Below are 60,672 nucleotides of genomic sequence, written 5' to 3'. Positions count from 1 at the left end.
CCAGGAGAGACCATGAATTCTCGTCCTGCCTTGAGCCGGTCATTTTCAGAGCACTAGGAAAAAGCAGGAAGGGCAAAGCCGCTAAATCTTGCCAAGAAAACCGCAGGGGCTTGTTCAGGCAGTTGCCAGGAATCGCTGTCTAGAAGGCACACACACCAAAAGTACTATAGTGCGAAGAGAGCTTTGTCGATTAAGGAGGCACAAGGAGGAAAAACGGTGAAATGAAGCGGGGTGGGGAGCCCTCCGGAAGGTTAAGACTTGAATCCTGTTTTGGAAGTACGAGCAATGATCCTCATGTCCCAGAATTTTACTTTTTTGTTATCAACTGTCTTTAGGGTTCCTATTGAGTTGGTATCAGTTAATAAATACACATGCGGCCCTAGAAGAGCTGAATATTTTTCTATTGCTGTGTCTCCGATTTTACACTGCTGTTTTTTACTTGATTTAGTTTATAAGAAGTGTTACATGAGTGCATTTTTTTGAAGAGGCAGTACAGTGGAAAAAATACTGCAGGATACAACAAACATTTCTTTCTGGGAATCAGTAGCCAGCATTTCTTCATGGGAAGTTATGTCAGTCTGAGTTTATAGGCTCATATGGAAGGGATTGGATGACTGCATGAATAAACATTGCCTTGCAAATATTTTTGGACCTTTTCTGTACCATTAAGTGGTAGTAGTGATGGAAACTTCAGAATAAGTAACAGTAACAGAAGGGACCTTGATGGTCATCTAGACCAACCCCCTGCTCATGCAGACCTGTACTAGAGATTCCGTCAATCTTTCTGATCAACAAGCTCAGTCTTAGCCACTGAGCCACCTAGTCAGTCTGTTGTCCTATAATTGTCCTTGTAAAAACTTCCAGACGTTTCCTGCTTCTAACAGGTTTTTCCATTACAGTTGTATATCATTTAAAAGCCAACAATTACAAACTGAAAATGACATCTGATCCCACTGGAAAATGTCAAGTAGGGCAACTATACAGTAAGAAATTCTAGAAGAAATATTGAAGTAGGTCCAAGATATAGGAATAGTTTGAGCATTCTAGCTTTGACAGTCAAAATGGCTGGATTTTCAAGGCAAACTTTAAAGCTAGCTTTTTTCTTTTAGATGTGATAGCTTTAAGGTTCAGAAGCATTGTTTGTAGAACAATCTTTGCCAAATGTTGTAAATGAAGTAGAGCGCTTGAGTAATAAAACACAGCAATACCATTCCTTCAATAAGACCTTACAAGGAAAGGAGCGAGTAAACTATCTGATAAACTATCAGTTTATCATAGTGTGATATTCCTTGTCGTGTTTTAAAAAGTTTGCAAAGTAAAAAGGTAATACAGGTAAAATAGATTTCTCAATCTACCAGTGTTTGTAGAAATGAAACTAAGAGTACAGTAATAAAACCTATGCTGTTTTCTTATAATAAATCATTTGTATGCTTTTATTTTATTTATTTATTTTTATTTTATTTCCAATTTATATACCGCCCTTCTCCCTGAGGACTCAGGGCAGTGTTCAGCCAGAATTAACATGAAATACAAATATTAAAAAACAATTAAAATATATATAAATTTGGCCCAAGAATTAAAAATCACAAACCAATTTAAAACTTTTAAAAATTTCTTCTTAAGCCAGCCCGGCTTGCTGGAAAAAGTGGGTTTTAAGGGCATGGCGGAAGGCACTGAGGTCTTGGATTCTCCTTATCTCTGGGGGTAACTGATTCCAGAGGGTAGGTGCCCCCACAGAAAAGGCCCTCCCCCTGGGGTCACCAGCCTACATTGTTTGGCTGATGGCAAACAATTAAATAGATTGTTTTAGAAAGTGACACGTTGATGCCACATAATGTATGTTGTCTTGAAGGTGCTGTATATGGCTTCAAAATACATGACATTTAATACTTAAAAGCTGTGCATTAAATTAAGCTGCTGTTATAAAAGTAAACTTTTAGAATAACTCAGAAGTGCTTCCAAGAATTAAAAGAGTTCTGGAGACTAATAACTTCATTATGCATTTTTTAAATTTAAAAAATTATAAAAGGCAGCATAGAAAGAGCACTAGCATTCCAAGTTGCCATATTGGAGATCACAGTATTAGCAGAATGCTATTTACAGAACAACTTTTACATGTATAGGTTGAACGTTATAAGTTAATGTGAATAAATTGTATCGTTCAAGGATAATCGGAAACTATGAATTTTTATAGTAAATTGTTGAAAAAAATGACTAGACTGCAAGGAGAGTACTTCATCTATTTATTTGCCATCTCATATTGAAATGACTAGGCTTTTTAAAGCTCACTCAGTTTCCTACAAAATAGGATTTGTGAAATCTTGAAAAAGGTGCCTTGCAAAGTGTGTTGGCATGGTGATACACTCATCCTTGAGGTATTAAAGAGCTTGAGTGGTGCAGCAGACTAATGCTACTGTTAAAGGTAGTATTTAGCTTCCAGCTGCCTGCAATTACTGCGAGTTCAATTCTCACCAGGCTCAAGGTTGACTCAGCCTTCCATCCTTTCTAAGGTAGGTAAAATGAGGACCCAGTTTGTGGCGGCAATAAGCTGATTTTGTATAAAATATACAAAAGTATGAAGGCTATTGCTTAATGCCTTGTAAGCTGCCCTGAGTCTCCGGAGAAGGGCGGCATATAAATAAATAAATAATAATAAAAAAAAACTACCTACCTTGGGAAAGCATGTAAACCTGCTTTGAAGGCTGTGTCCCATTGCCTGAGCCATATACAGTTGCTTTGGTGCTATCACAGTTTGAGATGTCTGTACACATCCTGGAAACAGCTTTTGCAGTAGCCATGCAAACTTTCCGAAGGATGTGACTGTTTAATATATTGTGGAGAAGAGCTTTGCTTGTAGCGATTTGCTTTGCAAAGCTATTTTGAATGTTTTCCATAGTTTTCATATATAAATGAAAGCAAGTTTCTATGCACTAACAGATTGGATAATACTTTTTGAAGGTTTATTAATTTGAGGACTGTATTTAAAATTGGTATGGAGAAATGACTTGTGTTTTGTGATAAAGGAGTTTCTGTCCTGTAGTAAGTTGCAGCATCAGAGTAAAATATTATGCAAATAACATGTCTTCTTCCATATTTTCAGTATAGAAGACAAGAAGTTGATTTCACTGATATTAACACTAGAAAAAGTAAAAAAAAATTGTGAACAAGAACACTAAAATACTATTATTGTTTTAAAGTTTAACATTTGACTTATATCCCATCTTTCCTTAGGAGCCTAAAATGATATATATAGTATCCTTCCATTTTCGTTGCACAAAACCATATGAAGCTGGGCTCAGAAAAGGCAACTGGATAAAAGTCATCAAATGAGTTATCATGGTTGTGGATCTACTTTAGTTTGGGATTGCCTACCAGTAGTTTTAATTCAACATGTTAGCTACAGGATTCTGGCACCGTCCACCCAATCTTTTGGTATTAAGGTAAACAAAGCATTCAATTTTAAAGAAGAAAAACATAACACAATAGTATTTTGGATCATCATTGCAAAATTATCCAGTATATTTTATTATAGGTAACAGCCAAGAAATCCAACTTTAACTTAATATGGCTTTCTTCTAATGTAAAGGCTATATATACCTTTACACAGACCATAGAATATCTGCTAAATACTGCTTTAGATTAGCAGGAAAGCATTAGAACATTGCTTCCAGTGAAGCATTCAGGATGAGTTTACAGGAGATACAATTTGAAAAGTTTGATTAGGACATTTTATATGAAAACATACAAATTTTTTGTACATATGCTACATATAAAATTCACTATATTATTGGTGGTACCATTGGTTGATTATGCTGTTGCATAATGGGAAGACGCAGTCAGGCTTTAGCAGAAATAATGGAGAGCTATATTTTTGTATCTAAGAATAAAAACTGTTTTTAAAATAACCACACAATCTCCCTACTCCCCCTTTATGCATACAAAGATCAGATCTTAAAAGTACATTCATAAAAGAAAGAAAAATTTCTCCCTGAGATTACCAATGTTACTTTTATTGTGGTAATCTTGGAAATAACAGCAATAGTATCAACAAAATATATAAAAACCAGATCTGCCAGTATATTACATCTTTTCTCTCAGAAAACCTGCACAATTATAAGACAGGTGTAATAGAGTGGAAAATCAGGCTCATTCTCCAGTTGAAAAAGATTACATGATCATGGCTTAAATTTTGTAATGGAAGAGAAAAATGTTAACATTTATGCTGGAACTCCAATGAAAGATTTGCATGCTTTATTATGCATAATTATTTTGTTTAGCACTATTTTTTCATTAATGCCTGAGTTTTTCCCAAAGGATAATATCCTCAAAATGCAGCTTTCCATAAATTTCACTTTATTAATAACAACATTACCTAATGTGGTAACCCCAAATGTTAAATGTTTAAAGAGCATTGTTTCTGCATGTATTTATAAAATATTTATGACAAAAGTTGATGAATTTCAACATTAAAATATCCGGCATTTTTCTTACTATAATCTTATCACCACCTAGCTTTATATATTATTATAATTTAGCAATCTTCCCCACTTTTAGAATCAACCACAATTTTTAAAGTCAGTTTTCTAAGTTAATTAAAAATATATGGATTTAAACATATTTTGCCATTGTCTGATTTTTAAATTAACAATTTATTTTAATATATAATAACCATGCAATTAATTGCATTTGAGAGAGAAATGGGATGCGAAAACCTTCTCTGAAACTAAAGAAAATACATATTTATAGGAAAAGTGGAGGAAAGATTGCATTTCTTCTATGAAATTTTATTATGCAGTAATTACAAAGTTTAAATACTTTTCAATTTTAAATAAAAATAAGTGTCATTAAGCACATTTATATAACTATGTCAAGTGATTCCAACAAGTATCACATAAAATAGAGTGCATTTTCAAATTAGAGAGACAAATACGTTCTCATTCACAGTGTTTGACATATTACAAGGAAGCTTTTTTCACATAAGGGTTTATTTTAAGGTCATGCTATTATGAACAGTACAGTCCACACCATGCTGTGCCATTCAAAATAATCTCTCAGAATGTGAAGTAACGAGCAAACCATTCCTGACGTTGTGGATCTGGTGAAGCCATTGGGGAAGCTTCAGTCTGAGGAGGGCTAGATTCATAAAAAGAAAAGACAGATTTAACCCACAACCAAGAGTCAAGGTGCAAATTGCCTGGAAAAAGCATACAAAAACAGCACAGAATCAACTTTTACAATTTCAAAGTCACGTTAGTCTGTGAGGTAGTTTAATTCCCCATTTTCAACCTTCGGTCATCCACTCCATTGGAGAGCATCAGCAGCATAGACAAGTCACTAAGCCACACAATAGGTTAGAAAAATAGTGTTTTGGGAAAAAAAAAATTGGAGTTGCTGCTTTTGTCAAAAAAAAAAAAAAAAAAAGCAAGAGCAAGGGAAAGTTTGTTTTTAAAGAGCATCCTCTTTTAGCATCCTTTTCTTCTGGTCAAGTTAGTTGTCAAATATGATGCAAGCATCATATTCTTTAGGACATGCTGAATTATCTGGCACTGAACAATTACATACGTTAAATATTACACACTTGGAGTAAATTATTGAAATTGCATGCACATGGAATCAGATACAATAGAACGAGGGATTCAGTACAAAGTAAGCTCATTTTTTACCCACAATTATCAAGTAAAACTGTATGATATAATCACTATATATACTTTATTGCTTTAGTATAATTAAATTTTATAGTTAGAACGTTAAAATAATCCCTACCGTTTATAGGACAAATCAGGGAACACAATAATTTGTAAGGAAACTCCGTCATCACAATTCATGAATTCATGCACATGCTTGTTAATGGCGTCTGAGCATACATGCATTTTACATGCAAAGGGAAAATAAGATTACATTTTATGGGATTCCTATTTCAAGTTAAGAAATAAAATATTATTATAATGCAAACTTCCTATTCTATTTTCTGCCCCAGCTTTGTAAATTGCATTAAAGCAGAACTAAATCAGAATTAATAAACATTTACTTTTCCAGGATATCAAGCATTATATAATGATATTTCAGTTAGATAATAAAACATATTCCAATTGTAATGCAAAGTGGAGCTTGATATTTTAATGCTGAAGCATAGCATTAAATGGTATGTAATACATGCACATACTATATTCACATATACTCAAAGCTTGTTTTTGAAAAATATTTTTTCTGTGGTGAGGAAAATTGATGCAAATCTAATATGGTAAATATTTTGTTAGAAGCACTGTTACAAAATACCATTTTGATTTGGGGGATTGTAACATACTCTTGAAGGGCAGGTAGAAATAACAAACATTTAACACAATTGTTCATAAAGGTAAATAACTGAAAGCACACAACGTATTGGTAATAATATAACACTTTGAAATTTTAAGGGAAATAAGACATTGGGGGAATCACATTTCAACAAGCTTTACAATAAAAAGGGATACTATAAAGAGGTTTAAAATAGAGTGCAAAAATTATGATTCTAAAATAATATCCATACTCCAGTATTCTTAAACCAGGTGGGGGGGTCAACTAAAAAGAAATCAATTTTTGTTTTCCAAGTTAGGAAAAAAAAGAAAACCAAAAACTGGTGAGGCTCTGCTCACCTCAAAACCATCTTGGGCTCTTTGGGTGGTATTGGTTGTGGAAGTGGTCTGCTGCTGTTGAACTCAATATCGTGGATGGATGAATTAGGAATAGGGTCCAGGCGGTTAGCATGTCCATTGCCCACTCCACTAGATTCCAAAGCACTTAGATTGGGGACACTCACAAACCTGTTTGCTGATCTATCATTCTTCTTCTTTTGCTGCATTAAAAATAACATGTAGGGAAGGGAGTGTACAAATCAGGAAATTACTGAGATGTTTTAAATTATTATTCTTTATTAATGGTTTGGGGATTGCTGCAATACGATGCTTGACTTTTCAATAATTTTAGTAGATTTAGCTTATTTAGCTTCAATTCCTGAAGAACAGTGGAAACTACTTTTCTGTTAAAACTAATACTGTGTTATTATAATTTTGAATCTCCCAACCAAAAAAATGGAAAGTTTTAAGTGTATCAGAAAAACTGATTTCACTTTCTATTATATTTGCAGTCATTTCCTTATATAATCATGGTTCCTGATTGCCATAAAATGAATTACATCCTGCTTCAAAATATTTTCATAGGAAGTGACAAAGTTTAAAAAAAACAAATAACTAACTAGGATTATAATCAAAGTTTGGTCCAGTACATTTCATTTCTCAGGGAAAAAAGAACTTCCAACAAAAATATTTAATTTTCATTTATTTTATTTTTCTGGCTTTAATTGGCGAGAGAATATAGCAGATGTTGCCATATTGGTACCAAATTCTTATATTCTGCCAGCTGAGTAAAAAAGTGAAGAGTTGCAAAAAATGCTTCCAACAGCCATACAGCGCCCCCCTTAAGTAAACTATTTTATTAGATACTTCTTCAAAAATTACAAATCTTTTGATTGGATTAAGGGTTTTAATTCTACAACCTTCAGATTTTCACAGAAAAATCATCTCCCTATTTTCAATATCATTCAAATATATCTGTTCTTTGTTACTTTGCTGAAGGTACTGATTCAGAATCAGAATAATCTGAAACATAATTATTGTCTATCAGGTACAACTAATTCATTTTTTATATTCTTGAACATATTCTTGATCAAATAGATGGGAAAACCAATTTATCAATTAACAGCAAGCCATGATAAACAGTTAATATATTGTAAGCGGCCCAGGAAGCACTAAAGATTTTTTTCATCACTCAGCGAGGGTACTATCACTTTTAATTAATTAAAAAAATTAAACTACACAATAGCCAAAGTTCTCTTGATGGCATTTAAGACTTTTTAAGTACTAAAATTACAATTTGAATAAAAATATAAAATAAATTGTAAAATAAAAGCACTATATAAACTTGAGTTGACAGAAACATATTCCAGCAAATAATCTATTGAGTCCATTGACAATTCCTATTTTATTATAGTAGCCTGGATTGTAAACAAAGGTAAAAGGTAAAGGTTCCCTTTCACATATGTGCTAGTTGTTCTCGACTCTAGGGGGCGGTGCTCATCTCCGTTTCAAAGCGGAAGAGCCAGTGCTGTCCGAAGACGTCTCCATGGTCATGTGGCCAGCATGACTGAACGCCAAAGGCACACAGAATGCTGTTTCTTTCCCACCAAAGGTGATCCCTATTTTTTCTACTTGCATTTTTTATGTGCTTTCGAACTGCTAGATTGGCAGAAGCTGGGACAGGAGCTCACCCCGTTAGGTGGCACTAGGGATTCTAACCGCTGAACTGTCGACCTTTCGATCTACAAGCTCAGCGTCTTAGCCATTGAGCCACCGTGTCCCTTTTGGCTTGTAAATAGGACTCCTCTTAATTAGTGTGGGCCAAGTTAAGGATTGGCCCAAGGGATTACTGAATTTCTCTATTTTTGTTTCCTCTCCTATCAAACATCACCTGTTAATTGGAAAATAAAAACCAATCACCATCCCTAACATGATAAGTTTGGACAGATGTTTAAAATAGCTGTCAAGTTGCCAGGGTATGTTTAAATCAAGGTTAAGATCAAGCAAAGAAGAGGCCCAACCTCAATTACTCTGGCCAAAAACTATTTAATTCTATTAAAAGAAATAGGGCCTATTTATATACATAATAGATTTTAACTAAATTTTATTAGTTAAACAAAAGTTGTTTAACAAAACAACTTCATATATACTAGCAGGTATAGTATCAACAGTAAAGTGTAACACAAACACAGGATGGATTGTAAAGTTTATATTAAAAAATACAGTACTTCGGTTGCTGCACCAAGAAGGGGGGAGTCAGAAATTGAATACTTATACTATTTAATAGGGGTCCCCCCCTTTTAGTGTTTATAATAATATAGTGGAGATTTTGGCATTAAGCTCAGTCTCAAGGTTTTTCCATATCAGAAAACAATTCACTGTTATCTTTTATTAACATGATTTATTTATTTGATTTCTATAGCCATGTACTAAGAATTTTATATAACAAGTAATTTTTTGGCATTAATTGATATTACCTCTTTTTAAACACTCTATAATAAAATGTTGTAAGAATTCTTATTTTGGGTAAATAATTAATGCAGTCTAATTTCCTTCATTTTATTTTAGTTTAAATGGAAGAATTTTCCCCCAATTAAATAGTTTTAGTGAAGATCTCTTACTTTTTCAGTTTTAGGTTGCTTCTACACAAAAGCCATGTCACCTTGCAAAGCAATGCTTTGCTATAATTTTACCTGAAAGATTCCTCACAGAACTAAACATATAACACTATTTTAGTTAGCAGCATAATTCTCTAGGGCGCAGCTTCCTGTTTACAATCAAAACGATCCTCCACTGGAGATAGCCTTTTAATTTTAGATTGAAGATCCTGGTAACTGTTTACTGTTGATTCAAGTTGGCACAGTATTTTTAAATTCTTTAAAGCCATTCTTAATTTTACTATGTATGTATGTATGTATGTATGTATGTATGTATGTATGTATGTATGTATTCTTTCATGGTTTTATAAAAAATAATATTCTGCTATATTAAAAAACCCCAATCATGTCAATGAAAGGAGTTTGGTAATTATATTTTTCCCTCAGAATTGCAGAGACAACAGAAGGAGTTAACCATCTTCCTGTTAAAAGTAGAGTGAGAAAAACCTACTAAAAGCAAATTACTAATAAACAAATGAAATCTGAAACACTGCAACAGTGCTTTGCTATTTTCTCTAGTTTCACAATATTTTATTGTGTATGTGGGGGGGGAGGTTAATTAACAAAACATAGAAGTATAGTGCAGAAAACATGCTATTGAGTAAGGGATAATGTAGAAAGGATTTTTTTCTATAGTCTGCCATGCATTTCTGATTGCAAACACATTTTGTATCAGTCTTCTCTGCTCAGATTTTACTTATAAAACACAAGGCAAATCTTATTAAACCTATCAGAGATTACATTTGAATAATATACACACAGGATCCAGTTTTAATGTTACAATCCTTACAATACTCCTCAATTTACTTTCTTTTCCTTTTTTTTGGTTACATTTTGAAACGTATATTGGAATAGAATCATTCTACAATAATTCAAGAGCAGACCCATTTAATTATTTTTAATTGGGCACACACCCATTTCAACTGCTTGCTTTCCTTCTCTTTTTGAATCAAAAGTCTAGAAAAGATGGTTTGAAAAATATAATTAAATTAAAGAGAGGATGTAAAGGTATTTTCAGTGCCAAAATTGACAAAAAAATTAAAAAATCAAGAAGTAAGTTTATATTTGAGTATAGAAAAAGATAAACAGGTTTCAAATCAAAATTGTAGTGTTCATATCTTACACAATAAAAATTAAATACATGTATGTAACAATGTTAAAGGGTTCCATTACAGGAAGACAGAATACACTTAAATCAAGTATGAGATTCTAAAAAGATGTTTACTTTCTGCATTATAGCCAGTGCTATGAGAACATCAACTGGAAATAATCACTGCAATCCTCTATAAAATGTAAATGAAAAATAGATGACAATTGTAGAAAATGGGAAGCAATGTGGTGCATCATTAACTCAGCACCATATTAAGAAGTATAAAAAGATAATTCATTTGATGGCACAAATATTTTTTTATAGAAAATGTACTATATAGCAAAATCTTGAAATAGTTTAGCAATAATTATTCATATTTCCGAACATTAAATATCATTTACTTTATGTACCGAAACAGAATATAGCACATGATTTCCATAGTTTTTGATACTTCAAGTCAATCCAATAATTCCAAGTATTCTTCAACTGTGGAGTTTGAGTTTTTTCCTCTGGACTAACATGGATTCCATTGCTTTTTCTTCTGGGAGAGGCATTTGGTTCTCTTATAACAATTTACTAAAGAAAATACATTCCACAACACTGGAATGCTAATCTGCAAAGGATTTAAGAGACATAACTGCAAATAAGATAATAGTCTGAGTTCAGAATTGCTGCTATGTAACAAAGTATTTCTTCTTTTCAAGGAAGAGACTTTGTTACAACAGAAGCTCCAGAAGAAGGAAGAGAAGCAATCTTATATTGATACTTTTTACTAAGTTTTCCTGTCTAATTAACTACAGTGTTAGTAAATGCTAAACGAAATAAATATCAAAATTTGATTTTGAAACAGGATATTAGCAATCAAAGTGCAGTTGCGAAAATGGGTATAATGAGCAATGTAGTTTGAGAAAATTGTCAGGAACAAACTTTCTGAGAAATAAAATACAAACTATTCTAAAATACAGTACCCGCATAGATGATAGAACCACCTCAAATGCTAAACAAGCTCAAAATAAATTAGTGCTTGGATGGCTCATCAACAGCCTATAGAGGAGGTCAGGAAGTAAAAAAAATAGCAGCATGAAATAATCTCTATGTATTGCTGCTAAGAGAATTAACGGATGGCAGGAAGTAACCAGGGATTGAGTGTGAGTCTAAGGAAATGTTGCTTTAAAAAGAAAATATATCCTATGTTAAACAAATATACTATACAAGCACACATATATCCTGTTTAAAACCTATTACTCTAAATTAAACACATCAGAAAAATCCCCTAACAGCCATAGTTTTACTGTATAAAATCACATAAAAACTTATATTTTTCACTAAAAAAAAATTCCCATATTGTGAAAACCTTGCTTATTCCCAACCTGTGTTGTTGCCTAGTGTTTGTTAATGGACTTCTGTTATTTGTAATATTAGCAACCCACATTTTCTACTTTTAAGGTAATAATTATGTTCCATACCTTTACTAGAGGATTAATAACGCCAACATTAGGACTTGCATTAAAAACTTTGTTGAAGTTAGTCTCCCTATTGACTAGTTCCAGTTGATAGAATTTTTTGTCATCCTAATAAAGGAAAGAATATGTTCATGTTGTTTTCGATATATTCAGTTGTGATTATTTAGCTAGTATGACCAAACTTTATTCACAGAAAAAATCTTCACTTCAAATATGAAACTGTTGAAGCTGAACTAAGATTGGCAACATTTGTTCCATTTATGTAATAATTTGTGGCATTCCTATAATCCTCTATAGCAGCATTAGTATTCTCACTTTGCATTGAATTCAAAGACTCTATAAGACAATTTTTTGCTCTCCTGTATTGTGATACAGGAAGCTGCAAATGGTTCATATTAGCAAATTTCTTATCAGCATAATTCAGAAGATACTTATTAGAAAACATATTAAAATAAATATGGTTTATATAGATGCCAACCAGGAAGGAAAAGGTACCCTCCCCCCCAGTGTTTTAAAATTTCTCAAGCATTGTGATCTATAATACAAAAGATACAATTCTATAAGTAACATTTCCAGTACATATCTGTTCTAAACAGAATAGAGAGATTAAAAAGAATTAAATTATTTTAAAGGCTAAATTATGAACAACTGTTTAAGAGTACAAAAAGAGATATGGAATTGTGTGTGCAGCTTAGATAACTGAGATTAAAACTAAAAGTCACTTTCATTTAGATTGTTGTCTTTCACATATAATAGATGTTTGGAATATTTGACAAAAAATACTAGCATCTCATATGCTCAAAACAAAGGCCACCAAATTATCTTACAATCAGCTTCTTTATCAGCTGATCCCTCTCAGCAATCAGGTCTTTCAGCTCTGCAATAAGCTGCAGGTCTTCTGGCCTTGGTTCCCTGTTTTGATATTTATCTTCCATTTCTTCTAAACTTTATAGAAGACAAAAGTATCACCAATGCATTAATAATGAGTCAAAGTTACAAGATAACACTGTAAATCCATATTATTAGATTAATTCAATAAATAAATCTATTATATATAAAAAGAGGTATAGATTTATACCTATAAACATCTTTTTGTTGGCTATGCTAAAGAAAATGTCCTAATTTATAATTAAAATAACATAACCTTAATAATTAAATTATAATAAATCAACTGAGTGAGAAAGTATCATGCTAAGAACTAAAAAAAAAAAAAACCAAGTTAGTATAAGCAGTCAAAATACCACAGAATGAAAGCAGAAATTAAGAAAATTGCAGAAAAGTTCTAAAAAAACAGTGAAGAAGCATTAAAGGAGTGAGTGAAAATAAATTAATTTACAGAAAAATACTGAAAGGCCAAAAAAACAGAGCCTTGAATTTGTAGAAAGGTTAATAATTTTTGAATTAACCTTTCAGATTGCTATCTGGTTTTGGACTTTTATATGGATTCTAACAGACAAGGGTAAACATTGAACAAACTGAAGCTATATGCTGATATGATGGATTCATATGGATTATTAGGTGCGTTGATCTGGATGCAGTTGAAGAACCAGATGGGGTTTCATATATATATAAAGATCAGGTTTTCCCCCAAGTGCTGGGACACACATTAGAACTAATTGGCTGGCATCAAGTTTTTGTTGCTTTTAATGTTTTAATCGGCTGAGTTTTATGGTTTTAAAATGATTTTATATGTCTTTTAATTTTTAATCGGTAGCTGCCCAGAGTTGGTTGAAAGATGGGCAGCCATATAAATGAATAGGGCAAACATTCTGAAAGCTGGATTTTATCCTCTCAAATGAGATTAATAGATGCAGAAGACGCCAACTTGCTCTGTGGCCCAATGGAAAGATAGTTTAGAATACAGTATCTGGCTCGATTAGTGTCAATTTATGAATCCCAGTTGATGCAGAGTATGCAAGAGACGTTCAGATTGTATTATGCTAAATATATATTAAATGTACCAATTGCCTTTTTCTTACTATACATAATTTGAAATTCTGCTTTGGTTTTAAAAGTCCTTCATAATTTTAATCAGGTTTTCTGATGATTACCAGCATTCATAAAAGTTGTTGACACTATCCCCTCAAGCTTTATCCTAGAACATCTTAGGTTCACTATTACCTAGCATATTTTCTATCAGTCAGGCTCATACAGTAACTGAACTCTCTTATTCCCTAATTACAGACAGACTATATTTGGAAAGTTTAAAAACTTTTATGAAATACTTTTATACTTCATTAAAATCTGCAGCTTTTATTTGTGGTCATGGCTCCAAAGCTAGTGCTTTAAGTTTGGGTTATTATGTAGTAAAACTAATTTTGATTTCATTATATTTTATGATAAATATTAATATATTGAACAAAAATCTTCTATCGTCTTTTGAAGAGGCAGTTTAGACCAGATTCCCCAACCCTTGGAACGTGCAAGCGGCAAGCAAGTGTGCGAGTACACAAAGCTCCATTTGTGCAAGTGACAGGCACACGCAGAAAACCATCCCCTCTTCCCTCACCTTTGCTGCTGCCAGTCTGCAGAACTAGAAAGGTTGAGGACCGCTGGTTTAGACTATTCTTCTGACTTACAGAAAGCTCTATGCTTCTTTATTACAAGAAGCAAAACTTAAATAGAAAAAAGTATTATTTTAGGCAGTTTGTCAGTTCAAATTTCATTACAAATGGAATCTTACCATTTTAAAAGAAGCATACCTATATAAACAGCTATTTAACTTTGCTTGTACATTATTCTCTAAGCTTCAGACTCAGATGAATAAGAGCTGGGCAAGAGTTTACAATCTATTATGTCTTTGCACTGTAAAGATATCCAATAATTATTAGTCAGTAACCATAACACTTGAGAATTTAAAAGGCCCTTAGCTGCATTTTTTTCTAAAGACATTATATTTTTCTCCAATAATAAAAGTATCCAAAAAGATATGAGAATGTAGACTTTTGTAAGATATGATAGTGCTTAATAATTGGGAAAGTAAACTGGAAACTTAATTAGAAGACATAGCTTCAGTGTAATGAAATTAACATTACAAAGAGAAACATGAAACACAGAAATATACGGTGGCATAGATGTTTGTGGGAAGACACAGTTAATTAAAACCATTAATATAAACAACATTATGTAATATGGGAGTTATTAGTTTTAAAAATATTGCATCAATTTAACCAGAGGCACAAAAATAAAATAAGAGGCTTACCAAGCATCTTTAGTGTGATGTTCAGTCCTAATGAAAGGATGTATTAAATGGTGGTATTTATTTATTTTTTTAAAAAAATAGCTGCCCAACTCATTCTGTGATTCTGGGCAGTTTACAAGGATGAAATCTTAATACCAAAACAATACTGCTCCCCCCTTCTCCCGGCAACAACAATCAGACTAGCCACTTAATTGGCTCCCTATCACTCTGGGGTCCCCAGGCCTGTTGGCAGAACCATGTCTTCAGGGCCTTGTGAAAGACTCTAAAAGTGTGGGTCAATCTTATTTCTGCAGGGATAAGGGAGGGAGCCACCATGGAGAAGGCCCTTCTTGATCCTGCTAGATGGACCTCCTTAGGAGAGGGGACCCATAGCATTTCCTGCCTCCCCATTCTAGTGGATCGAGTAAATATGACTGGAAAAAGATGTGGTCCCAAGCAATGTAGGATTTTGAAGGTGACAACCAACACTTTGAATTGGACCCAGAAGCAAATCAGCAGCCAATGCTGCTCCTGCAGGAGAGATGACACATGCAAATCTAGGCTTGCAAAAAACCATGCTGGCTGCTGCATTTTGGAAACTAATTGAAGTTTCCAAATACTTTTTAAGAGTGTGTAGAGCTGTTTGAAGTGCATCATCTAGCTGACCTAACAACTGATTGACTTTATGAGAATGCCCATTGTCCTTTTATTTTGTATTAGCCTCCAATACTTAATATATTACAAGGGTTAAGTGGAAGTATGATTTGGATGTCTTCTTACTTTTTCCCATGGGTTCAATTCTGCATTAGAGAATACACTAAGCTTCTCAGTTATATGTACTTTTACAAGCCTATGCCTCTCCAGTATCAATTGGAAACAGATAATGGTTATATATTATTCCACTCAAACTCAGCCCGTATATGAAATTGTTCAAGGTAGTAAAACTTACGAAACTTGCAAAGCTGAATTAATTTCCTTGAGCAGCTCTTGGGTCTTATTAAAATCTGCCAGCATACTTTGTTTCTCTCTGATGTGGTCAGCTGTCATGACATCCAGCTCTTTCTCATGTTTCTTGCTTAAATCTTGTTCATGTAGCCTGTTTCATTTTATGTTAAAAACAGTTATTCTTATGTCAGTTGGGTTCATTAATGTTGATATTTGAAAAGGCTTTGTGCACAGTGATACTGATAATTGAAAAATTATTACTATTTTTCCAACCTTTAGCTTATTTTTGTAATTTTTTTCATCTCCTTTAATGCTTTAATAATGAAAAGCAAATAAAATCAGTTTAATTAAATGGTCAAAATAGCTTTTTCCACTTGCTAACGTCTAGATTAATGTGCAATGCCATATGATAGGCAATCCCAGCCTAAATGCATTATTACATTAATCGATATTAGACTTCGATGAATACAGCAGTTTGAATTTGAGTACCTAAAATATTCCATGTAAAGTTAAAAAAAGGTTATCAGCTTTAGGAACTGCATTAATTAGAACTTGTTACCTGACATCAGAAATACTCATACCTAATTTGCTGATTAGATTCACTACGTATTCGTAGAATTTCCTTCCCTTTGAACTCCAGTTCCTTAGTTAATGCACTTATGTTCTCATGCAAAGCAAGTATTTCCTTATCCAATTCTGATATATGGTGGTCTCGATGCCTCAGTTCATCCTGTACATCTGATATTCGGCACATAAATTCTTTGTCCTAATAAGCAAGTATTAATAATCAAAGAAAACTTTGTAATAGTTCTGCATAGTATATTCATTTCTGCAGAAAAAACAAATTCAGTTTTTTCACTAAAATATTTATATTTCCTTATTAGTAGCTTAGATTGTATTTAAAAACAGAATATTTAAATCATTGGTGTTCAACCTTTTGGCTTGCCTGGGTTGCATTGAGTGGAAAGGAATTGTCTTGGGTCACAAAAAACATATATAATGTAGTTAATATATATATGCATCACATAATATGTTAAAAGTTTACATTCTTGTGCGGCTACTTTACTAACTGTCCAGAACCATATGCAGCCTGTGGGCCAAGGGTTGTACACTCTTGATTTAAATGACAATGTATCTTCCTTAAATTAGGGGATTCTTGACTTCTCTTTATTCCTCTTCATCTGTGAAAAATTAAATATAAAGTTAAACGGAATACTGAATAAGAATTATGAGATTGCAATTGAGTTTTAAGACTGAGTTGTACTTGCTTCTTTTCAGCCAACACAAGCTCCCCCCCACCCCCCACTTAAAGAGACTACTAAGACTGATCTCCAATTTGTCCGGTGTTTGATAGTGTCTACAATTACTATATTATCTTTGTTACTCTGCCTTCACCTTTATTTAGCACCAAAACATATTTCAACTAAGGTGTTTAGATCCAGACTTGTTCTTCTGCAAATAAAATATCTGATTTGAACTAAAATTCTCTTTACTTTAGCAGACTTTTACTACCACAAGCGGTTCCTAAAACTAATAAATAATACAGTTTTCTCCTGCCACCCACAATCCAGGGGTGAAATGCTCCCGGTTCGGACTGGCTCGGGCGAGTGGGTAGCGATGGCGGCAGGCAGTTCGGAGAACTGGTAGCAAAAATCCCTGCCCCCGCCCCCCATGCCCAGCTGAGCCGCGCGATCATCAGAGCCTTTTTTTTCTTTTAAATGGCTGTGACGAGCCAAGCTGAGTTGCCTGCTAATCAGGCAACTCAGCTTGGATCATCAGACCCATTTAAAAGAAAAAAAGTTTTTTCTTTTAAATGGCTTTGACGATCCAAGCTCTGATGATCCCAGCTGAGTTGCCTGCTAACCGGTAGCAAAAATCCCTCCAGCTTGCTTACCTTAGCTGCTGGTTGCAACGCCTGCCTTGCTTCGCTTACTGTAATACCTGCAATCCATTGCATCAGCAAGCAACTGAATCTCCCTGCCTGCAATCAAGCTCATCGGTGAGCAGCTCTATCTGCCTGCCTGCCTGCCTTCCTTCCTTCCTGCCTGCTTTGTACCTTTTATTGCGGGGATCTCCAACCTTGGCAATTTTAAGACTTGTGGACTTCAACTCCCAGCAAAGCTGGCTGAGGAATTCTGGGAGTTGAAGTCCACAAGTCTTAAAGTTGCCAAGGTTGGAGACCCCTGTTCTATTGGGTAAGTTTTTTTCCCCTTTGGGAGCTTTAAAAAAAAGAGTTAATTGGGGTTTTTTTAAGATGTTCTTTTTTTAGACCTAGCCATTTAAAGTTTAGGAAATTTTAAATTTAGCTGCTTTTATATAAAAATAAAAATAAAATAATATTTGTGCAGCTTTCTGAGATTTAATGTGTTTTTGTTGTGTTTCACTCTAACTACACAAACACACAAAATCTCACAAAGCTGTATGTGGAATTTTGTGTGTGTAAAGTATGAAAGTTGGTTTTTTGGACTTTTTGTGGCTGTGTGAGGTTCCTGTTTGTTGCAGGGGCCATTTTGGGTCTAGCACAGCTGCTTTTACATTATGGGTGAGCCAGTTGTGTTTTGTTGTGTGTGTGTAAAGTGTGAAAGTTGGTTTTTTGGGCTTTTTGTGGCTATGTGAGGTTCCTGCTTGTTGCAGGGGCCATTTTGGGTCTAGCACAGCTGCTTTTACATTGTGGGTGAGCCAGTTGTGTTGTGTTGTGTTGTGTGTATGTAAAGTGTGAAAGTTGGTTTTTTGGGCTTTCTGTGGCTGTGTGAGGTTCCTGCTTGTTGCAGCAGCCATTTTAGGTCTAGCACAGCTGCTTTTACATTGTGGGTGAGCCAGTTGTGTTGTGTTGTGTTGTGTGTATGTAAAGTGTGAAAGTTGGTTTTTTGGGCTTTTTGTGGCTGTGTGAGGTTCCTGCTTGTTGCAGCAGCCATTTTAGGTCTAGCACAGCTGCTTTTACATTGTGGGTGAGCCAGTTGTGTTGTGTTGTGTTTTGTAGGTTAAAAAAGGGCAAAGAAGTGATATTGACTTGGCCAAACCCACACAGTCATCTTACCACCAAGGCCTGCCCACTAATTAAGCCACGCCACAGAACCGGTAGCAAAAAAATTTAGATTTCACCCCTGCCCCAATCTCTTTCAGGGAAACAGGAGTAAAGGGGGGGGGGGAATCACCTACAGCCCTTCTCCTGTAGAAGCATCCTATGAGTGAAATTTCAGTCATAAAGAATCAGGCTTTAAGCCTATAGATATTAGTATAAAATATACAGTGCATTCCGGAAAGTACTAGTGTAAATTATTGTGGACTTGCTGCTGAAAGAGATGGATTATCTCAAAGATTACCATAATAATTAGCTGGTGTTTGAGATGCTTGTTTAATTTAATTCTCTCATAATGCTTAAACAGAACTTTTTTCCCCATTGTCTGCTTATTTTTCCCTTGTGTCATCTTATCCTGCTACTCTCTCACTTTGTTTTCTTTTCTGCTTTATGCAACTATCTTATCTCTTTAATTCATCTACATCCTGTTTTAATCTTTATTGCTGAAGAGAAGGAATGGAATGTGAGTGGGTAGAGAATGAATGGTTGAATGGCAAATGAAATATAAATTAACAGAATAATAGGATTGGTACCCTAGATCAATAAAACAAGGAAGGGGGCAGTGCATAATGGAGATGCAGGTTCTTGATTTGGATGGGTGGGTGGGTGAGCAGGGGGGCGGGTAGACAGATAGATAGCAATAGCAATATCACTTAGACTTATATACTGCTTCATTGTGCTTTACAGTCCTCTCTAAGCGGTTTACAAAGTCAGCATAATGCCCCCAACAATCTGGGTCCTCATTTTACCGACCTTCAGTGATTTGTGAGTTTCAATTTTTATTGGCAAAGTTTGGGAAAATTTTATTGCCAAACTTCTTCATTTTCAAGTTTGATAATTTGCTGCTGTCATTTAATTCTGTTACTTATCTTTGGAATAGCAGTTACAATTACTTCCGTTAAAAAATTAACATTGAGGTGATGGTGTAAGATAAGTTCTGAATCAGACCTGACTAGATTAGTCTGGTTGCAACATGTGGTTACAGCATGTGAACAATTTCATGCTTCATTCAAAAGCAACATAGTAACATGTTTAATGCTAATTTACAATTAGTGTATATTGATATATGGTTGTGAAACCTGGACATTAAATGCGAAAGCAATACAATGAAATTTAAATGGCAATAAGCTGGCTATATTATAACTAGAACAACTAGATCAACAGTGGTGAACATCAATCCTTGCTCGATGCCAATGGACCTTAAAAAAGACCAGAAAATATCCAAAGAAATGCTAGACAGATGATGTTATCAAATGTGTTAACTGGGAAATGACTTAAATACCATATATCAATTTTTGATCAAATAGCTTTTTTGTTACTTTATGATCAAAAAGATATATTAAAGGTCAAACACTTGTGCTATAGTTTTAAATATGTTAATAATCTTTAGGGCATAGAGTATATGTACCTGATGCCTGCTGAGTTCTATGCTTCTTTCAAGTTCCATTTTAGCTGCTGCTATTTCTTGATGATGATTGTGCCTGAGCTGATCAATTGCTGCAGCATGTTGATGATTCAGTTCAGAGCGCAAAGATGCTGAGAGATACAAATAAAGTATTTTAAAAAAATACTTCGCAAATATTTAATTTTTTTGATGGGTATCCATATAGTTAATGCATCATATAGTAAAGTTTTTTTCAAATGGCACGATTTGCCCATTGAGTTCCTTACTATTTACCAGCCATTGTTGGGAAAACCTTCTATAATAAGTGTACTACCCTGACATTCATCAAGACCACAATTTGTGTCTTCCTTATTATATGTTTGTAACCCACAGTTTCAATTTATTTTTGTTGTTCAAAATATTTGGTGTTACTCAAGCAAGAAAGTCATTTCAAAATGTGAAATTGTTCATATCCAAGTAACAGAACTTCCTATGAAAGAATTGTGTAGAGCACTCATGAATTTGGAAGGAAACTCATAAAGGCAAAATACCAAAATAAAGTATGACATATTTTTAAATTTCTGCTTTATCCTTATTATCTTGCTATTATTAGACCAGAAATATAATTTCTATTTCTGGAAAGAGTGCTCCTTTTTCAGGGAGTCATACTATTTTCCAGGATAGTTAAATAAGATGTATATATTTTTTGTATGTATATTTAAAAGTATATTTAAAAATACTCAATATTTTGTACCATGCACATTCAAAGCAGCAAGCAAATATTTTAAAAGGACATCAGTTACATATTCCAAAAAGAGAAACAAAAATAATCCAAAGATAATGATGATGATAATTATAGCCGATGAAGAATATTTGTAGATCAGGGCTGAAATGAGGGGTCTTTGGTGCTCTCTGACCTTGGTTTTCTTGCAGACATTTCATTATCCAAACTAGGTAACATCATCAGTGCTAGTCCTGATGATGTTATCTAGTTTGGGTAATGAAATGTCTGCAAGAAAACAACCAAGCTCAGAGAGATAATAATAGCAACCAGATACGTGAATCATACAAGGAAAGTATATTATATAATCTGTGAAAGGCTCAAGGAAACAACTTCATTATCTTTCTGTTAAGCCAATATTCTCTTTTTTTTCTTTCTAATATTCAATTTGATGATGTTGAACAATCACCACTGTACTTCTTTTAGTGATTTGTTTCTCTGAAATTTTAAATACTGCATTGTATTTTTGCAAACCTTGACTTTCTCCAATGATGTGGATACTTCTCCCTAATTTTTTATGGTCTGATTTTGCTCTATTTCTGTTGAAATGAGGCACTGATATTGATAGTGAAAAAAAGACAGATATAAAGATAACACTAAAGAAACTACTATTATCAAAGATAATGAAAAAGGAGAGACAGGAATATAGCCCAGAATATGAAAACAGAACACATCTATCTAAAACACCTATGGAAAAGCTTTATTTAGCCAGGTAGAATTTTATGAAAAATCTCATAGCAGAGTTGTCAACTTGATCTAAGAGATGATAAATCATAACAATTGTAAAGACTGAGTTATAGTATCATTTATATTATAAACTGTGAGGTATTAATTACCCTTCAAGGAATACCCTAAGGAACGCTGCTACTTTTCATCTTAAAAACCTACACGGTTTCAAAGAGAGATCCAACCTAAAACTAAGGATGTATTTCCTGATAGTGAGAATAATTGACCAGTGGAACGGCTTGCCTCCAGAAGTTGTGGGTGCTCCATCATTGGAGATTTTAAAGAAGAGATTGGACAGCTAATTATCCAGAACAGTATAGGATCTCCTACTCCAAGGTCCCTTCCCACTCTGTTATTCTGTATTCTGTACTCTGTATGTATGTCTTCCAAACATAGAAAGTGGCAGATGACCTAGGGAAGGCTGGTGGATTTCAAAAATGTTTTACATTGAAAATCACCAAACCTTAGGACTATAAATTAGCTTGAAAGTCAGAAAAACAGCCCACAAGAAGACAATGGCAAACTATTTCTGTATTGTTAGCAAAACTAAAGCCAAATTCCTACATCGTTGTGTATCAGGCAGCAAATTATATCTGCCCTCTAAATCAAAGCTTACATTTTAAATTGTGACATGAAAGTACAGTACAGTACCAAGCATTGCTTTCCCTTCGTCTTCCAATTCAAAGCGAAGAGTCTGCACTTCCTGTTCCATTTCTATTTTGAAAACATCCATAGCTTGTCTGTGTGCATCTTTCAGTGTCTGAAGTTCTTCTGAATACTTCTGTTGCAAGTGTTCCTCAAGTTCCTATGGGAAGTAAATCAGTATGAGAATATTCTTACAATTAAGCATATAAAATTATGTTTAAGTTCTTATCTTATGGAATCTTATCTGTAGCTTCCCTATCTTATACAGTAAATCACTGTACTCTGGATGCTACTTAGCAAAGTGGTTTGGTTCTGAGACAACTGTAGACGAAAATAGGTGAGGGTCTCTTGGATGTTCAAAATAAAAATTAAGTATTTAATTAAAATAATGTTCATGTTTCTTTTTTTGTGACTTTTCATTTGAAAATGTGTGATATTGCCAATCCCCATTGAACATACCTTTTGCTCTTGTTCTTTTGTTTCTTCCATGCTCTGAAAGGCAAGGATATGTGCTTCTTTCATGGACTTATGTCTCTGCTGATGCTCTTCTTCCAGTTCTTCAATTTCTTGAGTCAGTCTCTGCTGCTCTTGACTAAACTGTGCCTGCAATTGTTGCATTGTGTTCTGAGACTGTGAAAGCTGCATTTCTAGGTTTTGCTTTAGCAGAGTGATCTAATTCACAGAAAAGCAAAATGACACAGAAATATCAGAATGAAATTCAAATTAAATTTATGCATAGATTTTTTTAAAACTATGATTAATGTTGGAAAAGTACAGAAATCTATAAACATGTTACTAGTCCACTGAACAATTACAATCTGAGCTGTAGTTTGAGATATGAGAGGAAATGTACAATGTACACAGGAATTTTGTATCTTTTTAAACATTGCATCCTTATCTTCTGGCATATGTTATTCACTAGCACATTTCTTTTAGGAAATGTTCAGGTATCCATTATAACATGAAACAAACATTTATAATACAAAAGATAGCAGAACCACTACAAAGATTGCCATTTTGCATTCTATAAACTGCCTCCCCCCAATTGTCTGTGACATGCTCAGATATCTAAAAGTCAAGTTCAAAGCTCTCAGACAGTTTCTTTTAATATCTAAAGCTTGTTAGAGTTCTTAAAAGTACAAAAATATTGCTTCATAAAAATAATAGATGAAAAATCTTCAATACACCTACTTAGGCAGGAATTCTAATGAACTCAATTGGGTTTACAATCTTATTTTTGGATTCTGGAGTAAATTACTAATTTTTAAAGAAATTAAATATCAGACTTTTATATTACCTCTAGAATTGTTTAGGACAATGAAAAAGAATAATCATATATTATATTTTAACATATTGTATTGCTTAGTGTGTTCAACTGTGGACTAAGGACAATCAGCTTCAAATTGCTATTTAGACATGTTGCTCAGTTCATGACTGTACATCTGGTATTATCTGACAATCAAACTCACCTCACAAGCATATCATTACAGTAAAGCAGTAGTACTATGTACAACGTCTTAAACTCTAGAAAGATAATATATAATCCCCCTAATTTGTAATTCCTTATTTCCATATTATGATTTTATGTCTTAACCCACACCTTTCTAGATAATTTCCTAAAACTCAGTTTTAAATTGAGTGATGTGCTAGCCATGCAGAGTAATGTACAGAGCTTACATGCTATTTTCAGGATGGGCAGTTCATGTTAGAGATTGAGATTAGGAGAAAATAATAGTATTGCAGCTGAGATCAGAAGGAAGAGCTATAATGATTTTATATCCAATTGGCATTCTTTCTATCAAAACCTGAATATACACTACAATAGTGTGTAATGTTCCAATATTACTATAATATTATATTGGTGCTATCGCTACTCTCTGAATAAGTTCACATAAAGTAATTACTAGTAAAGACCACAGGCATTATCACTAGTTGCATTCATAGTATATCACAGGGGTGAAATTCAGCAGGTTCTGGAGAACTGGTAGCAGAAATTTTGAGTAGTTCGGAGATCCAGCAAATACCACCTCTGGCTGGCCCCAGAGTGGGGTGGGAATGGAGATTTTGCAATTTCCTTTCCCCGGGAGTGGGGAGAGAATGGGGATTTTGCAGTATCCTTCCCCTGGAGTGGGGAGGGAATGGAGACTTTGTTAGTATCCTTCCCCTGCCATGCCCACAGAACCGGTAGTAAAAAAAATTGAATTTCACCATTGGTATATCAGCTTTCAACTAGCTTAACTGTAGGATTAAACTGATTAAATTTAGTTCATATGATCAGTGCAAACATTAAACTTCATTGGTCTATAAATATTTATTATGAAGATCATAATGCCAAATAATTACAAGAGTATTATTTAACACAGATGAACTCACAAATAATTCAGTAAAGGTACAGATACCCTGTATATAGATGAAAGAATTAATACACAAGTTAATTCAGGTTTAAGATTTCTATTGTGCTTTCATTTACAAGATAACATAAATGCTAAATGTATTACACAGTGCAAAATTTCTGAAGGCACTTTGTCAAATGCAATAGTGTGAACAAAGAATTCATCACTGAAATGTTGAGGCAGCAGTATTCTCAGGAGGGTGTGGGTATGTCTTCACATGTCTATGCATGCAGAGCTGCTTTACTTTATCAGCGGTCCCCAAAGAGGTTTTGTCTGGAGATACACATGCATGGACCATCTTCCTGAGAACACAGCTGCTTCAACACAACAGAGGCACATTGCTTAGGGCAATGTGGAATTCAAATTACCCCCTTGACCTATTTGTGCAGTAGAAAAGCATTTGTAACAAATTCAGTACCTTCTGTTAGATGTTGGATAAATGTTTGTGTTTCCTTCCACCATACAATTTTCTTTTATAACAACTTAGAATTATAGGATCCACTATAGCAGGGGTTCTCAACCTTTTCTCGCTCGTGGCTCAATTCTGAGCTTCATTTCTCTCTCTCTCTCTCTCTCTCTCTCTCTCTCTCTCTCTCTCTCTCTCTCTCACACACACACACACACACACACACACACACAATTACCATTGTAAGATATTTATTGTAAACTGCAGTGATTTTCAATATCTATACTGATGAAATTAGCACAGAGAATGAGATATATTGATTATGACAAATTGATTATATGCCTGGTTAGATGGCATCCTCAGAAACTTAACATTAGCATTTCAGACAGAAGATCATCCTTCTACAGCTGGAAACAATTTTGAGCTAATGGTTCCTCTGGATTCTTGATTTAAAAAAAAAAGCCTGTCAAATAGCTACAATGTATATTATTTAACTAACTGCTGTAGCATTTAGAGCAGTTTATATTGGTAGTCCATCACCATAAGAAAACTGCATGGCAGAACTAGATAGTTTTCCTGAAGCAACGAGGAAGAACAAAATCTATATATCATAAACATTTTCCAAATTCAAAAAGCCTGAGGGTAAAGTGGTATTCTTTCATCAGTCTTGTTTCTCTTTTATTCCCTCTTCTATGCACCCTGCTATAAATCTCACTATTGAACAAAAATGGAAACAATGGGTTTTAAAAACAAGAGGATTTCTCCAAAATCCTAGATCTCTGCCATGGAGGCCTTTGAGGAAATGGAATCTCTGGAAATTTTAAAATTAATATCCTTTTAGTAAATGAATCAGAGAGGGAAAATGATATTGTCTTGTATCACCAAAGGAGAATATAAATGCGCTTAGAAATCTTTATTGCTGACTATGGTAGTGTTTAAGAATAATAATTTTAGAGTTGATAGAAGAGTACCTAGATTTGTTCAATTAAATAAATCCTAATTCTAAAGGGAAGATTATTAGTTATAATATATTGTTTCATTTAAAATGGAAGTGATCATGGAAAATATAGTCTTGCACCCTTTACTGTCACGTTGATGTTTGTTAAATGAAACATGTATTTTTCTGGGAAATTGCTTCTAAAATCCAAAAAATACCTTGGGATGCAGAGCTATCATAGAAAATGTGTGGCTTTTTACTAACAGCTGTAGTAAAAGTATACCCATGCCTAATCTGATGCACTTTTCCCACTATTTCAATGCTGAACTTCCAAACACAATGGAATACTAAAATTCTTCACATTATTTAACAATGTTCACTACAGGAGTAAATCCGTGCTACATTTGCTGTGTTCTACTCTACCCAATTTAGAATTGAATATGGCTTTAATAGAAGTCTAATCGCACAAATGCCCCATTAATTTGTTTTTCTTTGCCAATGATCCATATTCACTTGGTCATTCCACAGCACTAATCAGGATTATGCATGAATCATGTTCTTTATAAAATGCCTAATAGCAATGTATTAATAATGAAAATTACATACAGTATTACTGTAACAAGCAACATACCTTATACTTAATTAATGTTTTGGTGTAAACAGAAATCCCCCATTCCCCCACAAAATAAATCACATTCGGCCCCTTTAAATGTAAGGATATATTTAATGTGGAATGCGAACATGCATAAAATAAACCATTTAACCAAAGAAACAATTTTATAAATTTATTATTCCCTTTTGAAAAATGAACAGGAACAAGGATAACTAAATTTTGTGAAAGCTACATGAAATATTGATGTTTGCCCAGAAATATTCCCAGTGGTACTATTATATTTGTGAAAAATGCCAATACCTTTAACTCTAATCTTTCTGTAACTTTGTACATCACATCCTAATAAATTTCTCAAGGCCAGTTTTGGGGAAGTATTCAGGTCAAGCAGATTAAACAAATAAGAGAGATTGACAAAAAATAGATAAGAAACATGCAGTCTTTCAAATTAATTTAACTGTGTTAATCGTGTTGATATTTTGAATACAGGTAATCCTTGACTTACCATGACTTTCATTTAGTGACCATTCAAAGTTACAACACTGAAAAAAGTGAGTTATGACTATTTTTCACACTTACAACCACTGAAGCATCTTGATGGTCATGTGATCAGAATTCAAATGCTTGGCAACTTACTCATAGTTATGACGGTTGCAGTATCCCATCATCATGTGATCACCTTTTGCAACCTTCTGACAGGCAAAGTCAATGGGGAAGAAGTCAGATTCATTTAACAATCATGTTACTAACTTAACAACTGCAGGAATTCACTTAACAACTGTCCTCATTTAGCAACAGAAATTTTGGGCTTAACTGTGGTTTGAAGTCGAGGATTACCTGTATTGACTTGGGTTAGAAATGCATATTTTAATGTTTAACTTAACACTTTAATTTTTAAGCCAAAAACAGAAATGTAAATGTATTTAGTGGCCAAAATTACAAAACTGTAATATCTTGCCATGCTATTGGAATGTTTGTTCTGATTTTAGAACAGTATGCTGAAAGTGCTATGGCTTTGAAATAGGCCAATTCCGATTTCCATTTCAAGATCAGATTATTTTTAAAAATTACTTAGAAGTTGGAACAATTGTTCCAAAGTTTCAGCCACAATCTTTTTTGTCCCACTGTAGTCATAGACATAAACATTAACATAACGAAATGCTATTTTATTTTTTCCCAACCTGCAACACAAACAGTTTTTTGCACCACTAATTGCACAGTTACATGTATTGTAATATTTTTGAAAATTTTTACTGGAATTGAACATTCATATGACCCAATACCTTGCTTAAAATTGAAAGGCTGCCAGAATAAATCTTCTTGATATGTGTATGCTACTTTTAAATTATAAAGTCATTATCTCAAAGTGCAAGCCATGATTATAATCTTGTCAAAAATTACAGCCATGGAGATTGCAATTTTATACCTCCTGATCTCTGATCTTAACTTTCTTATTTCTGAGGAAACATCTATAGGATTGCACCAAACGGAAGAAAATACCAGCAAATCTATAATACTGTAGCTCAAGAGATATTTTGCTTTACCAAAAAGTAGCATATTAAAGGAGTTGCCCATAAAATATTTGCTACAATAATTGAATATCTGAAGTCCAAGATTTATAATAGTTCATCCATAACTGAATCGCATTACTTCATGCTTTATAAAAAGGCTATGTAATATGCAAATAGAAGCTGCAAGCTTCTTTTCAGTATATAGAATGACTGATATCTGATAGCAAATATAAATACAGACATAGTGAAAGCAGGTCACAGCTATTTATGAAAATATGTAATCTCTTTCTATAAATATTTTAATTATTTCATTTCAAAGGGTTAGATTTTAAAGCAACATTGCCCAGTATGCAAGCTGAAAAGTACAGGCATGCCCTTGCGTACAAACTGTAAGTGCAACTCACTTACATTGCTGATAGATTTATGCAAAGCTTCACCAAGATAGTGCCGCTATGAAGGAAAGATCACAAGAATAAAAGGAATAATTCAGAAATAACTAAGAAGATGGAATAAAAAAGGGGCAGTAAAAGACAGAACATTCATATTGATATGATAAAGGAAATATGTTCAGAAAAACTAATATAGAACAGTTTTGCTATGGTTTTATAAATCTTCTGAATACTTAATAAAATCTACTTAATAAAAATGTTTTGAATCTTTTTAAAAGATAAAAATTGCAAATGTCTATATTATTTCAGAATTATATACAGTTTCTAAATGAAATTATTTTATCTTTTAGCCCAAATAGTGTTCTGCATAAAATTTAATAAATAAATTCCTGAAAAACTGGCAAATATATTTGTTAGCATATCTGTTTAGAAATTTAGAAAAAAAAAGTTCAGCTACATTTTTCAATACTGAACATATACATTTTTTTACTTCTAAAATAATTTTGCATCATACCAATCCCAACTTAATTCATAAATTCTTTCTTTCTTTCCTTCTTTAAATATGAACTTTATTATATCTACTCCATAGCAAAATTAATAAATTGAAATTTATTATATACTGCCATTTATTAACAAGCTAAAGATGTACTGTCAGCATGTATAAGTGGTACATCACCATATACATTAAATGCAGTATGGGTATGAGGACCATATTTGTTAAAATTGAATGATGGATAATTTCACTGTTGGATACATGATTCATTCCCAGTCATTTGTTCTTTCAATCAAATTAAGAACCTTAAAATGCTTACTGATCTATGATATACTTCCTAAATTATTAATTAATGTTTTATCAAAATCACAATTTACAAAAAGATCAGTTAACTATTAAAATTATGTACTAATCAAACTATTATTTGTAGCTGCTGAACCAATCTCAGGGGTAGTTAGCTAATAATAAAATTAACTCAGAAAATCTCAGCCACAAAAAAACATTCTAATCCAGAAAAACTATGAGATCTTTGCCAAATGGCAAAACCTGCTTCCTTTACATTTATGACACCATAATTAAGAAGAAGAAACCATAACTCCTTGGTTAACTAGGCTGACATATTTCCAGATACATACTTTAAAGACCAAGTTCAAACTTTATTCAGTATGGCTGCTCATTTTATTGGACATTCTACAACGTTATTTTTTCTTAGTGAAGAAAGCATGAATTCTTGCTATTATGCAATGATCTAGCAATAGAATCTTACTTTTGTATTGATGGAAGAATTTCCACTGAATTCAATGGAACAATCCTAGGAATTATTGGGATTGTCCTAAAGGATTTCAGAATTAAAATTATATTTTGCTATTACTTAATTTCTAAAATGTGCAAGTTGAACACCGAAATATACATCCCATATCCTATTTAATCTTAGTGTATATGTGTATTTCTTGGGATTTTAATTTGTGTTCAGCTACCTACTGTTATTGTTTTCAGTATCTAGCTGTGATATGTAATGCTAGTAATGGATGAAGCTAACTTACTTCTTTCAAAAAAAGAAACACAAGAATTTGTGTTAAGAATTTGAAATTCTTAAAACACACCACAGAATAAAAAAAGATAAGTGCTTCCTCCAATGTCTGCTAGCAGAAGAAATGTGTGCATCAGCTAAAAATTATACAGGTAGTCCTCAATTTACAATAATTCATTTAGTGACTATTCGAAGTTCAGCATTGAAAAAAGTGACACAACCATTTTTCACATTTATGACTGTTGCAGCATACCTATCAAAATTTGGATGTTTGGTAACTGGCATTTATTTATGACAGTTGCAGTATCCCAGGGTCATGTGATCACCTTTTGTGACCTTTTGATAAGGAAAGTGAATGGGGATGCCAGATTCATTGACAACTATGTTATTAACTTAACAACTACAGTGATTCACTTAACCACTGTGACAAGAAAAATCATAAAATAGGGCAAAACTGAGTTAATAACTGTCTTGCTTAGCAATGGAAATTTTGGGCTCAATTGTGGTTATAAGTCAAGGACTACCTGTAGTGGAATAAGCTTCAATAAATTCCTTGCTGTCCAAGTACTGTGATTTTTGCAACTCTGTAATTGAATATATGGATTTATCTGTCTACAACCTATTTACTATAGATTTTTTTATTAAAAAATTGGAATGTTTCCTGCCTGTTTTTTAAAAGTAACATTATACATTGGGCAGAACTGAATGATGTCATAACCTTTATAGGCAGCATTCTAGTATGCTGGTTCTATGGCACATTCCTATTTTTAATAATTTAAAAATATTGAGTCATATATACATACAGAGAAATCTACACATTTTTATATCAAATTTAACAACTATTCTTATCAAATTTTAAGAGGATTAATTTTGCAACAAAAAACACATTTCAATAAATCGAAAAGTGAAATTAATTTATCAACTAATTATTCTGGTTACCTGATCCAAAAGATCTTCTACTTTTTTTTGCCAGCTATCTCTGGCGACATTTTTCTCTCTCTCCTTTAGTTGCAAGAGTTGTGTCATTGCTGACTTTTTATCTTCTTCATGCTGAAGTCTCAATTCCTCTCTAAGTTTTGTACATTCCTGCCTAAAAAAAAAGAGTCAAAGCTAAAATGTATTTTACTATTTAAAACATTGTAGAAACCTTGTTGAAATGCACAGGCTTGGTCAAAACTTTATTGTTATTAAGCTATATGTTTGTTTGTTTAAATCAGTTTTTGACTCTTGATGACTACCTGGACTAGTCCCTATAGTTTTTTTCACAAGATTTTCTAAAGTGGTTTGCCACTACCTTAAGAGATGGTTAAGAGAAGGGGAATGACCCAAAGTCATTCAGCAGGCTTCATGCCTAAAACAGGACTAGAACTCAGGGTCTCCTGGTATTTAGCCAAATGCCTTAACTACTGCACCGAATTGGCTCCTTTTTTTATTAAGATACACATTTCTTTAAAAGAGAAAATAAATGGTAACAATACTTGCCGAAGATTTTCTGTCCATTTTATTTCTAGGTCATGAGCCATTCTATCAAGTTTTAATTTTTCCTCTTCCCTCATGGTTACAATCATTGCTTCATGGTGCTGTCTCTCCTGATTTAATTCCCCCTTAAAATAAAATAAAAAATCTATAACAATATTATGCTAAGAAGTAACATTAATGCATTTCAAAATGCAGAATTATTTTCTTTTACATGGAAATGTTTAATGTGGCTTCCCATTTCATACAAAGCAACTCTAGGCAGCATATAACAATTAAATAACACAGCATATAAATAAAATTATGATAAATGATAAAATACAATTGTTAAAATGAGACCATTATAGAAATAAGTAAATATACAAATCCCAGAAAAATGAAGAATATCAATCATCTAGGAATGTCTCCAATTCCCAAAGATCCCCAGGCCTGGTGCCATCCTAGATGGCACCCCATCCCAAATGCCAAAATTGCATAACCCTAGAACAACTAAGACCCCAAAACCATTCAGTCTTGCTGATGTTCAGTTGAAGTCTACCGTGCTCCATTCAGTACTTCACAAACTCTAGACACTAAGATATTCACCATCTCACTTAATTTGCCAAGGGTACAGATGTATAGTTGGGTATAATCAGCGTGCTGATGATATTCCATCCCATTGTCATGGGTGAGTGAGCTCACCCATCGGCATCATGTAAATAATAGAATCCTGTCTATAACTATAAGAACAGTTTTGCAAAATATTAATATGTATATAAGACAGACCTTTACCCACAGCTTAACCACTATCTGACCTACGTATGAAAGATATAATCTGCAATCTTATTCAGGAGGGGAGAGCGGACCTGGCAGGTATCACGGAGACCTGGTTGGGCCAGGAGGGGGGAGTGCCCCTCGTAGATATGTGCCCACCAGGCTTCCGTGCATTCCATCAGCCGAGAGCTCAGGGCAGGGGCGGGGGGGGTGGCGGTTATTATAAAGGAAGGTCTTGATCCGAGGGAGACCACTGTGCCACAGATAACCGGATGTGAGTCCCTTTTTGTGAAGTGGGGCCGTGGAGTACAGATGGGCTTGTTGATCACGTACCTGGCTCCCTGCCGCGTGGCAACGGCCCTGCTCGAGCTGCTCAACGTCATAGCTGAGGTGGCGGTTGGTACCCCCAGACTTCTAGTCATGGGGGATTTCAACCTGCCATCCGTCCGTGAAACGTCTGAGGTGGCTCGAGAGTTCATGGCTTCCATGATGGCCATGGACCTTACTCAGTTAATTCATGACCCTACTCACACAGGTGGACACACTCTGGATTTAGTTTTTGTCTCTGGTCAGTGGTCGAGTGGCCTTAGTACAGGGGATATAGTCATCGAACTCTTGTCATGGTCTGACCACTCGCTCCTTCGACTAGACTTTCTAACCGCTGCACCCCGCTGCAGGGAGGCGGGACCAACTAGGTGGTTCTGCCCCAGGCACCTGATGGATCCTGATAGGTTCCAGATGGAGCTTGGGCCATTTCCTGAGACTCTGGCTCATGACTCGGCTGAAGACCTAATGGCCGCCTGGGACAGTGCGGCCGCCGGGGCTTTGGACCGCGTCGTGCCTTTGTGGCCTCTGACCCGGCACCGAACTCACCTAGCTCCTTGGTTCTCCGAGGAGCTGAGGGAGATGAAGCGCCGGAAAAGACGCCTGGAGAGTAGTTGGAGGACCAGCCGCTCCGAAACCGACCGAACACTGGTAAGGTCTCATATTATGACCTACCTAGTGGCAATAAAAGCGGCAAAATCTAGCTATTTTGCCGCTCTTATCGCGTCATCAGATAATCGCCCAGCCGCCCTGTTTAGGGTGACCCGCTCCCTCCTCCATCTGGAAGCGCAGGATGATCCCTTGCAGGGCTGAGCTGAGGACTTTGTGCAGTATCTACATGACAAGATCGCTCAGATTCGGGAAGGTCTGGCCTCTGACTGGGTAAGTCCAGACGGGATGACTGAGGCAGGTCTTGAGAATGTTATCTGGGAGGAGTTTGATCCTGTGGCTCCCGAGGACGTGGACAGGATCCTGGGACGGCTGAACGCAACCACATGTTTATTGGACCCGTGTCCCTCCTGGTTGGTGCTGGCTTCCCGGGAGGTTACACGAGGCTGGCTCCAGAGGATTGTTAACGCCTCTCTGGGTGAGGGTGTCTTGCCGGCCGCTTTGAAAGAAGCGGTGGTGAGGCCCCTCCTCAAGAAGCCCTCTCTGGATCCGGCTGTTTTGGCTAACTATTGTCCAGTCTCCAACCTTCGCTTCGTTGCAAAGGTTGTTGAGAGTGTGGTGGCGCAGCAGTTTCCCCAGTACCTGGATGAAGCTGTCTATCTGGACCCGCTCCAGTCCTGCTTCCAGCCTGGGCACAGCACGGAAACGGCATTGGTCGCGTTGGTGGATGATCTCTGGAGGGCTCGGGATAGGGGTTGCTCCTCTATCCTGGTCCTGTTAGATCTCTCAGCGGCTTTTGATACCATCGATCATGGTATCATGTTGCACCGGTTGAAGGGGCTGGGGGTGGGGGGCACCATTTTGCGGTGGTTCTCCTCCTACCTCTCTAACCGGTCGCAATCTGTGTTGACAGGGGGGCAGCGGTCAACCCTGAGGCACCTTGCTTGTGGGTGCCACAAGGGTCGGTCCTCTCGCCCCTTCTGTTCAACATTTATGTGAAGCCACTGGGCGAGATCATCCGTGGCTTTGGGGTGGAGTTCCATCAGTACGCTGACAATACTCAGCTGTACATCTCCACCACAGGCCACCCCAACGATGCCCTTGAAGTGATGTCCCGGTGCCTGGAGGCCGTGCGGGCCTGGATGGGGAGAAACAGGCTCCGACTCAACCCTTCCAAGACCGAGTGGCTGTGGCTTCTGGCATCCCGATATAGCCAGCTGGTGCCATCGCTGGCTATTGGGGGCGAATCATTGCCCCCCACGGAGAGGGCTCGCAACTTAGGCGTCCTCCTGGATGCATGGCTGTCTTTAGAAGAGCATATGACGGCCCTGGCCAGGGGGGCTTTCTATCAGGTTCGCCTGATACGCCAGTTGCGTCCCTTTCTGGATCGGGACTCCCTACGCACGGTCACTCAAGCACTCGTCACTTCCCGCCTGGGCTACTGTAATGCTCTCTACATGGGGCTCCCCTTGGGGTGCACCCGGAGGCTGCAGTTGGTCCAGAATGCGGCCGCGCGGGGGATTATGGGAGTGACGGGGCGCTCCCATGTGTCACCTCTCCTGCGCGAGCTGCACTGGCTTCCTGTGGTCTTCCGGGTGCACTTCAAGGTGTTGGTGATCACCTTTAAAGCGCTCCATGGCTTAGGGCCGGGGTATTTGCGAGACCGCCTTCTGCCGCCAATAGCCTCCCACCGGCCGGTTCGCTTGCACAGAGAGGGCCTCCTCAGGGTGCCGTCGGCCAGACAGTGCCGGCTGGCGACCCCCAGGGGGAGAGCCTTCTCTGTGGCGGCACCAGCCCTCTGGAACGATCTACCCCCTGAGTTATGCACGATATCAGACCTCCGGACTTTTTGTCAGGCCCTAAAAACACACTTATTCCATCTAGCTGGGCTGGCTTGATCCCGTCCTCTCAGTTTTAATTGATTCGGTTTTAATTTGGGTTGTTTTAAATTATTTGGGCCAAAATTATTTAATTGTTTTTAAATTGTTTTTTAAATTTTGTATACAATGTTTTATTTTGGCTGTGCACCGCCCTGAGTCCTGCGGGAGAAGGGCGGTATAGAAATAAAATAAAATAAATAAATAAAATAAATAAATAATATTTGCTAAATAAAGCCTAGCTTGACCAATATCTTAGCAAAACGAAAAACAGAACATGAAAGCAACTCTTTCATTTGCTCCTGCCAGCTGGTGCAATGGTATATTTATTATAAACCCTGAGGTTGCCAACAGCTGTATTAGCAAGCATTATTTAATAGAAATATCCAGTAATTTGTCTAACAACTTTTTAAACAAGCTGAAAATCACTGTCATATTCAAGAAATAAAATAAAATATATTACCCCATATATGGCATGAAAGGGTCATATGACCATCTGAGCTTGCCTAACGGAGTGAATACATATGATAGAATTGTGAATTTACCTCAACATTATACAAGGAGTCTGCGGTTTCTCTCAGTTTTGCCTGGGTTAGTTCTAATTCCTTTTGCAATATTTCTTGGGCTTCCTGGAGGTTAGAAATGTGCCCTTCTGCAGTGCTAAGGCCCTGCTCACTTTTTTTTAAGACTTCCTGTAGATGCTCCACCTATAATACAGAAAGAAAATGATTGTTTATTAAAAAAAGAAATCAGATTTGATGAATGTATATTCAGATTCTCAAAATGTATGCTTTCAGTCTTCATTTATATATCATTTTAATATACTGAACCAAAATTAATTAAAAAATTGTTCTTAAAGCACGTAAAAAAAAAAGGGAGACAAAATATATCTCTAACATTCAGTTGTTTTCTTTATCCATTTAGAAAAACTAAATGCATACACATTATGTATATGTTATATGATGTTTGTAATAAATAACATATTTATTACCAGCATCATATGTTCTGATAGAAAATACTAGTGAAAAGTTATATCAAAATCTGAGGGAAGAAATAAGGGAGGGAATAATCCTCTCCAAAGGAAATCCAATGATAATAGTGCATAGCCAGAAAGTGTATAACGTTGACCACATTTGACAGAAGTTGATCTGTAATCTATACACATGTGCATATATGTATATGACACTCAGAAATCAAATCAGTGATTAATATTATCACTTGTGATATTGAATTCCATATGTAAAATAGTATTGAATGAGTAGCCTATTAGAATTGTTCTTTTAGCCAGAAAGAAGCAGAACATGCTTCAAGGGGAGCCCCATGCTCTCTACATGGGGCTCCCCTTGAAGAGCACTCGGAGGCTCCAACTGGTCCAGAATGCGGCTGCGCGGGTGATTATGGGAGTGACACGGCGCACCCATGTAACACCTCTCCTGCGCGAGCTGCACTGGCTCCTGGTGGTCTTCTGGGTGCGATTCAAGGTGCTGGTTAGCATCTTTAAAGTGCTCCATGGATTAGGACCTGGGTACTTACAAGATCGCCTTCTGCCACCGATAGCCTCCCACCAGCCAATACGCTCCCACAGAGAGGGACTCCTCAGGGTGCAGTTGGTCAAACAATGTTGACTGGCGACCCCCAGGGGGAGAGCCTTCTCTGTGGGGGCACCTGCCCTCTGGAATGAATTGCTCCCGGGGATACGTATGATCCCTGACCTACGTACCTTTCGTCCTGCCCTTAAGACTTTACTGTTTCAAGAGGCTGGGCTCTTGAATAAATAACGAATTTTAATAGATGTTTTAGTTTTTAATATAAGGGCCAAATTATTTAATATGTTTTAAACTGTTTTTAAACTTTATGGATATATGTGTTTTATTGTGGCTGTGCACCGCCCTGAGTCCCTCAGGAGAAGGGCGGTATAAAAATTTAAATAATAAATAAATAAATAAACAGAATGAATCCAAATCTAAAATACCAATTAAGAAAAAACATTAATAATTAAACATACTTGAATGCACACAGCATTTAGGTAATATGATTATGTTGATTCTTACCTCATGTTTGGAGGAAGTCAATTTGGTTGTCAGTTCTTCCCTTAGGCTCTCCAACTGCTGTCGAAGCTGATTCTTCTCATCTTCAAAACGTTGTTTCTCTTTCTCAAATTGCTGCTCTAGCTCCTTAAAAAACAAAACAAGCCAGAAAAATGTTAAGTCTTCTACTGTTTATTGATTGTATTCTTCAAAAATATTACTTAATAATTTATATTCTGTTTTCCTGCTCAGCCTCCCATATAATCCAGAAACGGGTTTCAGAGGGCAAATGGATCTAAGGCAGTCCTCTCTAGATAACCTTAAAGTCTAGATCGATTTTTATTGGGATAGATAATTCATCAGTCAAGTCCACATTATACCTTTGCTGCATGAAGTGCTTCTAGTTTCTTTCTGGGTGCAATTCAAAGTATTGGTTATCACCTTTAAGACTCTGAATGACACAAAACCAGGCTATTTGCAGGACTATCTCTCTCCCTGGCGGTGCCTGCCTTTTCTATCAAAAAGGGTAGGTGAGCTTCATATCTCTTCCCCCAAGTGTTGTCATTTGGTGGACTAGAAAGCATAACATCCAACTGGTCCAGAATGTGGCCGCATGGGTGGTTATGGGCGCAACTCGTTGTGCCCATGTGACACCCCTCCTGCGTGAGCTGCACTGGCTCCCAGTGGTCTTCTGGGTGCGATTCAAGGTGCTGGTTACCACCTTTAAAGCGCTCCATGGCATAGGACCCAGGTACCTTCGAGACCGTCTTCTGCCACCAATAGCCTCCCACCGGCCAGTTCGCTCCCACAGAGAGGGTCTCCTCAGGGTGCCATCAGCCAAGTTATGTTGGCTGGCGACACCCAGGGGGACGGCCTACTCTGTGGGAGCCCCAGCCCTGTGGAATGAATTGCCCCCAGAAATACGTAAGATCCCTGACCTCCGGGTATTTCGCTGTGCACTGAAGACCCTGTTGTTCCGCCAGGCCGGGCTATCGACATGATAATTTTAAATTGGGGTATTTTAAATTTCTGGGGTTTTAAATGGAGCCAAATTTATTTAATAATTTTAAATTTTAAATTGATGTTTGTCTTGTGTTTTTAAATAGGCTGTACACCGCCCTGAGTCCTTCGGGAGAAAGGCGGTATAGAAATAAAATTATTATTATTATTATTATTATTATTATTATTATTATTATTATTATTATTATTATTATTATTTATTGGTTAATCTTTAGTGAGATTCACAGCCTTTGAGGATGGTTAATAGCTCAGCAGCTCGAGTCCTAACCAAGGACCTAGGAACTGTTAAGGTATCGTCGGAGGATGTAAGCTGTTCCGAGTAAGGTGGTTTTTTGTAGAGTCAAAATGTTCAACTCCGGCAAATTTAGAATTTCTAAATAGCGGGGTAGCCCTTTGGGTATTGCTCCAAGGGCTCCAATTACAATCGGGACAACACACGATTTCTTTTTCCACAGTCGCTCAACTTCAATTTGTAAGTCCCGGTACTTTGTGATTTTTTCTTGCTGCTTATCTTCAATTCGTGCATCACCAGGTATTGCAATATCAATGAACCATACTTTTTTCTTTTCAACTATTGTTATGTCAGGTGTGTTGTGGACCAAGTGCCTGTCAGTCTGAATCCTAAAGTCCCACAAGATCTTGAGTTTCTCATTCTCTAAAACTTTCTCAACCTGATGTTCCCAGTGGTTTTTGCTGTACTCAAATCCAAACTTCTGGCACAATTTCCAGTGAATGATTTTAGCAACACGGTCATGGCGTTGTAGGTAGTCAGTTTGTGAAATTTTGCTTCACCCACTGATCAGGTGGTCGACTGTCTCATCTTTCTCATTGCAGAGGTGGCATTTGCTGTTGGTGGTAACATGTTGAATTTTTGCCTTCATACAGTTTGTGGCTAGGGCTTGTTCTTGAGCTGCCAAAATAAAGCTTTCAGTTTCTTTTTTCAGTACTCCTGATATTATTATTATTATTATTATCATCATCATCATCATCATCATCATCATCATCATCATCATCATCATCTCTGTACAAGCTCCTGCCATGTGGAACATTCCTGCCCAATGAACTCTAACAGATCCCTATACTTCTCTTCTTCTAGAAAGCCTTGAAAAGCTGACTCTTCCCTCAAGGGTGATGGTGGAGCCTGGTCAATCTAAATATTGCTATATAGATAGTCTTTCTTTCTTTCTTGGCCAAGTGTGATTGGACACACAAGGAATTTGTCTTTGGTGCTTATGCTCTCAGTGTACATAAAAAGAAAAGATACATTCGTCAAGAATCCTTGATTTATGTCCTTGATTTATGATAACAATTGGGATTGAAATTTCTTAATAAGTCATTGCAGTCATAAGTCAAGTCAGACCCAATTTCATGACAATTTTTATGGCAGTTGTTAAGCAAAACCAGTTTTCTTTTGTTGGAAATTGGCAAAAAAAGATCACAAATCGTGATAACGTGACCACAGGACACTACAACCGGTTGTGAGCTGGTTGCCAAGCATCCCAACTGAAATCATGTGACCACGGAAGATATGACAGTCATTAGCACATGTACGGGTCATAAGTCACCTTTTTCTGAGGCCACCATAACTTTGAACCATTATTAAGTGAATAAGGTCATCAGTCAAGGGCTACTTGCATGGAAAAGGGCTTGTTTATAGGCTACCAGGAATTTTGGTGCTGGTTTCATTGTCCCTTTATGCTTTCATTGCTCTTTCTATGAGTTGTCAAGGGTTATGGTACACAAGAAGGGTGGCCAAATAAATCATTTAAATAATTAAATAAAATCAAGTTTTATCAAAAATATGGGCAACTACTGCCATGTTCATTCAGTTCAGCAATTTCACATTTGGCACATTAGACCTAATTCTACACGTAGATGAGTTGGCAATTAGGGCAACTACTGCAGCTTAATAAAAGAAACTGCCAAATTCCATGTTTTACTTTATAGTGTTTCAATGTGATGTAGTATGTAGGTAGATCTAGTAGATAGCTTATTCCAAAAAGTTTTTGACAAAATCCCTCACCAAAGTTTCTTCTGTAACCTTAATTGTGAGTTAAGTGTTAAATTAATGAATTACCTATTTTCTCTTTGGATAACAAACATGAAACAGAGCAGGAATAAATGGCAGTTAATATGTTTAGAAGTAGGATCATTCTCATGGTGATGAATTTTTTTGATGCCTTGTTTTCTTTATGTAACTAAAATTGGGACAACTGCTGCAGCAATTTTACAGAAGTATAGAAGACAGAAAAGGAAATATTTCATAAATAAAAGCAGTTTATCTCTGCCAAAGGAAATAAGTGTCCTTCCTAAAGAAAGGAAGCAAATAAGTTATATAAAAGGAAATTCAGAATAACCATCAGTAACTTCGAGGATTTGACCTGATTTCTTCTAGATTATTCTACAATAGGAGTACTATATTAGGATTAGTCATAAGGGAAGTAAACATAGGATATACATTAATGGGGATTTTAGTCTGTATGACATTTTTTCTGTTGAAAGAAATAATCTAGCTAGAGAGAGAAGATGGATGCAAGAGATAGGACCTTTCGATAGTAATTCCTGAGCTCTAGAATTTCTTGTGTATGAAGCTAAACTCTCAATCCAATCCATTTTAATCATAAAAGCTGATTTATTTTAGATTGATTTCTTTTAATGTTAACTTTTAAATTGTTTGACGTATTTTAATTTTTTCAGTGCTACATTTCAGTGCTACATTTTTATTGTATCTGATTAATATATCTAAATATATTGTTGAATAAATATAATAAACTGTAATTTAGCCTATTTTATTGTTTTACTTTTAAATTTGATGTGCAGACCGAATGACAAAATTTATGACCAAGAATCTAATTAATTACTACCAATCTGAAGTCCTTCTAGAATTCATAAACAATCCCAATCCATAGTCATACATGAAACTCCAGTCATCCATAATCATCCATTTATAGGAGAGGTGGAAAATATTGTACAAATTTAATTAATCTTTTTAAATGTCAGCAATAGAAAAAAAGAGTTGCTTGGTTTATTGTTAATATATGATATTAACAGTCTATTCAGTCTATTCCTTCTGACTAAAATAATCTGTGACGCTGGAAATTTTCTTGCTGCAAAACATGTGGAACAATTTAAAATCTGCTATTACAATTAAAAACAACTCAACATATGTTGTTATAGTAAAACAGGAACAATCATAAGAGTTTATATTTATCTTACCATTTGCAGTTTCTTTTTTTCCTTGTTAGCATTGTTATGTGCTGCTTCAAGAGCAGTATTATGTTTCCATGCCAACTCTTCCAAAGCCTTGGAATGAGCTTCTTTTATCTGCGTAGTTTCTCCTTCTAGTCTGACTTGCAATTTCATTAACTCCTTTTCATAGTATTCTCGCTGTGTTTCCCTTGCTTCATTTACTCTCTTTAATTTAAACAATACAACTTAGAATCAAAATCAGATAAATGTATTTTGAAAACTATATAGTCTTGAGTTCATTACACTTAAGTTATCATTGTGGTTTTGTCCTACACGTGCAATATCTAAGCTATATCATAGTTTAGGTATTAATGATGTGGGAATGATAAGGCAATCAAGCCTTCAGATTCTCTCCTTCAGCTGACCTGAACATAGAAGTTCACTTAATATAGCAGATCTAGATATGAATCTTTATTACACATTCAAGCAGCTAAATGCCCTTAGCTTAAATGAGGATGCAGGCCTTTCATATTCTCTAGTATAAATTCGGCACTTTTTCCCTGCCTTTTCCACATATCAATGAAACCTTATTTCTCACACTTAGTGGAAGGTGGTGCTTGTTGGCATATCTAGAATTCTTGTCCTCATTAACTGTAACTCCAAAAATATTTTTAACAGCTTGTAGGTTAAACTGTTATACAATAACTGTTGTATGTTATACCAGATATTGAGATTAAGAAACTGCTAATGAACACCTTGTACAACTAATGCTTACAATAATGAAATAGCTTTAATTGTATAAGTTGTACAAGCAGACTTCAAGATACTACCATAGTTCTTATGTACCAAGATGAAAATTGTGTCCTTTCAAGTTATGCAGCTTTTATGCAAGTGACACTTTTGAATATTAAGGTTTTTTTTAAAAAAAAACAACCATGGAGGCCATTCAAAAAGAGAGAACAAATAGTTTACATATTTACATAATTTCAGTTTTCATTTGTAACCCACCCATGAAAATTTTACCTTCTCCAGCATAAGAAGTTGCTGCCTTTGTCTTTCATCCAAACTTTGTGTTTTACTGTGTAACACATTTCTTTCCTCTTCCAACTGAGACAATTTCTCCTTTAATCTAGATTTTTCTGATTCCAAATCAGATATTGTAACTTCCTGGGTCATTTGAGTAGCTTGAAGCATTCCAACATGACCTGTAAAAATGAAGTATTAAGTTTTTCTGGAATATTAATGTTTGTACTTGAATGAATGTTTGTACTTGAATGGCTTCTTGTACTGGCCTGGTTCATATAATGTATCAAGCTATAATATAGCTGATTTTGACTTACCGGGTTGTAAGAGTATAGGCACTGAAATTTGTAAACACAGATGATAACTCCAGGTATTGTATGAATCCAGGCATTATTTTATTCAGAGAACAATGGTTATATAGATTTTGGCTTAATCCTATTCATTTTGGGACAAATTTGAAACAGGAGATATTCTGGAGTGCCCCAATATCAGGCAATGTTAGACTTGGTTCATTGACCAGAAGTACAGCAGAAGCAAGCTGAAATCTGAAGTAAGGTGACTGCTCCTTTCTGTACATATTTTCATGATTTAACTCCTGATCTCCTATTGTGATGTTACTTGTTTCATAATAAGAGAATTAGTGAATAAAGCTTCTCATAAAAACAGATGCTTTTAAAAAGAATTAATTCTAGTTACAATACCATCTTATCTGAACCAAAATTGCAATCAGATAAGTGTAGAAAGAAAAATATTTCAGGAATTCACCTGCCCCCCCCCCACCTCCAGGAAGTATTTCTATGATGTTATCACATAAACCTTCCATGATTTAAAGTTGTGAAAAATATACAATATTTTTCTATATACGTTTTCTATATACACTATATATATTTTGCTATTGCTCGCTAAACAAAATTGTGTTAGCTGTATAGGAGATTGAAATGCTTATCTTTATAACATACTGCTCATTTATTAGGTTTCCCATACAATGCAAACCAAATTCTGCTAAAAAAACCCCGAAGGTGCTATCAAAGAGACATACGTTTCTGGTTTGTTATATACCACACTTTTAGAAAAATGTCTATGCGTATAATATAATTAGAAACAAATTAAGGCACCAAGAATTTTAGTTTCATTTTTAGAAAAATGTGTCAAAATGACTCTTAAATTCTTTCACTGTTCCTAGGAAATAGTGGTGAGATACTGAAAGACAGATCTATGGACATTTTGCAGACATTATGCATCATCTGAATTCCCCTTGTTTCTTCAATTGGGGTGGAATACAGTGTCTATTGCTAATGTCTTCAACTGTCAAAACAAATAAAATAGAGAAACTGCCAATTTAACATATTAAAGATAAAAAGTAAAGGATCCTTTACTCAGTCACTTAAGACAAAGGTTGAAAACCTGTGGTCCTTCACATATTAATAATACCCACAATCTGCCAGATCTAGTTTTGTTAGCTGGAATAGTTGAGAGCAGTATTCAACATCAACAAGTATTAGCTGAGTGATGCACAGAGGTAATAAAGAACAAAACACTACTGTGTTTGACTACAGCAAAATTTACAATGAACCTTATAGTCTTTCACATAAAAAGTCAGATGTGGGCTAATAGTTAATTAGAATGAAATATGGTATATCATTTCATGTACAAAACAACAGGTATCCGAAATCCAACCAGTTTAAAAAACAGAACTAGGCCATTGTAATAGTCAGATGATAGATACTGAGACATAATTATTTTAGCTGGGATATTTTGTTCAAATGGACTCTTTAAATATTCATTTTTGCATGTTATATACAAATTAACTACATTCTGAATTCTGAGTTCTTAATAATATATTTTATAAGTATCTTGTAAAATTCAAACCGTAACGTATTTCCAGAAAAACATGAAAAATAATTCCATGTGCTTAAATTCATGAGATTTAACTTCCCCAAATTTAATGCTTCCCCAAATTTAATGCTTTAATCCTTTCACAAATTAGTGTTTTTCCAGTTATGTTGGAATTATAGATTAATATTACCAACATTTCTGTAGGGAGGATATTGGCTAAGTAAGGCTTAGGTCGTAAAGACTGCAATCATCTGCATATTTGCTAGTTGTAAGCCTCACTGAATAACAAACCCTACAGATTGTGCGGGATCTGATATTTTGCCTAAACAATGGAAACAGACTAAAAAAAATTAAAATCATTGTTTAATAAAAATAAAAAATGAAGATACTTTTGTATGAAAAAGTTAACATTTGTCTTATACATCAAATATTACCCAGGAACAAATATTCTAAGTATAACTTAAAATGGATTATACAAAGTAATAGAAACATACACACATACTAGCTTTTAGCACTAGGTCTGTGGCTTGTTGTTGTAAGCGTTCTCTTGTAGCTGCTAACTCAATTTCAACCTCTTTGTGTTTGCTTAACAATGACATTTCCTCCTCTTTGACATCATCTAGTTGTTTTTGAAGAGCCTAAGAAAACAGATAAAATTATTAAAAATTGTATTGTAAATCTATTATAATTGAGATTATGTGAATGAAATTTACCAGTGCAGGTCAAAGTTGAACATAGAGGGATATTACCAATATATAAAACAAAGGTTCTGTAACTTTCTTACTTATGTATATTTGTATTCATTTTGTCAGTTCTGAAATTTCCATAAGTGCTAGAATAGAATAGAATAATAGAGTTGGAAGGGACCTTGGAGGTATTCCTTCTTTTCATAAGACTAGGCATATCTAGTTCCAGCAACCATTCTTTATATGTTTTATCCTCAAATCCCCTAATCATCTTTGTTGCTCTTCTCTGCATTCTTTCTAAAGTCTCGTTGTATGACTTTTGCATAGAAGTCTGACATATTCTCTTTTGATAACAAAGATATTCTGGTAAATCACCTCCAGCAGCCCCTCAAATTTAAGTGAAATTATATTATTTCTTTGAAAATTCCAATTAAATGAATTAATTAATGTTAATCTTCCTGAGTAATTAGCACTCCAGTCCTACCACATCGACTGAGTGAAAAGAACTGAGCATGCGCAGAGGGAGGAGGCGGAACCAGGCTGCAGAGGGAGAAAAAGTTTGATGAGCACTCAGTAAAATCCAATCGAAGTGAAGATGACTCATAAGTAAAGAATGTCGGAGCAACGATGCATGAAAATGTGCATGACTTACATTATACACAATAGTACCTGTGATTAATTAGTGAAAAATGTGTGCATATGTACTATATAGTGAATTGGACCCAAGAACTATGATTAAAAGTAAAACATTTAATAGCACTATTTTACATCAAATTGGAAAATATATGAAATGTTATGTCAATTCTAAAGCAGTTGCTATGTTTCACGTTAGAGATTGTGCAAGATTTTATTTAAATGCTTATTCAAATAGAAAAAAACCTGTGTATTTATTTCATTTTTCTAATATTGCCTTTAGAGGAATATTTTCTTCAAATCTTGGCTGTATTTTAGTCATAAAAAACCCTACAAAGGCCATTTAAAAAAATACATTGTGTGGAATCTGATAAATGTCCCTCCAATTGCAAACTAATTTCATATGCCAGGTGGCGCAGTGGTTAGAGTGCAGTACTGCAGCTACTTCAGCTGACTGCTAGTTCAGCAGATCAGCGGATCAAATCTCACCGGCTCAAGGTTGACTCAGCCTTCCATCCTTCCGAGGTGCATAAAATGAGGACCCAAATTGTTGTGGGCAATATGCTATTTAGTATACTGTCTTTGGTGTAAGCCGCCCAGAGTCCTCGGAGAGTGGGCGCCACAGAAATATGAATAATAAAATAAATAAATAAATAAAAAGAAGGAAAAAGTTTTTCAATGATTTTCCACCTTCCTGTGTAGCCCTATTGTAATCCCAGATGCAAAATAATACACTGAAAGAGTAAATTATGAAGAGATTAGATAATATCAAAATTCCAAAAGCTGTTGAATAAATCAAATAGGTTCATTAAAAGAGAATTCCTTAAAACAGGACCCAGGTCCAATGGGGCGTGGCGACCATGGGGTCCTGGCCCAATGGCAGGGTCCGCAGGGTCCAGATGGCCAGCAGCCTATTGGCCTTACCCAATGCCTATGAAACCCACTCCCTTGAAGGCTATTTTTAATGAGGACCCAGACCGCCTGGCTCTGTCTTTAAGCCAGGTGATCAGCCACATGGATCGCTACAGCTGTCTGTACCCATCACCGTGGTTGTTGCGGTGACAGTGGTATTGGAGGGGGAGGCGGCTGAGTGGGTGGCATCTCTGCCTAATGAGCATGCTGGTGAACTGGCAGACACTGGCCTTTTTCTGGAGGCGCTACGGGCCCGATTCGAAGACCTGTTTGCATACTATTACATGCAGTCATTCTCCATTGTTGGTGGAGACAGCAGCCAGTGTGGTCTTTGGCTCTGTCTTCTACACCTTTTCCTATTGCTGTAAATCGTGTTTCTTTGCTGGCTTTTGGACAAACAAAGATCCCCACTACTCACAGAAGACAGTAAAAGGGGCAGAGACAACTCACAACGTCGAAATGGACCAGTCCAGAGTCAGCCAAGTTACGAGGGAGGGAGAAAAACCGTAGTCAAGCAGTCCAAAGCCCAAATAACCAGCACACCAGAACGCAATCGAAGTAAAGCAATCCAAAGTCAAAAGCCAGCAAAGAAACACAATTTACAGCAATAGGAAAAGGTATAGAAGACAGAGCCAAAGATCACACTGGCTGCTGTCTCCACACAACGAGAAGGAGCGTCTCAAGTAGGACCAACGCCCCTTTTCACTTTTTCAACATTAACATCTATTATTTTCATGAAAATTTTCCACAATACAAGCCTATTCACTGCATCATATGTTTTCTCTAAATCAACAAATGTACATAAACTTTCTCATATTCATGCATTTCTTAGTATCTTTCTAAAGAGCAAAAATCTAGTCTACACACATTGCCTACACATTACATTACTCTACATATCCTACACAGTGTATTTCACAGCTTTCAATCATAATTCTTCCAGGCATCGTTCCAGGCAGCCTTAATAAAATAACCCCATTATGGTTTTTCATTTATTCTTGATGTTTTTTCTTTGTAATAGTCAACTATAAACAACCTTCTTCCAATTGTCAGGTATAGATGCAAACTTTACATCTTTAGTAAAGTCACAATCATTCCATAAACACAACAGTTCCATATTGTAACTTTTATCCAATTCAGTATTTAATGTTTTTATTTGGTTAGCATTTTTAATCAAGTGACATTTATAGCATTGTATTTCAGTTCCATTCTTCAATGTGCTATTATTATTTCCATAAAAATATTTATTCCAAGAAAAATTGGAAAAAGGTATGGACAATAAAACCTTAATTTTAAACAAATAAAAATATTTTGATCTGTGCACATGTATGTGTGTATATACATACATTAACATTTCAATTTCCATCAGAGAAGATGCCCAATTAAAACGACTTGCGCACATAAGGAAAAAGGTGGAATGTACAGTACATGCAATAAACAACAATAATTACATAAAAGTTCCAGATGTAATGAGGGAAAATTTACTCCTTTACTTAGATTAGAGAAACAAGACTTTCCCTACTTGCTTTCTTCTACTGTGGCCTCTTAAGCCACTCCTTTAGCTCAGTAGATGTTATAAAACAGAACAGAATGTTTAGTGGCTCCTGCAGGGAAGGGAAAGCATATTAGAACCAAAATTGCTTCCACAATGAGCTCTAAAAATCTAAACCATTAATTTTAACAGAACACTAACTATTTCAGTTGCCTTTGGCTTTCATTATTAGAAGAAAAGCTACTGCAGTTTCATATACAAAAGCAAACTTTGTCACAGCTCTAAATAAAATGGGAAGAAATTACTTGGTCTGTCAATCTATTGCAGGTAAACTAATCTGATTTTACACTCAGCTGAACAACATGAAACTTCGTCAACATCAATCTAACAACTGTATTTATTTTTTGTTAAAGAAACAGCATAACAATAATTATCTCACCTGTGCACTGTTTTCTGAGGTACTTAGAGCCACTTGAAGCTTCTGGCATTTTTCTCGAAGAGCCCCTGCTTCATCCTGAGCCATTTGCAACTCAGTTTTAAGCTTCCCCAGATTTTTTCGTATAACTGATTCTTGACTCTGAAATTCCTTTCTTAGCTCTACTTCCTTTTCTTTGCAGGCTTTCAGGCTTTCAGCTGTAAACAATTGTGATCTTTTCATAGTATCAAGTTCATGTTCATAGAAAGACTGAGCTTTGCTGAGTTTACCTTCATAGTCCTCAATAAGCTTTTTTCTTTCTATTCTTACCTCTTCTAGTTTAACATTCAACTGTTCCACATCCTGCCTATGCAATTCTTCCATTTTTTCCTGACCTTTGCTTAAACTAACATTTTGATTTTGATGTGTCTTCATAAGGTCTTGGATCTCAAGTCTATGTGCAGCTTTCAGCTCTTCAAGAGCTGAACGTTTATCCTTCTCAAACTGTAACTGCAGTTGTATAAAACTTCGTAATCTTTCCTCAAATTTCTTTCTAATTTCTTCCACTTCACGTGACATAGTTACAACACGTTGGACATGCTGAGCTTCTGCACAGAGTTGCATATCCTCAACTCTATCCTTATAAGCTTCAAATTCTGTTAAGGCTTGATGCTTCATCTTTTTGTGATCTTCTAAAGACTCTTCTAAAACCTGGATTTTTCTTTTTAGATCCATTTCTTCAGAAACTTTACTCTTATATTGCAAAATCTTTTCTCTGGTTTCTGCAAGAATTTGTTGAATTTCTTCTTCGTGAGCATCCTTGAGAGCTTGCATAGCAGCTTCATGTTCATCATTTTTTGTGTTCAAAGCATATATTACCTGCATATATGAATATATAAAAAGATATTTTCTTATAAATTATTTCAAAATAATACAATATGAGAAACTGGTGCAGTTCAGAATAACACAAAAATATATTAATACACAAAATTAATGGCTATTTTCTAATTAAAATATAATGGGGAGCAAAATTAACTATGTTAAAATGCAATATATTAAATATGTTATATCATTTCCTAAGTCTGTGTACTACAGCTGCTAAATCACACATAAATTGTGGAAGCGCATTTAAGCCTATGTGTGTACTTGAACCAGAAAGCAAATAAACAAAAAAACATTCTCCATAGATCTGATCTGGGACAGAGACTGGCCAGAAGTCAAGACTGAGACTTCTCTATGATGCAAATCCTATGAACCACCTAAGCAGAAAACTGACAATTGAATTATAATTCAATTATAATAAATTATATATTTATCTTTTTATCTGGCCATCTGATTTGCAAATGATTCTGAAGGGCCTAAAACTAAAAACCAATATATAGCAAAAAGCATATAAAAGATACAACAGACTGGAAGAGCAGAGTATCCAAAATCAAATCAAAACAAAATAAACAGGCAAAGCAACAAAAGGGGACTCTACAATCACCTTGTCTTCATCTGGGAGAACAAGGTTTTGAATAGTTTCCCTGAACAACATAAGTGTATGTGTGTGTGGGGGGGGGGGGGGGGGAAGCACACAGATCTCTGGGAGAGGGAGGCTGTCATTCTATAGGGCAGGAACTATAACTATGTTGGTGCACATTCAGAATTCCACAAAATAACAGTTTGTGTCATTTAATTGACAGGACACGAAGCGCATCTACCTTGCTAGACTGTACTACTGGGCAGAGATGACAGGAACTGTTTCTCATATAGCCAGGCCCTATACCTTGAAGGGCTTCAAAGATGATAACCACTACCTTGAATTACACCCAAAAGCCGAAAAATGTAGCCACTGAATCTTGTAAGGATTGATCACAAGTCTGTTCCTGCATTTCTCCTCTGACAATAATCATACCAACCTAAAATATTGGGTTTCTCAGTATTTAGAGGCATCAATTACCATGTTTATTACAACTCATAAGGCATCCGATAATTTAATACTATAACAGATGATATAAGTTAACCTACAGAATACTACAGCAACTTACCTAGTGTACTTCCTGCAGGCCCAAGAGGGCCACTTGCACTTTATTTACATCTCAAACAGCACTGCCCCATTCCTCAAGGCGATGTAAAATTGGTAAATCCATTGCAAGGACTGGTGTTTATTAGCCCTGTTAGTCTCTTATCAGTAATGTTTCTAGTTCTTCATCACATTTTTTTTTATTTTGATTTATATGCCGCCCTTCTCTGGAGACTCAGGGCGGCTTACAATGCATTAAGCAATAGCCTTCATACTTTTTGTATATTTTATACAAAGTCAGCTTATTGCCCCCACAAACCGGATCCTCATTTTACCTACCTTAGAAAGGATGGAAGACTGAGTCAACCTTGAGCCTGGTGAGAATTGAACTCGCAGTAATTGCAGGCAGCTGGAAGCTAAATACTACCTTTAACAGTAGCATTAGTCTGCTGCGCCACTCAGGCTCTTATTTGAATTCATATTAAGAAAATTATGAGAGACAGCGTGAATGAGAGAGTGATTTAAATGGAAAGTACTGGAGTAAAGGGGTAAGTGCCCAAATACTCATATCTGACATAGTGGTTTATATTTTTTTAAATCAGAAAAATGAATCATATTGTAGATATTCATCAAAATATTCACTCATAAAAATATGTAATGAAAACCTGTTTTAACAAACTGGTAGTCCTCACTTAATAACCCTAATTGGGCCTGGTAAATCCACTAAACAAAGTGGTTGCTAACCACATGACTATGATTGTGCTGTTTGGTTGGAAAAGAGACAAAACTAGTTAATTTATAATTAAGGTCTGTGAGTCATAGAATCAAGCTTTAATATTGAGGTTCTCTTGTGCAAAAAGATTTTCTCCTTTCTTACCCATTGCAATGATGGTGGAGTTTGCTGCTTATTTATATGCATTAACCTACCTTGCCAGTTTTGGAGGGGATGTAGTTTCCTCCATGGTGGTTCTTACATTTTTGTTTTCTGCTTGATTGCTTGTCTGGTGCTGATCTCTGCTTATCTGAATGTTAGTCGCTGGAGAGATGTGTACTAGTCTTTTTGTTTCCTTCCTAGATTTTTTAATTGCCTCTTTTGAATAGTGTGTAAATTTAAAGATTTCCCCTATCCAGTCATGTCCAATTCTAGGGGGCGGTGCTCATCCCCATTTCTTAACCCAAGGAACCAGTGTGGTCCAAAGACATTTCCCTGGCCATGTGGCCAGCATGACTATACACCAAAGGCACACAGAACGCCAAATTGGTACCTATTTATCTACTCACATTTGTATGCTTTTGAACCGCTAAGTGGACAGGAGCTGGGGCAGGTAACAGGAGCTTACACCATTGCGGGGCACAGGGGTTTCGAAACCTAGTCTTTAACCGTTGAGCCATCATTCCCCCCCACCCCCATCCTCTGTGATGTGAATAGTGTGTAAATGTGGCTTATCTCTGTATGGCTATTAATGGTTGATTTGTCTGAATGCTAAGCTTCTGGGAATTCTCTAGCATCTTTTAGATTTGACTTGATTGAAGATGCTAATAGTTTCCCAAATAAAACTGTAGTAGAATACATTATATTGATTAAGATTCTTATATTGCTCTGTTAGTTTATACTCCTTTATGCTTCTGCTTGCTTCATACCACAAGAGAATAAAATCCAAAATAAAATGCAGAGTGACTTCATATATTTCTGAAATATCTATATATGTATCCAAATATAGGTAGCCTTTCATTAACAACCATTGGCTTAGTGACTGTTCAAAGTTACAACAGCACTGAAAAAAGTGACATGACCATTGCAGCTTCCCCATGGTTGCATGATCAAATTTCGCAACTAGCGTGCATTGATGATGGTTGCTATGTCCCATGGTCACGGGATCACCTTTTGCGACCTTCTGACAAGCAAAGTCAATGGGGAAGCCAGATTAATTTAACAAGCATGTTACTTACTTAACAGCTTAATTGCTTATCAATGCAAATTTTGGGCTCAGTTGTGATCATAAGTCAAGGACTACCTGTATCTATATCTATCTAATAACAAGCAATATATATTTTTCATTTGTTCAAAAATATTTTAGTCCAATAATGTCAAACATTGTAAGGCTGGCAGATGTAAAAAACAAGAACTACATGGATTTTTCTCTTTTTTCCTGGTAGGCAACCTAACAGAATTGTGAAGCCGACAGAAGTAATTCACCCATATAAGATATAGCTTTAATATTGAGGTTCTCAATATTAAAGAACGCATGATATATATATATATATATATATATATATCTGTCATGGGCCTATTTCCTCCTTAACTGTTTTATCACTGCCAAGTATTCTATCACAAATAAAGGTACATTGGGAAAATATTCTAACTGCATTTTAAAGGCACTTAGAACTATTTCTGTCTCTCAACTTTTAATTGGTGGAGGGTGGAATAAATTCAAAGCTACTGTAAATGAAGGGTTAGAATAGCAATTAAAGTATGCTATGAAAGAGGATATGATGAAAAAAAGGAGGACATTGAGTGATATTTAAAAAAAAATTAAGTGCTAACCCGAACTAAAAATAATTATAACAGCAATGAGTAATGTTAGTATTTCATCAACCAATAATTGATGATGGGGGTGGGGGGCACCGTTTTGCGGTGGTTCTCCTCCTACCTCTCTAACCGGTTGCAATCTGTGTTGGCAGGGGGGCAGCGGTCGACCCCGAGGCACCTTGTTTGTGGGGTGCCGCAAGGGTCGGTCCTCTCGCCCCTTCTGTTCAACATTTATGTGAAGCCACTGGGCGAGATCATCCGTGGCTTTGGGGTGGAGTTCCATCAGTACGCTGACAATACTCAGCTGTACATCTCCACCACAGGCCACCCCAACGATGCCCTTAAAGTGATGTCCTGGTGCCTGGAGGCCTGGATGGGGAGTAACAGGCTCCGACTCAACCCTTCCAAGACCGAGTGGCTGTGGCTTCCGGCGTCCCGATATAGCCAGCTGGTGCCATCGCTGGTTATTGGGGGCAAATCATTGGCCCCCACGGAAAGGGCTCGCAACTTGGGTGTCCTCCTGGATACACAGCTGTCTTTAGAAGAGCATATGACGGCTGGGGCCAGGGGGGCTTTTTATCAGGTCCGCCTGATACGCCAATTGCGTCCCTTTCTAGATCGGGATTCCCTACGCACGGTCACTCAGGCACTCGTCACTTCCCGCCTGGACTACTGCAATGCTCTCTACATGGGGCTCCCCTTGGGGTGCACCCGGAGGCTCCAGTTGGTCCAGAATGCGGCCGCGCAGGGGATTATGGGAGCGATGGGGCGGTCCCATGTGACACCTCTCCTGCGCGAGCTGCACTGGCTTCCTGTGGTCTTCCAGGTGCGCTTCAAGGTGTTAGTGACCACCTTTAAAGCGCTCCATGGCTTAGGGCCGGAGTATCTACGAGACCACCTTCTGCCACCAATAGCCTCCCACCGGCCAGTTCGCTCGCACAGAGAGGGCCTCCTTAGGGTGTCGTCGGCCAGACAATGTTGGCTGGCGACCCCCAGGGGGAGAGCCTTCTCTGTGGCGGCACCTGCCCTCTGGAACGACCTACCCCCAGAGATACGCATGATACCAGACCTCCGGACTTTTCATCTGGCCCTGAAAACACATCTATTTCATCTAGCCGAGCTGGCTTGACCCCATCCTTGCGGTTTTAAATTTGTAATTGGTTTTAACTGGGTTATTTTAAATTGATGGCCAAAATTTTTTAATGTTTTTAAATTGCTTTTAAATTTTATATGTTGTGTTTTTACCGTGGCTGTTCACCGCCCTGAGTCCTGTTGGAGAAGGGTGGTATATAAATTAAATAAATAAATAAATATATTAGTGTATAGCAGGGGTTCTCGAACTACGGCCCGCCGAAGCCATTAATCCAGGCTGCACAGGATGAGGCTGCTCCGCCCACATCACCCCACCCACCGGCCCCCACCCTTCATCCGAGCGCAGACAGAGAGAGAAAGAGAAAGACAGAGAGAAAAAGAGGGAGAGAGAGAGACAGAGAGACAGAGACAGAGAGAGAGGTGTTGATTGTAAGCTCCTTGGGGCTGAAAAGAATTGCTGCAAAACTGAGTTTCCTGAAGTGGACCACTAGACTCCTAAACAACTTAAAAAATGATCTAGTAAAAAGAAAAGTCAACCAAGAGAGCAACATGCAAACGAAAGCAAATAAAACATCCCCAGGAGCAAAACAAATTAATTTAATTTGTGTGTATTGTTTAATGGACTACTAAATTCAGAAGGCTGAATTTATTGTTTAATGGACTACTAAATTTTATTTAGTAGTAGTTTTATTTTATTGTTTAATGGACTACTAAATTGAGAAGGCTCTACTTGGTCGGGCGCACCGACCAAGTAGAGCCTTCTTGGTCGGTGCGCCCACCCTCTGGAATCAACTCCCCTTGGAGCTCTGATTAGCTCCTGACCTTTGCACCTTCCGCCGGGAATTAAAAACTTGGCTTTTCAAATCCCTTGACCTGGACTGATGATGGGGTTTTAATTGGTTTTAAGGGTTAATTTTAAATTTTTTAGATTTTGGTCTTTATTTTATATTGTGGCTTGTGTTTTATTGTTGTGAGCCGCCCTGAGTCCATTGTGAGATAGGGAGGCACATAAGCCGAATAAAATAAATAAATAAAATAAATAAATTCAGCATGCCCACCCAGTCACATGACTATCTAGCCACACCCGCCCAGCCGGTTCAGCCCCCCCAACAATCTGAGGGACCGTGAATTGGCCCCGTTTAAAAAATTTGAGGACCCCTGGTGTATAGGTACTCATAAAACGAATGGTGCAATTTAGACATTTAATCATTCATTGGTTACTTCACTGTTCGATTATTGCAATGCTCTCTACATGCTCTCGAAGACCACACAGAAGCTACAGATGGTTCAAAGAGGTGCAAGCAGTAAGGGGGGGGGCTCTTGGTGTGGGCAGTTATCACTATTTATGTGTGAACTGCATAGTTGCCAGTTGGCGTTTAAGTGCAATTGAAGATGCTGGTTATTACCTATAAAGCCTTGTATGGCATAGGTCCTGCATAATGGGACTTTGCTTGTCTTGCCATCCTAGTACATTCCAGCAGAGTAGATGCCCTTCCATTAAATATTTCCATTTTGTGGGACTTAGGAAATGTGCCTTATATGTTGCAGCCCCCTCCCTCTGAAATAGCATCCCTTCAGAGAGAAGAATGGTGCTCTATCTCTTAGGGTTCCAAAATGCTTAGAAAACTGGCTTTGGTTCCAGTCCTAGAGTTGAGGTTTGTTATTTGTATAATAGCCCCTATTTGCCTTATGGATTTTGTTATTAGAGCATTTGAGTCTGGGCTGCCTATTGATTTAATATTTTTAGATTTTATGTGCCTTTTTTAGTTTTGTGTGCCACCCATAGTTGGGTGGCCAATAATTTTAAAGTTTATTATGGCCACATGGTAATTCCTCTCATGAAATGGCTTTTATTTCCCTTTGTAAATTGGGAACATTCTTTTTCAATCTTGGGCATTTGTTATGTAGATAATTATATATCATATTGGTTTGAACTTTTTGTATGCCTCCCAGAGTCATTGCTATGAGATTGACAGCCATTTTCTATAAATCATTCTAATAAAGGAATAAAGGATAAACAAAATTTGATTTCTTTCCCTGCACTCTCAATTAATACATAGGTGGGATGTTTAGGTTTTTTTTTCTAGCAGGAATCAGTTGCCTTATAACAGACTTTTAAAATTTGCATTGGTACTGCCAAGTAAAGGAAGAAAGCCTTGGAATTTTGCCTTCTTGTTCTGCCTTCTTATTTCCTTCCTGTCCAAGCTATTCTGCTTCAATAATAAGCAGACTTCCTCCTGGACACCAGCCAAGTCAGTGTTATACCTGCACATGATCTTCTGTTTCCAAATCTGATGCCATGAAAAGTCAGGAGAGTAGAGATACCATATCTAGGCTGTAAAAATCCAGACAACCAAAAGATGGCAGCAAAGAGATAAGAAAGTTTCAATTAACAAATGCCATCTAATGGTTACTCAGATTTCTTGCAGTCCAGAAACTGTTACTCTTTTTAGGTGGTGATGCAGGGTGCTTTTGAGTCACTTTATGACTCCTTGTGAATTTCTGGACTAATCTCTGCTGTTGGCAAGACTTTTTGGAAATGTTTTGCCATTGCACCCTTTCAAGAACTCAGCTAGAATGACTGGCCCAAAGTCACCCAGCTGGCTTTGTGCCTAAGGCAGGACTAGAACTCACAGTCTCCAGTTTCTAACCTGACATCTTAACTACTATACCAAATGGGCTATATAATATGCTATATAACAAAACACAACAGAAAAGAAGAGTAAATCAAACAAAGGGTGGAAATAGACAAAAAAAATCTGATCGTTCAGCACAGTTCTGGTTATCTGGCCATTTTATGAAGGATTCTGGATTTTTTTAATACATTAAGATATGCCACCTAAACTGAATTAAAAATATGTATCATTAGTGAGGTCCTGCAGTTTCTTCTGTTCTCCCATTCCTAGAAGCTTAACCTTATCTCAGGCAATGTAGCATAAAGTAAACCAAATGAGTACCTAAACTGATTCCCTGCAGCATCTGGTGATAGTGTAAAGATAATTAGACAGGATTCAATTAGAATATGTGCTGCCTAATGGTGCTAGACACAGTATATACAGGGCTAGCGTAACACAGGCTCCTTTGTAACTTTTCATCAAGTTCAGGAAAATAAATGGAATAAATATGAAGTGCCAGAAACTCAGTTTCCAATATTGGGATGATTTTATTGTATGACCATGCTTTTAAAGGGATTTTTTTTAATAAACATAAATTATTTACAGGTAATGGATAGTCCTTGATTTACAATCATTTGTTTAGTAACAGTTCAAAGTTACAACAGTACTGAAAAAAGTGACTTATGACTATTTTTCTCACTTGCAACTGTTGCAGCATCCCCATGGTGACATGATCAAAAGTTGGGTGCGTGGAACAGCATGTATTTAGAACAATTGTAGTATCTTGGGGTCATGTCATGACTTTTTGCAATCTTCTGACAAGCAAAGTCAATGGGAAAGTCAGATTCATTTAATCATGTTACTAACTTAACTGCAGTGATTCACTTAATAACTGTGGCAAGAAAGGCTGTAAAATGGGACAAAATTGTTCGCATTATCTTTTTGTTGTTGTTGTAAGCCCAGAGTCCCCAGGGAGTTGGGTGGCATAGAAATGTGACAAATAAATAAATAAATAAATAAACAAGCAAACAAACTCATTTAACAACTATCTTGCTTAGAAATGGAAATTTTGGGCTCAATTATGGGCATAAGCCAACTAGTGACCGTTCAAAGTTAGGACCTACTTGAAAAAGGGGACTTGCAATTCGGATGTGAGGTTCTGACAGTTGGATCCCCCCCACAACGATCACATGGCTGCACTTCAGAGAATTGGTAACACAACTGCATTTACAACCATTTGCAGTGTCCTATGCTCACATGACCGTGTTTTATAACTGTTTTGCTTAAAAGTGGCACTTACTTTTTGGCAAAGTTGTGTCCATAGTGAGCAGCAGATTCATTTAACAGCGTGGTGATCACTTAATGACTGTGGCATTTGCACTTTCAATCATGGCATTCACTTATTGACTGCCGCAAAAAAAATCATAAAATCAGGTTGGTCACATGACCAATCAGTTTTATGACTGTTAACAACTTTCAGCAGTAATGGCCAGGCTCCATTATGGTCGTAACTTCAGATCTACCTGCCTTAGTGGTTTTAAAAAATGATATGGCATATCAATTTCTCCTCATCACACGTTCAATATATTTTGCATTCTAACAATCATTTTAAAAAGTTTCTCAAAAATTTACACATATAGAGCTCAAAAAATGAAGTTCATATTCTATGTATGCAATGTATATTACATCTGAATATAGCAAGAATAATCTCATCCAGTATTAAATATGAAACCAGAGCTGGTCAGCTGCTTTGGAGAAATGTTTATGTAAAATTTAAAAGTATTCCTCATCCACTCTTAATCCTAGAAGTTGCATTTGGAGCCGTATTATTTTTGAATCTGACATTTCATGTAAGTTTATAAAGGGTTTGTTGACAGCTGCCTCTTTAAAACGTAAAATACAATTGTGAATGGTACTATGCTTGCATTAAGAGTATAAATAAATCCGATGAAATCCAATAGTTAACCAAGAAAGAAAATTCAGAGTAATCATCTGCCACTAAAATAAACACAGGGCATTTCCTATATCAACAAAAGTTAAAATCATGTTTATAAAACAGATTCAACCATTTAAATTATCATTAACCCTTTCTTCAAATACAACTGCCCCACAATACCAGTGTCATTCAGACATGCTTCATAAAAACAATGCTGAAATTAACATACCAAGCTTGCCATAAAGTCAGCAATATTTGTATACATCAAGTTTCTGGAATCTAGTGCCTCCAGATATGTTGGGAATTAAACATATGGTTGAATTATCTACTGATTATAGCAGCTGTAGTTGAACACATCTGAAGATTTGGGATTTGGGAAGGATATGTACATTAGTTGAGGTTGATTAATATACATTTTAACTTTACCAACCCTATCAAACTATGATTGGATTATAAAAGCAATTTATATTCTTGAAAAATATTCTTGCAAATGGTCAAGGCATGTCTATATACAGTATATGCAACTCCTACAATGTGTATAGGAAATAAATACGTAAAATACATCTTGCATTTATAACAAGGAATATGATTGATTGCTGGAATTTATTGTTTGCAATCCTCTGATGACACTTGTTCCAAATTACTTCTAAATGACAAGCTATATGAACCTTTATCAGGGTGAATGCCTTTCTGTAGTAAGTTATGATTATGAAACATTCCCCAAAGAGAACTTTGTAATTCCTTTCTAAAAGGCAAAGCTATTTATTTTAATATTTAAAAACTGCCAAGATTTGCATGAATAGTAGTTCTGAAACAAATCAATAGTTGTTAAGCATTATGAGGCTCAACTAGAAAATTTTTGAATTCTTATAAAAACAAGATATGACAGGATAAACAAGTTATTGAAAATGAAAGCATATTTAGATGCCAATATAAAAGCAACAATAAAAATATATGCAATTATGCACCATTGGCTATCAGGCATACAAGCATACTATCCATTCGTACATTTTGTCAAATCTCACTACCTTCAGTGGAGTTTATCATTGTGAATACATCTTAGATTGCAACTTTCATTCCCTCCACCTAATCAAAGGCCATCATATACTGAATTGGGAGAAAGAAATAGCATCGCAGAGAAGAACATGCCTACTATCAGGATCCACCGATAAATAACAGAACAGCCAGCCACCGTGCAATAAACCTGTTAAAAAAATTTTTTTGGGGGAAAGATTCAGATGTTCAATCAAATGATAATTATTCTCTTTTAACCTATGCAGTTTGAAATGCAGTTTCAAAATACATACAAAGACAAATGATCTGAGTGAGCAAAAGAAACATTGAGGAAGAAAAGCCTTGGGAGGAAGGAGGGAGTGGGTGGGCTCTCCCCTACCTTGGTTAGCTGAGCTATTTTCTTGCTCATTTTGAGATGGAGATCCTGGTTGTATTCCATGCCGAAATGGGAGGACATCACCGAGGAAGAAGAGCTGGGGTTGAATTTCCCAGTGCTGGTCGAAGAACTGCCGCTGTAATAGTGCTGCTGCCAGCTCATCCCTGGTGTCGCCATCTTCCACAGCAAAGAGACCCCGTTAAGAGGCGGGAGGGGGGGGGTGAGCGAGGATGAAAAGCAAACGTGGGAAAAGGGAGGGAGGATGGAGACCGGGCACTAGCGCTTTGGGCAAGAAAGGGAAGGTGCCAAAAGGAAAGCGGGGCGGTGAAAATACCTCCTCATCCCCTTCCCCGCTTTTAGTGAGGCGCGCGCGCGCTTGCGCGCGCACACACACACATTACACATTACACACAAAACCCCAGTTCCTGGCCCTCAACTGTCTCCTCATTCAGGCTCCGTATGTCTTTATTCGGCTGAGAGGAGAGAAGAAAGGGGCCTAACAGC

The 60,672-nt window shown here is 36.2% G+C and overlaps 1 protein-coding gene across 2 annotated transcripts; it reads right to left on the bottom strand.

Moving 5' to 3' along the window:
* Positions 1-3,552: 3,552 nt before the first annotated feature.
* Positions 3,553-60,429, bottom strand: FAM184A (family with sequence similarity 184 member A). Of its 2 annotated transcripts, XM_070932769.1 has the most exons (19): positions 60,172-60,429; positions 48,625-49,479; positions 44,968-45,103; positions 42,630-42,811; positions 41,634-41,831; positions 37,422-37,544; positions 35,916-36,077; positions 31,810-31,935; positions 31,271-31,417; positions 23,022-23,234; positions 22,569-22,722; positions 20,435-20,562; positions 16,529-16,713; positions 15,952-16,098; positions 15,024-15,050; positions 12,649-12,766; positions 11,825-11,929; positions 6,633-6,832; positions 3,553-5,133 (listed from the first exon to the last, which is right to left on the bottom strand). In XM_070932769.1, the coding sequence occupies exons 1-19, from the start codon at positions 60,343-60,345 to the stop codon at positions 5,052-5,054; spliced, it is 3,462 nt and encodes a 1,153-aa protein (XP_070788870.1). In that variant the 5' UTR covers positions 60,346-60,429; the 3' UTR covers positions 3,553-5,051. The 2 variants fall into 2 exon arrangements, with proteins under 2 accessions (XP_070788870.1, XP_070788871.1); XM_070932770.1 differs by lacking the exon at positions 15,024-15,050.
* Positions 60,430-60,672: the final 243 nt, after the last annotated feature.

The sequence above is a fragment of the Pituophis catenifer genome, unplaced genomic scaffold, assembly GCF_029215685.1.
Source record: "Pituophis catenifer annectens isolate HBS135680 unplaced genomic scaffold, rPitCat1.0.hap2 SCAF_1, whole genome shotgun sequence".
Lineage (NCBI taxonomy): Eukaryota > Metazoa > Chordata > Lepidosauria > Squamata > Colubridae > Pituophis > Pituophis catenifer.
The sequence above is the reverse complement of the archived record's forward strand: the minus strand, read 5'-3'. Positions and strand labels throughout refer to the sequence as shown.

Excerpts from the sequence above, each read along its gene's own strand:
- FAM184A (XM_070932769.1), bottom strand. The coding sequence starts at position 60,345 with ATGGCGACACCAGGGATGAGCTGGCAGCAGCACTATTACAGCGGCAGT. Across the intron at positions 49,480-60,171 it reads AAATAGCTCAGCTAACCAAG|GTAATATATGCTTTGAACAC; the intron begins GTAGGGGAGAGC and ends TCATATATGCAG. Across the intron at positions 41,832-42,629 it reads AACTTCTTATGCTGGAGAAG|AGAGTAAATGAAGCAAGGGA; the intron begins GTAAAATTTTCA and ends TTTAAATTAAAG.